The sequence below is a fragment of the Cynocephalus volans genome, chromosome 2 (genome assembly GCF_027409185.1).
Source record: "Cynocephalus volans isolate mCynVol1 chromosome 2, mCynVol1.pri, whole genome shotgun sequence".
In the NCBI taxonomy this organism is placed as follows: Eukaryota; Metazoa; Chordata; class Mammalia; order Dermoptera; family Cynocephalidae; genus Cynocephalus; species Cynocephalus volans.
Genome location: NC_084461.1, coordinates 70,865,997 through 70,938,085, shown reverse-complemented (window position 1 = coordinate 70,938,085; position 72,089 = coordinate 70,865,997). Strand labels below are relative to the sequence as shown.

At 36.0% G+C, this 72,089-nt stretch overlaps 1 protein-coding gene across 1 annotated transcript; it reads left to right on the top strand.

Annotated features, from left to right (window-relative positions):
• Window positions 1-33,333: 33,333 nt before the first annotated feature.
• HAPLN1 (hyaluronan and proteoglycan link protein 1) lies at window positions 33,334-67,049 on the top strand. Its single transcript, XM_063087954.1, has 4 exons — window positions 33,334-33,433; window positions 51,260-51,631; window positions 59,575-59,877; window positions 66,760-67,049. The coding sequence occupies exons 1-4, from the start codon at window positions 33,334-33,336 to the stop codon at window positions 67,047-67,049; spliced, it is 1,065 nt and encodes a 354-aa protein (XP_062944024.1).
• Window positions 67,050-72,089: the final 5,040 nt, after the last annotated feature.

The window sequence follows — 72,089 nt, the reverse complement described above, 5'->3', positions numbered from 1 at the left end:
ATGAAGGGCCATACATTCAGAAAAATGGATATCTAATGTACAACAGGTATAAACTCTCAAATATTCTAACCGCAAAATACCTGAAAGGGATCTTTTCTTTTGTTAATTTTATGTTATATTGTAATTGTGCTGCCACCTTGTGACATTTTGAGGTATTATTCAATATAACTCAATCCATTAACATGTCCAGAGTGACCATTTGGCCAATGTTAAAATTATTCCTCACATAATTAATGTGTTTTATTATACCCTAAAAGATCATATACTTTAATACCAAGAATGTGCTGTCAAGTGTTTAGTGCAAATATTTTCTGAGTTTACTTGTCCAAAAATTAGTTTATCATTTTTGAGATAATCACTAAATTTTAAGTCATTTAGTACTATATGAATTTATGCTTTATGGATAAATTTGGTTGTATCTGCATGTATCTTTCAGTTCACTTGATCTTTCAACCTGAACTTACAAGCTCCGTGAACTCAACATTTCCACAATTGAGCTCATTATTTTTCTCTACCAAGCCCAGTTCATGTCATCTCTCTATATATACAGAGACTCTATAATTTACTATTCACACCAGGACACCTTTGAAAGTGAAAGGAGGTACCTTGCTAATTATGCCAGCAAAACAGGTATAAATAAAGACTGTTCCAAGCAAACTGGTCCATTATGTATGTTAAAACTCATCATAATTCCAATCACCCAAACTAGGAAATTTGGAATTCTCAACTACTGGTTCGTGGAACTGACCTGGAATGTCCATCTCAGACTTCCTACAATCCTCCCACCTATTCATTCCCTTTTGTCTTTATTTCTTTCTCTGTTGTCCACCATGCTCACTAACGTTCTCAATGTTCTTGTCCTGTTGTCTGCAAAGGGTCCACTTATCCAAACCCTTTTTCATGAAGAATCTAACTGTCCACTTCTTCCACACTTGCTCCAGCCTTCTGAGAACTGCTAGGAAAAACTTATATCACTCCGCAGAAAGGGTCAGCTATACAATGCCATGGTATTTGACATCAACTGGATCTTTAATGCCATGTGCCAGCCTCCCTAATTCATGCTAAGAACAGAAACCATCTCTAAGGAACATTCTTACTGTCCTGCCACCAGAAAAATTCCCTGGCTTGTGCCCCCACATATTCTTTCTCTCTCGCTCTTTTTTTTTTTTTTTTGTCTGTTAGAATATTTAAAAAAAAAAAAATCTTCTTTTTCTAAGAATCTAAAGCAGACATTGCCTCCTGAGCTCTGGATCCCATTTCCTCCAGTCTTCTCAGGGAATTCCCTATTAATTAGGTTTTTTCTCTCCTGTACCTTCAGCTTCTTCCCACTATGGTCAAATCTTTTTTGTCTTAAAAATATAAACTTTCCCTAATCACGTACATCCTACCCACCAATCTCTCTCCTTCCATGAAAGCCGTACTTCATGAATTACCTATGTTCACTCTCTACACCTTCACTCACATCCCCTCCTCAACTCACTGTCATGCATTTTCTCCCTCAGTTACTCCATTGGAATGCTCCTCACCAGGGTTAGTGGCTTCTGCCCAAGATGCTCTGCACTCACTCTACGTATTCTCCCATCCCACATGTTTTGCGCTTTCATCTGCTCCCGTGCATTAAGCCACTATGACCTATGTGCTGTGTCCCAGACCTTTCTATGTATCCAGAATTTTCTCCAGAGCGTCTAAACCACCTCCCTCTGGGAGGTCTCACAAACATCTCAAACTGAATTTAAACCCCCCTCCTAATTTTTTTTTTTTTTAAATCAAGGAATAACATTTATTTCTTACAGTTTCAGAGGCTGAGAAGTCCAAAGTCCAGGGGACACATCTTCTGCTTGGTGGTGACTTTACAGCAATGCAGGATATCACATGGCGAGAATGTCAGGAGCAAGAGAGAGCTAAGCTTCTAACTGGTTCTCCTTTTAAAGCCATCAGAACCACACCCCTTATTCCATGAATGGATCAATCCATTCAGGAGGACATAGTCCTCACAGTCTATTCACCTCTTCAAGGTCCCACTTATCAATTATCAGAACAGTATCTCCCACTCTCTTAACAGTTACAGTGGGGATTAAGCTTCAATGAGTTTTGAACCTCCCTCATTTTATCTAGTTCAGTAAATGGAACCATTTTCTCTCCACTCAGTTTCCAAAAACAGAAACATGGGAGTCATCCTGTGGATTCTATCACATAAATGTCTCTTACATTATATATATACACCCTTTTCTATCTCCATTAACATAAACACCATCCCTCCCTCATCATCCTCTCTTGCTTGAATTTCTGCAAGCGTTACCCATTGGGCATTATGTCTCCGGTCTTTTTTCTTTCTAATGCATTCCCTCACACTGAGTCTAGAGTAATCTTTCTAAAGTGTAAATAGGAAAATATTTCTCAACTTAAAGCTCTTCAGTGTCTTTCCATTCCTGTGAAAATTAGGTTGGCAATGTTCTCAGTGACCTGGCTCTAACTTACCTTTCCAGTCTCATCTAAAATCACCCAGTATACCACTGACAGGATCAAGTGACCCAAAGTTCAAAATAATAAAACAGAAAATGGAAATACAGCATTGGGAGATCTAAATATTAAAGTTATCAGATGCAGGCTTTATGATGAATATGTTTCAGAAATTTGATCTAAGAATTTTAGCAAAAAACAGAAAACTACAAAAAATGCTTCAAATGGAAATTCTAGAACTGAAAAAAATGTAATGACTAAAATTAGTAACTCAATACATGAGCTTAGAAAAGTTTAGACACATTGAGGAGATGATTTGTAAACTGGAAAATAGGTCTGAAAAAAATAACCAATCTGAAACCTGAGAGGAAAATGACAAAAGATAGTGGAGGGAGGGGTTGGAGGTAGTAAAAGACATGTGGGATGCAGACATTGGCATCTCAGAAGGCGAAAAAGCAAGTGGGGCAGAAACTATTTTTTAGAAATAACAGCTTGTGACTGACCAGTGCACCACAGATTCAACATCCCAGTAGGATAAATACCAAAAAGTAAAAAACCCACACTCAGGCATGGCATAGGGAAATTGCTGACAAAAACAGAGGGAAAATTAAAAGCTTTCAAAAACAAAAGACTCCAGACTGACCAACAAATAGCAAAATTAGCTAGCTAGAAAATTTGCTTTTCTGTCCACTTTAGGAAATGCCGAAAATCAGTGGTCTGGTCTGACTATGTTCTGGGTAGCTCTTATCTGCTCAGCCTGTTTTCCCTGAGAAAGCAAAGTCTTCAGCTTAGAGGGATATCAGTGTGACCAGCTTCGAAGGCACTGACCTGAGACAAAGTTTAGTGGTGACTCAGTTCCTGCAATCTGTTTTCAGATGCTATGCAGTCCTACTGCTATCTAAACAAAATTATGGAAGCAGCTTGGGATGTTCACATCTCTCGTTATCACTATGTAATATTATTTTAAATTCTAAAATATATATATAGTGATTGAGAAGTTTATGATTTATACAGGATATTTGGCAATGTTATGTGTATTTGTTTAAGTCACTGAAAGGTAGTCTTGGTAACCCAAGTAAATGTAAAATGTATCACAAAGATTATAATAATTGAAATTTCTTAGAATATTTGTCTTCTCTTCCCAAACGTTCATGTGGTTCTTACTCCTCTAATTCTGTGCTCATGTACTTCTCTCTGGCAAGAATCCCTTACTGCTTTATCCCTCCCATCTGAATCATGGCTCATGCTACGATCATTAATATAACACATCCTCCAGGCAACCTTGCATTTTACTGCTAGCTGGAATCAGTCCATCTTTCTCAGTTCTCCCTTAATATTTTATTTGTACTACCATTACTTCACATACTTTTCTCTGTGTTGTACTGTAATTAATTGTTGAAACGTCTTTCTTTCACTCATTCATTGTATCCTTGTTAGTAGGTTATCTTATCCATCTTTATGTCCTTCAGAGTTCTGAGCTGAATGGTTACGTTTGGAATCATCGAGTTCAAAGGACCTAATCTGTTCCCAACATCCCACCCACTATACAAATCCCTTGTGTAATACAATTGACAGATGTTTGTTTATTTGCTTCAACACCTGCAGTGGCAGAAAGCACTATGTATTTCACAGGGCGATTCATTTCACTTTTAGATGACTTCTTAGAAAGTTCTTCCTGACGCGTGCAAAATCGGCTTCCTTAACTTCATCCATTTGTTCTAGTTCTGTCCTGTGAAACTGCATGGAGTAAGTTTAATATCTTCTCCATATATGGGCAAATTATTTCTAAGTTCAATACATTATAGTTATTTTCTATAAAATTTTGATATTTGGGGTACATTGTTTCAAACCCTACAGTTTATTTTTTTCCAGCTTTAAGCCACATTGCTGTTACTCTTCGTATTAGCTTTATAGCCCATGTACATTACAGGCTTTGTGCCTTGAAACTGTTATGACTAAAAGGAAAATTTTCATATGTATTAAAATCACTTGAAAGCAAACTCCTTGACTGATAGTGCCAACAGAATTATGGAAATGAATAAGATAATGTCCTTGTCACTGGAAAGGTCTCTTTTTATTAAACAAATGGCTAGTGCACCAGAAAAAAATGGAAAATAAATGTCAATGAAGAGTTGAAAACCTTTATTTTGAAAACAGAAGGCATTGATCATCTGCACTCTTCTGTTGTGTCTTTATTTCATTATACATTGTTACTATTTCCAGAGAGCAGAATGAGAAAAACATTTCACCATCATTCAACATCTGCATCCTTAAACTGATAGGTCATAGCAAAAATTGAAATCTAGCTTGGTCTAGTAGTTATCGTGAATGGTAGTGCATTAACTACCCAAAAGTAAAATAAAATAGTTTTGAAGAGTTTGAGATCTAAACATTAAAGAAAAACACAATTTTACAGTAATTGGTATAAAATAAAATGTGACTTTAATTTACATTCTTTGCTAAAATGTCCCCCCCCAACTCACCCATCCCTCCTGGCCTCCACCAGGATGACAATGTCCATGCTAAGGATGAGAAGTGAGCAATATGTACATCTTGCATAATGCTATTTTAAATTCTAAATATAGAATTATAGACCAATAACTGTCACCTCATATTCACGGGTGGGGAGAGAGTCCTTCAGGGATGAGGCATCTGCAATACTTGGAATGCCATGCTTTCCACTTTATTAAAATCTTGATTTCTATGCAATATAGTAGTAGATAGGTGTTTTAAATAAAACATTTGTTTCAACCTACTGGAAGGAGGAGTTCCAGTACTCTGCTCTTACTGTTAAAGTAGAATGTAGTTTGACTTATGCTCCTGTTATTATCCAAATTTTAATTGGTTATTAATTAAGCCTATTGCCTGAAACTATGGCACAGAATTAATTAAATACTAAATATATCAGAAATCAGTTATTTGTTTGTTTACACATTTCATTTATGTAACAGAATATTGCCATGAATAAATCTGAAATTCTCGTGTATGAGTGAACAATACAGAAAACTTAGGTTTGCATGTATGGTAAAAACATTTTCCGTCATCTAAGCCCTGATACACAATTGAAAAATATCTAAGCATACATAAGATACCTTACAGTATATTGACTGTGGCATTTAGATCTTGACATAATTGCATTCATGCTCTGGGTAATGCTTAGGAGCCTTTGATTAAAGATGATTTCTCAGAAGCAGAGCAACTCTCTACTCAGCCTAGAGGGTTTCTGCTGGAAAACAAAGGCATCCTGGACCTTGAAAATTTGCCGTCTGAACTGTACATTTGCTTTTTAAAAACACTCAGAGAAGCATCATTCAGAGTGAGTAGTCTCTATGTAAGTTGCCCTAATAATAGTAGAGTCACTACGTAATTTTAACAAAAATTTTAGACTCATTTGGTAAAATATAATCTCCTTCAACAGAACTACATTGTATTGAATATTTCACATTTATCTGGCTATTTGATGGTTTTCAGAACCTCTTTATTTCACACAGTCTTCGAATGACAGTTTACTCTTTACTGACTTAGCAGGGTCTTGTTTTGTTTTTTTTATCAATGGTTGATAATTTACACACAATAGTGAATTCAATTTTCCATATATAATTTACTACATGAGAATTAAAAACTTATTTAACAAGTTCTTAAAAATTTGAAATAGCATATTCTATACTAAAAATATTATATTTGCACTTAATCAAAAGATGCTTCTCTTTAAATAAAATTGAACATCATGTATAAGGTACTGTGTTACAAAAATTTGGGGAAAAGCTTTTATATCCATATTGGTGAAGTTCAAATGTAATTCAGTTATTTTAGAACTTCAGGTATGTCATCAGGTGGACCTGGATTTATATTCTAATTGAAAGTTCAACATATAGTTGCTGTATGACTCAGCAGTTCCATTACTGGGTACATACTCCCCCAAATTCAAAAAATTTGGTCACACAAAAATTTGTACATGGGTGTTTATAGCAGCATTCTTCATTAGAATCAAAAAATGAACCTTATAAACACTCTGTTAAGTGAAAGAAGTCAGGCATAACAGGACTACATACTGTATGACTCACTTTATATGAAACATCCCAACTAGGCAAATCCATAGAGACAGAAAGTAGATTAGTAGTTGCCAGGGGCTGAGGGAAGGAGGGAATGTGGAGTGACTGCTCATGGTTATAGATTTCTTTTAGGGGGTGATGGAAATGTTCTACAATTATATAGCGGTGATGGTTGCACAACTTGGAAAATATACTAACAATCACTGAATTGTATGCTTAAGAGAGTAAATTTTGTGGTATTCAAATTACATTAACTTTTCAATGTTTAAATCGTCAATAGCAACTAATGGACAAAGGTCAAAATAAGGCAGTTCACGAAAGGAGAAATTTAAGTGGCTGATAAGCATGAGCAAAACTTTTTGATGTCATTTGTAATTAGAGGAAAACAAATTTAATGCAAAAATTATCCTACCAATTTTTTTATCTATCAAATTTATATTTTTTAAATAAAATTATACATGTCAGTCAAAAGTATTTTCTCTGTTCATTATATTGGTGAAGTAAAAATTGGGTCAAACTTTCTGAAGAGTAATTTATATATATCAAATACATTTAAAAATTGTATATCTGAAATATTTGTTTATCTCAATGCAAATATCGTACTGTCTTGATTACTGTAACTTTACAATGAGTCTTAAAGTCAGGTAGTTTGACTCCTCCAACTTCATTCCTCCCTTTCTAAATTGTTTTGGCTATTCTAGGTAATTTACATTTCCATATGAATTTTAGAATCACCTTGTTCATATCTACAAAAATGTGTGCTAAGATTTGGATTGGAATGCATTAAATCTATAGATCAATTTGGGGAGAATTGATCTCAATGTTATTAAGCCTTCTGTTCCATGAACACACCATTTCTTGCCATTTATTTGTCTCATTTATCTAAACAATGTTTTGTAATTTTCAGGGGGCAAGTTTTGCATATCTTTTGTCTCATTTTTCCCTAAATATTTTGGTGCTATGGTAAATGGCATTTTTAAATTTCAATTTTGGATTATTTATTGCCAGCATATAGGAATAGAATTGATGCTTGCACATGGTTCTTATGTCCAGCAATCTTGCTGAACTCAGTAATATGTTACAGTAGCTTTTTTGTAAGTTCCATATGATTTTTCTGTGTAGATGATCATGTGGTCTATGAATAGTTTTCATTCTTCCTTTCTAATCTCTATGCCTTCTATTTCTTTTTCTCGCCTGAATTCACTCCCTGAAAAGCTCCAATACAATGTCTAAAGTAAGTGGCAAAAACATAAATCCTTGCCTTGTATCTGATTTTAGGGATAAAGAATTGTCTTTCACCATTAGTATGACATTAGCTGAGAGCTGTACATAGATGCCCAGATTGATGAAGTTTTTTCCTATCTCTGTTCAGAGTTTTTATGAGAAATGAATGTTGGATTTTGTCCAACGTTTTTCCTGTATCTTTTGAGAAAATTATATGTATATATATATTTTTTTCTATTTATTTAACTATCTGTTAATATAGTGAATTGCATTAATTTTCTAATGTAAAGTAATCCTTGAATTTCTGGAATAAACCTTGCTTTGTATAATTCATTTTATATATTTTGGATAAGATTTGCTAAAATTTTGATAAGAATTTTTGCATCCATGTTCATGAAGGGTAATTGGTCTGTAGTTTTCTTGCAATGTTTTTTTCTGTTTTTGGTACTAGAGTAATGCTGGCCTCATATAATGAATTGGGGAGTTATTCCCTTCTCTTTGGTTTCCTCCAAGTTTAGGTGGAATTCACTGACGAATTGAATTGAATGAATTGAATGGAGTTGTTTTTGTTTGTTTGTTCATTTTTGTTGTTTTTCATGGGAAATTTTAAACTACAAATTCAATTTAATAGATACAGAGCTATTCAAGTTATCTTTTTTTTTTTTTTTTTTTTTTTCCTGTGTGAGCTTTGGCAATTTGTGTCTTTCAAGGAATTTTATTATTTCATTTAATTCATTAAATTTATCAGAATAAAGGTTTATGATAGTTTCTTATTATCTTCTTTATATTTACAAAATTGGTAAAGATATTTCTTCTTTTATTTATGATATTGATGATTAGTGACTCTTATCTATTATCAGATTATCCTGGATAGAAGTTTATCAATTTTATTGATCTTTTCACAGAATCATCTTTTGTTTTCATTGATTTCTGCCCTGATTATTTTCTTTCTTTTGCTTACATTGGGTTGCAGACATTCTTTTTCTAGTTTCTTACAGTACGATCTGAAGTCATTGATCAGAAATTTTTCTTGTTTTCTAGAATAAATGTTAAGGCTATACTTTTTTTTCACTAAGTACTGCATCATTGTATCCCAGAAATTTTGATATGCTGTGTTTTCATTTTCATTCAGTTCAAAATAATTTTTAATGGCCCCTTTAATTTTTTCTTTGACCTTTGGGTTATTTAGAATTTTGTGGTTTAGTTTAGTTAGAGATAGATACTCCATATGTCTTTTTGCTATTGATTTCTAACTTATTATATAGCCAAAGAACATATTTTGCAAAACTCAAATTCTTTACATTTACTGAACATTGTTTTATGACCAGAATATAGTTTACTGTGGTAAATGATCGGTATGCATTTGAAAAGAATGTGTGTTCTGCTTTTGTTGAGTAAAATATAAATACACTTTAGGTGAGGCGGGCTTATAACATTCAAGTCCTCTATATACTTACTGATTTTTCTGTCTGCTTGCTCTATCAATTATTGATAAAGAGGTATTCTAATCTGTCCTTACAGTTCTATCTGTTTTTGCTTCATGTATTTTGAGCCTCCACTATTAGGAACACACATTTTCATTTTTACTTATTTTTTTAAAGAATGTTGCCTTTATGTATAGATAATAGCAAGACTATGATATGAAATGATCAAATATCTAGAGATATGAGTTAGAGCAAGGTGTGAAATGAATAGATTGAGCGGAAGGAACACCACGTTTGTCTGATATAAATGATAATAATAATTACAACAATAAGGGTCAAGCATTATAAAGTTACAAAATGTCATAATCTCAAGTTCAAAGGGAGAAGATCATTGTCATGATGAAAATCAGCCTATTTGACATTTACCTTTCAATAAATCAAAAGCAGGACATATTTGTATGGTAATTGTGCCATCAGATAGTCTAATTTTTTTTTCTGAAAACCTCATCAAAAAGGACGAAAATCAGATGAAAAAAACTCATTTGCTGGGAGAAATAGCCAAATTTCCACTTCCCCAGACATTTTTAATACTGTAATGTTCTCCTGATGATTTGGCAACTTTATCATTATGAAATTACCCTCTTTTTTCCTGCTGTTATTTTTTGTTCTGAAATCTACTTTGTCTGATTTTAATATAGTCTCTCCAGCTTCCTTATGATTAGTGTTAGCACATTATACATTTTCTATCCTTTTACTTACCAAATATTCATGTCTTTTTTATTTAAATTGAGTGTCTTAGGAAACATACAGGTGAATCTTTCTTTTAAATTCAGTCTGACAATCTCTGTCTTTTAATTGGGGTTTGGGCATGATTTACATTTAATATAAATATCGATATGGTTGGTTCTGAATCTATCATCTAGCTAATTTTTTTTGTTTGTTTGTTTTTTAATTTGCCTCTTCTGTTGTTTATTCCCTTTGCCCCCTCTTTTTCCACCTTCTTTTGGAATAATTTAAGTATTTTTTAAAAATTCTATTTCCTTTGCTGTTTTATTAGTTATGATTCTTTATATTATACAATCTTACTGGTTGCTTTAGGATTTATAACATTCATCTTAACTTATCACAGTCTACTTCAGGTGATATTATACTATGTCATGTAAAGTATAAGAACTTCACAATGATATATTTTTATAACCACTGTACCTGGCCTTTGTACAAATGTTGCCACACATTTTACTTCCAAGTGTTTTATAAACCCCATCCAGCATTGATGTCATTTTTGCCTTAAGGTGTCAATTATCTTTTAAAAATATTTACATAAGAAAAAAGTCTTTACCCATGTAGTTAGTATATTCATTGCTCCTCATTCTTTGTGTAGATCCAGATTACCATCTGATATTTTTCTTCTGCATGAAGGCCTTCTTTAAATATTTATTTGTAGTGTAGGCTGTTGATGAATTATTTTAGCTTTTGTATGTCTGACAAAGTCTTCATTTTGCCTTTGTTTTTGACAAATATTTTTGCAGGGTAGAGACCCTAAGCTGACAGTTATTTTCTTTCACTGCTTTAAAGGTCTTGCTCCACCATCGTCTTGCTTGGTTTGTCTCAGACAAGAAATCTGCCTTTGTCTTTACTTTTATTGTCCTGTAAATAATGTGGGGTTTTTTCCTCCTGTTTTTCTTTCATATTTTTTCTTTACCACTGGTTTTAAGCAATTTGATTATTATCTGCCGTGGTTTAACTTTCTTCATGTTTCTGGTGCTTAGAATTTGCTGAGCTTCTCGGACATGTACATTTATAGTTTCATCAATTTTGAAATTTTTTCAAAAAAATTTTATGCCCCCTCCCGCCTCTCCTGTGGTGACTCCAATTACATATTTATTTGGCCTCTTTAGTTGTCCCTCACTTGAGGGATGATGTTTTTCTTTTTCAGTCTTTTTTTCTCTCTGTATTTCATTTTGGATAGTTTCAATTGCAACTTCTTTAACTTCACTAATCTTTTATTCTGAATTGTTTAATCTGCCATTAATCTCCTTCAGTAAATTTTTTATCTCAGACTTTGTCATTTTCATGTCTAAATGTTTTATATGGGTCTTTTGTAAATGTCTTTTCCATGCCTCTATTTAACATGTTCAGTAATTCTAGCTTCTTGAACATTTGGAATACAGACATAATAACATTTTAATGTTGTTATCTACTCTATCATCTGCATCTATTTATTCTATCATCTGTATCATTTCTGGGTCAGTCCATTGATTAATTTTTCTCTTCATATTTTTAAAAAATTTTCCTGCTTCTTTACATGCCTAGTACTTTTCTATTGGATGCTGTGAATTTTGAATTTTACTTTATTTAGCACTGGATACTTTTTATTCCTTAAAATATTACTGTACATTGTTCAGAGATATGGTTAAGATACTTAGAAACAGGCTGATTCTTTCAGGTCTTTCTTTTAAGCTTTTTCAGAAGGTACCAGAGTTGCATTTAGTTTAGTTTTACTTTTCCCCCTACAATTGAGTAAAGATTCTTAAGACTCTAAACCAATGCCCCAAGAATTATTTCTACTCTGCCTGTTGGAAACAGACAGGTACCATTGTCTACTCTCTGTGAAGACTTAATCCTTTACGATGATTCTTTCCCTGGACTTGGATAGTTTTCTCACACACGTACACTGATCAGTCTTCAACAGAATATTCTAGGGGAACTCAAGTACTCTTTTTGTTCCACTTTCTCCTCTTCTCTCATCTCCATTGTTCTGACCTGTGATCTCTAGCAGTCTTGGATTTCCAGAACTCCTGGCTCTATCTCCTCACCTCAAGCTGTCCAGCAGGCTCTGGGTAGGTTCCCTCTTCCTTAACCCTACTGAAACTTTCTTTAGACAATCATATGGTTCATCTCATTTGCTTCCTGTTAATCAGAAATTACTGTTCCTCTTTGGCTGATGTTCAGTATCTTGAGTGCTGGTTTTTTCTGTATTTTGTCCATTTTCTTTTTAGTTGTTTTAGATGGGAGGGTAAATCCTGCCCCTCTTATTACTTCATCTTGATCAAAGGCAGAAGTCTTCAATGGTTTTATTTTCATATTTTTGCTTTTCTTCATTTTTCTAGTTCCTCTAAAATAATACACACATACATATAAAACTTATGCTAATAAAAAAGTGACTCATTTTAATAAAATAGGCAGAATAGTTTTAAAGGACTCTATTTGCTAATTAATCATATTAACATGCCTAAATATCTAATAAATAGCTATATAAATAGTTTCAACTACTTTATCAACATCCAAATTATATCAGATATTTTTTCTCTAATGAGGAAAAAATCAGAAGTATGCAAATGTCATAATTTAGGAGAAAAAAATGGAAAGGCCTCTTTTGAAAGGAAACGTGTGACTCTTTAAGTGTATTTCACCCACATCAGTAAACCCTGAAATGTTACAATAAAACTATGAAAATAGCATTAACATGGCTCTAAATGTAAATTACCCAAATCTTACGTATTCTAGATTCCAATATGTTCCTTAGGCTTTTTATAAAACCTTTTAGTCTCCATTTACAGATGTTTCTCCTATGACTAAACAGCTAATGAGAATTCCATGGCTTAAATGCTCCACTTTGAATAACATCTTATACTTTCCCCAAACTCAGAAATTCATCACACTCCTAAAAACCTGTTCCTACATCTGTAACTTTGGCTTTTGTGATCTCCTTGGGTGGCTCGTTTTTTCCTTGAGTTTCCAAATCTCAGATTATGAATCAATCTTTCTGAAAAAGGTATCAGAGATTCTTAACTTTTTTTTTTCCTTTGGTTGTTATAGGGGCAAAAAGAAAAGATCAGGGTGTTTTCAGAATATGAGATTTTCTTTTACATTTTATCCAGTATAAACAGATATAGCAGAGAACTGATGTCAAGAATGTGTCCCATGCCGCCTTGCTATTTAAGTAAGCTGAAGATTGCTTCCTCAATTAGTTGAAACTTCTGGGTGGTCTTTTAAAAAATAGCTCTTTGAAGAAAGCACTGAACTAATAATACTGTAAATGTGAAATAACATTTGTTCTTTAGCTCAGAAAAAATGAAAACAATTCAGTGCTTTTTGTTTGTTCATATAGAGTTTTCTGTTTCTTTAAAAGGGATAAATTCTCTGCAAATGCAATGATTTTTTTTAAGTTCATATATTTGGGCTTAGAAATTAGACAAGTTTAATTAATTAGGGGGATGTGCGTATGTGTGTAAACTACCCAATTTGTTTACTTTTATACATAAGTAGGTGCATACACTACCTGCTATGTCAATACGTAATAAATTTAAAATATCTGGAAATATGTAGTAAATAAAAATTTCTCTTCATTTCTGAGAAAATTGGTCATTAATTCGCCTAGTCTGGACATTAAATTTCATTTTCAGGTCTAAAATCATCCCTATGTTTTCTCTTGGTATTGTCACTCCATTCCACCTAAGCAAAACACTAAAGTAGTTGAAGTTGGCTTTGGGGACACTCCAGTCCCTTCTAGAGAACTTTTTTTGCCTTTTACTCTTCTTGTCTGGGCAGTGGGAAAAAGAAAATTGCACTTCATTGTGAAGCCTTTTATTGCCCTGAATAATGTCCATTTAGACAGCTATCCACTCTGGGGAAACAGGACAAGCTGGCAAGGTTAGTAATCTTCATTACTCAAATGGCCATAACTGAGATTTTCATTACTACACTAGCTGTGTGTACGTAACAGTTTGACAAAAGAGTCACTATTTAAGTGCTTGGAGTGTTCACTTTTGGTCTTGGCTAAATCCACTGACCACTAACCCTCCCTACCCTACATCCAAATAGCACAAATAGTCAAATTAATTTTTCATATAAAAGAAAATCCCCTACCAACAAGGGCCTAATAATTGGATTCACTGGCCAGTGGACGGAGCAAATTTAAATATTGTAGAGTGCACGCCTAGAGACTTTGCAAATCCTCCAGGCGAGCTCATTCTAAATGGCATTTTTGGCTGTGTACATAGAATGTCTGTACTAAGAACTGTTCTTAAGCCTGAACATAGAACGTTGCATTTAAGTTCCCCTCGGCGCTGCTCAGCTTCACCAGATATGGGCAAAATGGGCATTGGTTGGCAAATGAATATTGTCATGGGCTTCAGCTTAGTTTTCTTTGTTTATGGCTTTATTAGAGGAATTATTAATAGTTATTTCTCACTGTACATAAGCAAAGGGTGATAGAAGAAGTTTCCTTCCTCCATCCACCATTGGCCTGAATGCGCCATTTTCTAGTGTTATTGTCTCCTCGGTCTATATTAATGTCTTCCATTTAAATAAGCTTTCCTCAAATACCCATTCTCCAAAGGAAAAAAAAAAAAAGTCTCAAAGCTGCATTTGGCAAATACTAGCCCAGGAAATTATCCAAAATCGTGGTTGCCCACAAAAGAGGTCGACATTCATTTGCTTTCATGTGCATTTCATTATTGGAGAGAGTTTGATTTGGTAATTATGCTACTATTTTGAAGCAACTTTATTTAACAATTGAGAATGAGGACTTCTTAAAGTGGGAACTGAGCCAGTGAGCTCATGCCAGATCCATTGTGGGTACTGAAAAGTTTAACTTGGGAAGAGAACTAACTGGAAAATGGCAGGAACTAAGCTGCTGCATAGAGATGCATAGCCCAGTGCCTCCAAAGAGACAGCCAGAGTGGATAGTGTGATGCAGTGATCACTGCAATGACCCTTGAACAAAATATTCCTCCCTTGCCTAACATGTCCATTATGAAGCCTAAACCTTTAAATCAAGGGTGTATTAGAGAAGCAAGAGATGATCAGAGAACTAAAGACAAAGGAAGAGTCAGTCTCAATACGAGATGGTCAGAAAGGAGCTAACACTTGGGTAAGGACAGTAGGTCTGAGGGGAAAGTCTGGAAATGTAGATGTATTATGAGTAGCTAGAATGTCCCAGACATGAGAGTGCACCAAAGAAAGAAAAAAAGAGAATGGAGACAAAGGAAGGAGTGTGAGGACATGAAAGCAAATTTACTTTTTCCCACTTGACCTATTTTGTGACGTAGAAATTCTTGTCTGTTCAATACTTGTACCTAAGAAAACCAAAGGGATAAAAACAGCCTTTTGATGTTTCAGTAGAAGAGCAATAACTGAGAATGTTCTATATAAAAGCATTCCCAGAATTTAAATATCCTAACACCAAAGAGCAAAAATAAAAGTGTTAATCAATCCTCTTGATGCTTGCTTTTTTTTCTTTTTCTTTCCATCATATAGATTAAGGACTAGGATATCGCAAAACATTAAATGGACAGATATAACTTGCAAAATAATTGAGGACATTTTTCCAATCCTACGTGCTGGAGATACAAAGATTAATAATACAGTATGGACATTGCTCTGATCAAGGAAGTTGCATTTTAACTGTCAAAGTTGAGTGTCTAGTCACATTAGTGTGACACCAGATGTAATCCACTGCTATTTAAAGACATCATTCCTGGTTTAGATCCCATAATGATGAGATATATTTGGGGACATGGATTGCATTTTATATACGTGCTCCTAAAATGCTGTTGAATGAGTGCTTTGAATACAGTGCCAGCAAATAGCTATTTATTCTGTTTATGCATATGGATAAATAGAAATGTATGCTCTTGCTGAGAGGGTTATTTTGAAAAGACCTTCCTAAACTATCACTAGAAAATGCAAATTGTGGTCAAGAGGTTCCTAACTGAGGGCTATGTTATTCTCCTCTGCAGAGAGGAATAGCAGATGCATCCTCAGGCCATTCACTACATACTGAGAGAATATTTGCCATTTTGTGCAGTTTTTAAAAATTGATTTTGACTAGACCAGCATTGAAGTTAATGATTCAGATGAGATCATTTTCTTTTCCTCTTTAACTGTGCGCGCATGTATTGGTGTGTCTTGCTTCCTAACTACCAGTTGCTCTTTCTTATACCAGTTTTGTTGTATGCATTTCATAATTTTTAAGTGCATTTCCTTTTGTTTTACATTTCAAAAAACTTGTCACCTTAACTTTTAAACAGTCAACTTCACCTATTAATTTCTTTTTTTATTTCTTTTTAGTAATGGCATTTTTACAGAGTGAAATTCTTCCCTTGAAATTCAGGAATGAAAAAAACAACACACCCTTCCAGATGTGGAGGAAATAAACCTTATCCTGCTCTTGAACTCCCTGAAATTTAAATACCTTCTTTTGTTCTTTTCTGTCACTTTGCACCCCCCTGCTTTACTGTCTACTCCCACCCCTTGGCCCAGCAGCACAGATTCAGAGAGCTCTTTCCTAAATATGCGTGCCAACTGTCTCCAAAATGGCAGACAGAGGGCAGGTATGTGGGGTGGAGACGATGGGGCATGTGCCTGTGTTTGTGTTGAATTTTTAGTCACAACTAGCAGAATGAAGAGGTGTTGCTTCACCTCCCATGGATTTGTCACCCGTTTTCCCTTGCATGATGGAGCCACCAAAGATTACTCAAAGCCCATCTCTTCTGAGCAGTGAGAAGCCCTGAAAAGGGGTTAATCTCCCAGAATCCTCGAGAGAAGCATTCCTTCCATTTGGGAAATTAACCATGAATTGGGGTTCTCTTCCCACATTTATTCTCCAGACCAGGAAGTTACAGGAAGAGAACATAGGTGGGGTTTTTTCTAAGTACAGTTTAACTAGTTTAACAATAGAAGCTGGTGACATTCAGTAAGACAAGCAAGGTGACATTCTATAATGCAATTAAGTTGATCGACTAACAAAAGCTTGATTTTAGCAAACATTCTCTTCTTACAGCAATTTCCCAGTATCTTTGCATATCAATCAGTAACCTATCAGTCTTTGAGCCAGCAACCTTGCTGTGCTACAATTCTTTATCTTACAACAGAGACTATAGCCTAGGAAAATTTCCTGTCCTTTGCAAGGTCAATATTTGAAACTGCAAGGCTTTGGAAAACCAGGCCCTGTGAAGTACATTTGCTTTATGCATACTCCACAAAGAGGTGGCATGGTTGTCTCTGAATTAGCTCATCACTAGAACGTGCCATCTGAAGTACAACAACATTGAGCCCTCTTACTTTATGCTTGCTATTACTATTGCTAACTCAGATAAGAATTAAACTACATGGACTTCACTATCTTTGTCTCTTGACCAAGCCAAGGGAGGGTTCCTTAAGCTTTGCAGGAAAGGACAAGCAGATTTCAGAAAGCCTCACTAGAAGTTATGACATTTGACAGGCTGGTTTTGTTCCTTCCAACAGATGTTTTTTCGTTTTACCTGTCGTAACTTTCCCTTAAGAAAGAGGGCAGGTAATTATGTAAGGAGCAGATCAAAGGGCACAGTCCTCAAGCAATTTTAAATTAGCAGGTAGGAGAAAATGAGACATGTAATTTGGCCTTCAGTGTTGTCCTTTACTTGCCTTTTTTTTCCCCCTTTTGGCTACATTTTATATCCCTAATTCTTGTTTTGATTCTGTCATTGGTGGTAGTACAATTTCAAATGATCTATAGTGTACCAGGATAGAGAAATAAAATAGAGAGTGCTGATAAGAAATCAATCCCACTCACACTAAGCCTCTGATGGCTCATACGGTGTTTATTTTCTATCAGTGTGAGAATATCCTGTGAACCAGATGGACTGGGGATTAGCAATGGAGGTAAAAGAGGTAGACAGTAAGCAACAAGAGACATGTAAATGCCTTAAAAGCTCATATGCTTTACATTCTTGTACAAATGGGCTTCATAGGCAGTCATATGCTCTTGGCTAAAAATGCTTTTCTATCAGAGTAGATTATTCTCTTGGAATAAGCAGCAAACCTCAGAAGATTTGCCCATGACAGCTTGAGGTTGAGACACTGACAGGCCAGAAAGGGTCATACCAATCAATACAAAAACATGGAGTAACTGAGTTACTCTAGTAAGTATTTTAGTTAACTCTACTTAACTGTAGTTCACCCTCATATCCAGCTGTGTTTAGAACAGTATTCATTCATTGAACACTCACTGAAAACTTTCGAGATACCAGGAGCATAAAGACTAATAAAATGTAGTCTTTCATCTTCAGGGAGTTTACATTTTTATAAGATTAACATTAAGTCAAAGAGTTTTAGGTGTTTTATTAATAGTTTCAAAATTATATGATTGTTTTCTACATTTATATGAAACATGATATTTGTTCAGTAAGTTGTGTTTATGTTTGGGGGGTATGTCTAATATCTAGAAGTCTACAGCATATAATTGTGCAGCTTGTGTACTATGCAGTGCTGGGGGCTGCCATTCATCCTGCAACATGCAGTGCAAAGCTAGCACAGCCACCCATAACACCTCTGAGCTCTACTGTGTGCCAGAGAATGCAGTGGTGAACATAGTTTCTACCCTCCAAGAGCTTGCATTGTAGTAGTTATGCGGGTAGGCAGTGGGCTGGATTCTGCTATCAAATCTGGTAAAATATTCCAGGAACCACTTTAAAGCCTGTGGCTTGACAGTCTTTTGATACAATGCAATGTGAAAATGCATTAAATTTTTGATTTGTTCCATGGTTACACCTATCATTGAATTTATAGCCATAGCTATGTTAATCTGGCATTACTGAAGAGGGAGTGAAAACCCAATAACTAAAGGTTAACCCATTACATTTTGAAATCTTTACATTTTACTCCTATAAAGGGTTGGAAATCTTTTAAAAGTGTGTTATATATGAATCTTCCTTAGTAAACAGAGTATAGAGAACAGGATTAAGAAAACCTCTCTTTCTACTGTGCTATAACACAGTCATATTTTTAGAGTCTTCTTATGAGATAGGTAAAGATAGGATAAGGAACCTGCAGTGGTAGTGGCACTTTGTTTCAAATACCCGCTAGCATCAGGAAAAGTTCAAATTAGCATGAGTGCAAGGCCTTCTTGTCCCTGCTCCTGACTGCCCACCCAGCTTCATTCTAGACAGTCCATTGTGATCTTCCTGCTCTCCAGTCAGACTCAGCTACGTGCTATCATACAGCAGGCCCAGCTCTCTCACAGCTCATTTTGCATGCGACATTCTAATAGCAATATCTATTCCCCTCTTTTCTATCTCCTTCTTGTCTTCCAGGTCCAGTTGAGCAATCACCTTCTTCGTGAAACCATTCCTATTCCCTGCAGGCTAGGTTAGCTGCCTGCCAAGGCTGCTACTTTGCACATCTCCAGGGGCCATCATTCCTAGTGCATATTGAGGAGCTCCCCTCTTTCTTCAATAGTATCCTGAGTATGCATCTATGTATTTACCATCCTGTTCTAGTATATTGCTTCTCGGTCTCTCTGGAGAGTGACTGCTTTGGGTTCTGAAGCTGAGCCTCATTTTTACTTGGCTGGCATAAAGTGGTTGCTCAATAGATAATTATTAGGATTGTGGCTTCATATGGCACAGTACATAATTTAGGAGCCCCTGAAATATGTAAGGCTGGGATTCCCCTCCTGGTGTCTGCTCAGATTGTTCACTTAGCCTATCTGGTGGCTTTTTTCTCTATTGTAATGTCTATCCTTCAAGTCATTTCTCCCATTTCCAGTGGCTGTGCTGCTGGCCCCCTTTCTCTTGTTCCCATCAGCACCGAGGAACCCTGCTCCTCCTCCTTATTCTCTTCTTTTCTGCTTTCTTCTCAGAGGTAAAGGCTTTGCTTTTTAAATAATCGCCTGCTAAGATCATGAGTTTTTAGAAGTCAATCTCTAAGTCAACTATTTACATTATATTTCCATGACATTTATATTTTCAGTTTTCTCAGTCGTGTGCTCACTAAAAATTATTTTCAGGTGTGCCGTTATTACCAGACTCCGAGAGTGGTAACTGACAGCTGTGTGTGTGAGGTTTGTCTACAATTTTTGGACAGCAGTTATTTTTTGAAGAGGTACAACATTACCACTTCTCTGGCTTTCCAGGTGCTGTCTGATTACATTTCATCACCTAGATATAAATGTATCTTCGTATCTGCTAAAGTTAACAAGGTATAAGAGGTTATTCAAATGTCATCAGTACACAAATAACCCTCCACTGTCATTTGCTTAGCATTGACAAGAATTTGGGTCTTTTATGTAATTGTTCATGGAACTACTATTGCTTTCTGTGAAAGTTATGGAAGAGAGAAGCTTAGGGTTTTGTAGTCGCTCTTTTCCTCCTCTGTTAGTTCCCACCCAGGAACTCCATCACCTCTATACCGTTTTTGCTAGCATGGGCTTGAGACTCTACATAACATTTAACAAAACCATGGTAAAGTTTGAAATGGAAAAAAAACTTTGAGGAACTTTGTACTGGTAACTCTTAATAGTGGGAATTTGGAGCCAGGTTGAAAGAGGGGTGGGGCTGGTAATTTTGTAGTATTTAGAACACTGCAACACCTTTGCAACTTCAGTATACCTAATTTCCCTACTTCTTGGGATAATACTGCCATATTTTTGTGCATTATACGCATATATAATTATTTAGCTCTGAGTTGATGGCAAGCCTAATACTTAATGAAAGTTTTAATAAAAGGTGCTATGGGGCTGGCTGGTTAGCTCAGTTGATGAAAGTGCAGTGTGCTATAACACCAAGGTCAGGGGTTCATTACCCCACACCAGTCCGACACCAAAAAAAAAGAAAAAGAAAAAGTGCTACAAATTATGTAGAATTTTTTGGAGTCTAGTCAGTGTAGTCAGTTTTAACTGACTGACTAAGGTTCAGAACCTATAAAGAAAATTCGTTAAATGATTTTGTTTTCAGAACGAACAAATTCCTCAGCTAAAGAAGTTGTATATGAGAATTACTTAGTTCTAAAAGCTTAAAAACCACTTTCAAGGATCATTATAATTTAAAAACCTATTAAGATGAATTCCTGGGCTTTATCTTGCATTACAAAATCAATTTGATAATTCAATTTAATGTGCTTAGCTGCCAATATTTGCCAAATCAATTGGAAAATACTCTTCCTTTTTGTGGTGTGTAGACACAACCTTTTTGGCTGAAATAGGCTTTATTACTCATAAACCAATTAACTGAATTCTGTTGAGGTTATGTTTTGATGTAGGATGCTTTGGGGTATTAGAAGATATCTTAAAAGTATCAGCCAAAAGAGGTGGGGAGTGCATCAAGAGGAGAGGAGAGAGGATAAATTTCTTCTGCTAAAGAAAATTAATAGATGTATGTTTGTTTCTGTTATGACTTACATAGTTCAATAGCTCAGTAAGTCATTGATCATAAAACCCTTAGTTGTATGTAGTCAAAAATCAGAATTAACATATATTTTCAATCTTTCTACACTTTCTCAGAGTCTGGTCACTGTTTAAAATATATTGGATTTGCCCAATTCTTGTTGTTTGTCAACTAGTTTAGAATTACGTGTGGGATGCAGTGGTGAGCTTAGCATTGGATTTTGCTTTATGTGGAAAATGTGTTACTGTCGCATCTGTGATGACACCAAAGCTGTCTTGTGGTTGATTTACAGTTGAATTTTTAGATCCAGTGTTAATGTGATGTTTAGCTGACAGCTGTTAAAATTTTGAACTTTTAAAGAGTTGTTAAAATTTTAAGTGAAATGGTGTCTTAAAATACTGTTTTCTAGCTCAATTAGAAACACTTTCATAAGTAATTTAGTTAAAAGTGATGTTATGATCAATTTCTATCAATATAAAACCTACTTATAAAAAATTTATTTTAAAAATGTTTGTTTCAAATTATAAAATCTGGAACTAAGAGACACATTCATTTAGCTGTGTGCACATGAGCTAGATTCTAAACTCATTTTTATATAACCTACATTTGAAAGCAGTCCTAAAAGTTCTTAATTTTATTTATACTTTCACATTATCATATGAAGAGTAGAGTTATTTTCCATGTTTTTAAAATTATCTAAAAGAGTAATTAAAAATGGAAGTTCTATTTTATCTGCTTTTGTCCATTTTTGGATTTGTATTTGATAGTTAGGGAAATACTGAGATAGCAAGTCTAAGCTCGTAACAATTCCTAGAACATTCCCTTGAGATGTTTCAGAAAAACTGCTTACTATGCAGTGTTGGTTAAAAGGGACCTTCCAATCTCTTTAAAATACCTCTCTTTAAGTTTTATTTAAATTGCAATTCACGAGGGAATAAGTCATGTCTATCTTTGCAGAATTCTTAATTTAGTGCCAAATTCCTCATCAGTGATCAAAAATCATTTACTATTACTGATAATGACAATGAGTCGTTTGATTTTATACATTAAGAAAAACATTTTTAAAGTCTATCAATACAATGCTTTGTTAATGCTACTGACATTTTAAATCATGAATCAAGGATGAGTGAACCTACAAAATGATATCCTTTCTGTGCAGTGCCCAACAAGCATACTCTTCAAAGAGCATGCTCATTTACTCATTAGGAAATTTTTTCTTTTTGGAAGAATGCTAACATATGTACATGCTTTTCTTGTTTGTTTTTCGAAGAAATTATTCTAGGCCAGAAACAAAGGAAATGTTCGTGAAATTTTTATTTTAGTCAAAATTACTTCCAGTATGTGGATTTATTCTTACCATAATTTGATCATTATTATAATGCCAATACACCATAGCCACATTTAGCATATTAAACTACAAAGAAATTATGAGTTAGCCTGAGAAATGGCAGCATTGCTAATTTATATTCTGACAGATTTAGTCATTTTTAAAGAATTGTTCATGATTTTATTTTTGATGATAGACTATGATGTTTTCTTCTGCATCCTATGAAGGATGCATTTTTAATAACATTGCAATGTAATATTCATATTGATTGTTGTCTAGTTTTTAATGTTAGGGAAGAAGAATGATTTTTAGCAGCAAAAATAGGATTAGTTCCCCAAAGAGAAACAGAGGGGAAGATAAAAGTTTTATTTCCTTTTAATGTCACCATTGTCATCAAAATGTTTGGTTAACATGTATGAGATTTCCTCTACTAACAACTATCTGTTGGAGAAACAGACTATTCATTACGGAAGACACACCCCCCTGAAAATCTAGAAATCTCATATAACTGAAAACTTTGAGTAGATAGTGAGAACACCTGCAGGTAGTATTTAGCCAGAGCTTACAAAAACATACCGAAGCTAGGGTAGCAAATTCTACTCACATTCTAGGACTTTGAGGCCATAGTCTGTCCATTTATCACACCATTTTTTTTCTCCAACAGATCATAAATTATCTAGCAGAGTTAGACCTAGAATATTGGACTATACAGGGAACAAGTCTAGAATTTCCTTTGTGTGACCTGGGAGGAGAGTTATGCTGACTGACCAGGTAGATGCATAAGGAAAAAGACATTTTAGGTACATGTCAGAATGAATTGGTGTTTCTGTGTACACACGCCATCCTACCCCATGATTTGGCACTCATGCAAAAGGAAATAAAAACATAATGACAATAAAGTTAACTTTTACTTCAGGTACAACTTATATTCTTTCTTTCCTGTCATATGATTAAATTTTGACAGCTATCTGTCCATGGGTATTATCCTATTTGAAAAGTTTCTGGTTGAAGAGGACACACTACCATATTGGAGAGATATAGTTTGCTCTCCCTAATCCTTTCATAGTGAAGAAATGAGCAAAATAAGATCTAAAATAAATATACAATACTATCTTTATTATATCTGTAAATTCTATCCCCACATCAAGGTGAACTGTCAATATTCTCCAAGAGAGAGTTAGGAAAGAACAACTAGCCAAAAACAGTAAATGAACTGAGGGAATTGCTACTTTAAGCAGACATTACTGAAATCATTCCTTTAAAAAAGTCCATGAATTTGTTTGCTGAAGAGGACAGTCCTAAAATGCAATATGAGGATACTTCAAAAAATTCAAGGAAAAATAGAATTAAAAGACAGCATGAATCTTTCCATGAACTTTTTGAAGACCCTTTATATAAGTAGAATGGAGGGTCTGATAGTTCTAGTAAGAAAAAAATTAAATAATAAAAATAACAACAACTAAAGTAAGGCTTTGACCTGTAACATCAACTGTTTCAACTGATGGATAGAAAACTTGACCCGGAAGCAGTTGAATGACTTCTTCCACCATCACATCACTAGAAAGTGGCAGAGCAAGGAATGAAACCAAGTTCTGCCTTTCGTCCGTTACATCCATGCCATCTCTCCCCAGAATAGCCACAATTTCCACGTTAGTGTTTCCCCCATGTAGTTATGAATGGTTCTCCTATTTACTCTGTGCCCTGATTCAGATGGTAAATAATCCTATCACCATGTCAAATATCAAATGATGTAACAAATATAATAAAATGTAGGGAAAAGAGAAGAGAATAAATGAAGTGCGAGTGGATGAGTAAGATTTGGAGGTGATGAGCGGAGAAATAGAAGCATAAAAGAGAAGCAAGCTTAGAAAGATGACAGAAAATTTGGCAGGGGGGAAATGGGGTAGAAATAGGCTGATTTCAAATACGGAGGAAGAAAAGAATAAGAAATTATACATAAATTTAAAAATACAGGTTTCCAAGAGTAATGAGAACCCTAGATTCAACTTCTCATGTTTTATTTGCATGGCACGAATCCATGATTTGCTGAGATTTCTGAGATTGTTAATTAGGAAAGAAAACACAAGTTAATTGTGGAAACATCCACAACTAAGTGATACTCAATAAAGTGGTCATTTTTAAAAGACTGACTGTAAAGCTAAGCAGTTTCTATATAAGTGGCTAAGGTGTACTTAGATTTTCCTTTAGTGATAACTACAGGCATTGACAAGTCCAATAAATATTAAATTGAAATCTGAGCAATATACACCAACGTGTTTATATTGCTCAAACACGTTGGTGTATATTGCTCAGATACAAAACTGGAAAATCTATGGATGCCTTGCTCATTGCCATTTCTGCCACTGGATCCTTTTCCTCCACATCCTGCCAAACCTCTGCAAGAAAAGCGGTATTAAACTATATACGAAACCTTGTTTTTGGAAAAGCCATTTTAGGAAGGTCTTGGAACTTGAAACTGCCATTTTAGGAAGGTCTTGGAACTTGAAACTGTAGCTTGGTATTCATTTTGTCGTGGCATTTTATTTCCTCAAATGTAGAAACAGTGTGCCAAATATTCACCATTTATTATTCCTTTGCTGCTTCTTGACTGCCCTTCCTCTTACTTTTGAATGGCTGTTTCTTCCTCTTTATTTCTCCTCTCTTAATATCCACTCACACCTTCTTCCTGTTTTCTACTCCGTTCCTAGTCACTTTCCACCCTTTGAGGATGAGCCTCTAAGGGCAACCGTTTTGGCTTCAGAGAGGAGCGATGGGGCCAGAGTGATGTGATGCTCTGTGGGAACTGCGTCCTCAGACGTGCAGAAGTGTCAGAAGTCCAGAGCCAGTCTTCCGGAAGCTTCCAAGACTGTTTCCGTAAAATGACAGTCGTCTTAAATTTACAAGAAATAAACCATGGCAAATAATCCTTCGTAATGCCAAATATATTTTTTAAATTGTTATCCATTTTGGGATGGGAATCTTTCCAAATTGATTATACGTTTTTGCCTTAATTTTTATAAACATGGCAATATTACAAAGTTTGTAAAGAGGAAAATACCCACTCATCTACCTACTATTTTAAGAGAATAACTGATATGCTACATGCATTCCTTTCCAGTGTTTTAAAGTAACATTTTTTATTTTAAAAACACACACACATGTGCACTGCAGAAAAAATGGAAAATAAGGAAAAATGAACATAGGCATTGCGTTACGTCCAGGAATTAGGGACTCTGAGGAGCTCAACCCCACACACAAGGTGAGGGAATACCTGTAATCTGAAAAGCTTAGACCAGTGGTTCTCAAATTTGAGGGCGCATCTGAATCACCTGAGCGGGGTGGGGCTTGTTAAACACCGATGGCTGGGCTCTACCCGCAGAGTTTCTAATTCAGTATATCTGGGATAGGGTCCAAGAATTTGCATTTCAAACAACTTCCCAGGTATTGCAGCTGCTGGGATTTGACTTTTGAACACATTCCAAATACAGGTGCTCTTCGATTTACAGTGGGGTTACATCCGGATTAACCCAACCTAAATTGAAAATATCCTAAGTCAAAAACGCATTTCATACACTTAACCTAATGAACATTATAACTTAGCCTAGCCTATCTTAAACGTGCTCACAACACTTACATTAGCCTACATCAGGCAAAGCCATCTAAAACAAAGCCTATTTTGTAATAAAGTGTTGAGTACCTTATGTGTTTTATTGAATACTCTGCTGAAAGTGAAAACAAAATGTTTGTATGGGTACTTAAAGTAAGGTTTCTACTGAACGCTATTATAGCTTTTGTAATGTCAAAAAATCATTAAGTAGAACCACTGTAAATTGAGTTCTGTCTGTAGTGGGCTTATAGGCGGGTTCATGTGAGATTGAGATATCTTCGGTTTGCTATTTTTCTTACATTTATCCATAAAAATCGATCAAGTTTGAGGTAAGCCATACCAATTTGGTAACAATACCTTAGACTTTGTAGTTTTCAGATTTTTTCAAAAACACTTCTCAACTGAAGAGAAATTGTCATTATTCCTATTTTGTAGGTGAAGAAATTGAGACCTAATGTATTGTTATGTGAACTGGAGTAGAATGCACATTTTCCTCCTTCTGGTCCATGACTTTTTCCAGTTTATCAGGTTGCCAAAGGATCATGCCAAGGGAAGGAACCCGTAGAATGACCATGGCCAGATTAGAGGGTCACCATGATGAGATGGTCTGTGACTTGGACATCCAATTCAGAGCATCAGGAAAGCTTTTCAGGGCCGAGCCCGCGGCGCACTCGGTAGAGTGTGGCGCACTCGGTAGAGTGTGGCGCACTCGGTAGAGTGTGGCGCACTCGGTAGAGTGTGGCGCTGGGTGCGCGGCGACACTCCCGCCGCGGGTTCAGATCCTATATAGGACTGGCCGGTGCGCTCACTGGCTGAGTGCCGGTCACGAAAAAAAGACAAAAAAAAAAAAAAAAAGAAAAGCTTTTCAGCTGATTTTCTGTACCTTGTACTTTTACAAAACTATGCAATATGAAAGGGAAAATGCTACATTCACATTGAAGTTTATATAGACTCACTCTCTGAGGGGGGAGGTATTGTTGTATGGTTGAACAGAGTTTTTTTTTGTTGTTGTTGTTTTAAATCATGGCTTCTCTCTTGAGTCTTCGGTATTTTCCAAGCAGTTCTGCATTCTGCCCCATCAGATGTGGTAAATCTTGGGACTTAGGTAAAAATCTTATTATTAATCTTATTAACATTGACAATTATCTCTCCTCACATTGAACAGTGTCTGTGCATCACTAGTCTGAGTCTGAGTCTGTTAGCCATCATTTAGGCCAGAGGTCTGACTTCTGAATTTCACATTTCTATAAAGACAGAACAGAAAACAGAAATAACCAATAGTAACAAAGCCGATTAGAGGCCAGAGTAATGTTGCCATTTAAAAAATGTTTTTGCTAAGTAAGGATTAAAAAAAAAAAATCTACCATTTGATAGCCTAAAATTTATAATTTGAAATAAGAGGCCATTCTGACAGTGAAAAGTTAAGAAAGGTTACTTCAGAAAAAGGAACAATTTTTTAATTGAATTAATTTAACCTAATGAAAAATACACTTTTGCAGTCTTTTTTATATTATTGTATTTTTTTATCTCACTGCACCATTAACCAGCATTTAGAAAACACTGAATATAGACCCTCTTCCACCTCTAACTAAATCAGATTTAAATAATATCAAGAAGGGGAGGATTCAGTTGATTTTAAAATAATTCTGTCAACCAAAATTCTATGGTTTCTTTGTTTATCAATTTCTAGGAATCTTTGTATGGATTTCTATAATTTTTAAATCAAATTTTAAACGCTAAATTGAATGCTGATTTACTCTATTATGTCCTTAGTAGAAGAAAAAAGTAATTTTTCACTCTTCTCCATATAATAACACACGTAAACCTTTAAATAGTGTGAAACATCCCCTCAGGAGGTCTGGGCTCCTTCAGTACTTTTAATTGTTTCTTACAGATCCAATTTCCTTCTGTCTTCCTCTCAATGCTCAGGCACCATTCTGGGTGCTGGGCATGCAGTAAGAAGAGCATTCAGACTTTAGACTCAAAATCTCATGTGCTAACCATCCACACCCATAACCCAGAGAGGGAGGGATGAGGCTTGTGGGAGCCTTAAAAGAGGGTGACACTGGCTAGAAGCGAGTGGACGATGTTCTTTGGGTTCACAGGACACCTGTCATGGTGGTTGTGTTATGGAATGGACTCGACAAAGAAGTGGTCAGCACTCAGAGGGTTGAAGAATCAGGTATTTTATTACACTGATGGGCCCAGATGAGCTTGTACTCCAATCTCTGAGCCCTGAGTTTAGGTCTTACAGGGTTTATATAGGTAAACTCTTCCAGTTTTTAGGTTTTGCTTTCTCAGCATTCATGTAGCTATTGAGATGAGCGAGCACAGTTTACAGAAGCGGGAGTACAGAGCAGTTGATTATCAGTAAAGCTGATACAATAAGCAGTTTCTGTTTTAAAGGCAAAACAAGCTACTGAAAGAATTAATTTTGAATTTTTCCAACAGTTGAGCTTGTAGTCTCTGGTGTCAGACTGCCCAGACTCTTAGCTTCTCCATGCTGGGCACTTCACCACTCTAAGACTCTGTTTCTATAACTGTAAAATGTGTTTAGCAGCATGCTTACATCAGTTGTGTTGTTCTGAGAAATAACAATTAAGTGGGTGAAGCTTTAAGGACAATGCCTAGCATATGATAGTAGTTCAGAAAATATGTAGTGTTCACTTTCAAGATACAAAAAATAACCTACATGCTTTTCACCTGGTTTTATTTCCCTATTACCTAATGCAATAAGCTTAACATAGTAGGTCCTTATGGAATAGCAAATGGCCACTTTGTTATCAGACAGCTATTAGTATATCTGCATTTCTATCAAACTATTAGACTTTTACATTGTATAAGGCATATTGCTTCAAACAATGGTTCACCTATCACCAAAACCAAACTGTAAAATTACATCCCTATCAGAAATGCAAATCAAAACCACATTGAGATATCATCTCACCTCAGTTAAAGTGGCTATTAAAAAGACAGAATAACAAATACTGGTGAGGATGCAGAGAAAGGAAAGCCCTGCTACACTGTTGGTGGGACTGTAAATTAGTGCAGCCACTATGGAAAACAGTATAGAGATTTCTCAAACAACTACAGATAGAACTGCCATACAATCCAGCAATCCCACTGGGGATATACCTAAAGGAATGGAAATCATCATGTTGAAGGGATACCTGCACTCCCATGTTCATCGCAGCTCTTTATAATAGCCAAGAAATGGAACCAACCTAAATGTCCATTGGTGGCTGACTGGATAAGGAAAATGAGATGTATATATACACAAAGGATTACTACTCAGCCATAAAAAAGAATGAAATTCTAACACTTGCAGCAGCATGGATAAACTTTGAGAAAACTATATTAAGTGAAATAAATCAGGCACAGAAAGAGAAATATTGCACATGCTCCCTCATAAGTGGCAGCCAATAAATTAATAAATAAATAAGAAAGAATAAAAGAAAGAAAGAATCATAACAATACTTTGAACTTTCAAAAGGAAAGAACAAAATTGTGGTTATTAGAGGTGGGAAATGGAGAGGGGGAGGAGGGTTAGTGAGAAATTGGTTAAGGGTCACAAAGAATGATTATGTTCTGTAACCATGAGTATACTAATTATCCTGATTTGATCATCACGTATTATACACAGGTATTGATATTCAGCTCTGTACCACACAAATATGTGTAATTGATTATGTTTCAATAATTTTTAAAAAGATGCTCAAATAAATAAATAAATAAATAAAATTAGATCCCTATCATCTGTCTTCGATTATGAACACAGACATCTCAATTTGGACTTGTCTTGAAGCTGTCTCCGCCATCATGGCAACAAGGCTTAGAGGGAAAAGAGACCATCAGTGTGTGAGTTGCAGGTGAAGCAAGAGTGCTAAGTCAGGATGGGAACAGCTGGTTGTATGAAAGTCCCCCAGAATTTCTAAATTTTACTCATATCAAAAACTGTAATTTTACCTAATATACCTAGATATTTGGAGGAGATGTGATTACAAAATGCAAATAAGCAGGACGCGGATTCATTGAGTGTCTGTGTCTGAGTCATCCTTCTTTGCTGAGGACCAGCAGACAGACCCCAGCACCACCCTCGCCTTGGAGAGTCTCAGTCTGGTGTTCAGCAGCTCATGCTATACTGCAGTTTGCTCAGACACCGGAAGATTGTGTCCCAGAAATTCTTTTCTCTACTTTTATGTCTATTGGTGAGATGGTGGTTGTGCTGCCTGGGTAGCAAAGGTCATTTCCACTCTCTTCTGCCTGGATTGTATTCACGCCAGGATGGAGTGCTCACAGGTGTTCACTGATAAATGCCTCTATTTTTATCACACATCACTGCAGATGTGCAATATCTTTGGCTTTTTCAGAGATGATGTGTCTCTGTACACGTGTGTGCACACATGAGCCACTGAGGCATTGTGCATGGCCACTGGGGTGGTAGTATAAATGAGGCAGAGCAAGTCATGTTAAGAAAAGTGCCATCTAACTGACCTCTCATATCTAAGCCTTGAAAAAAAAAGTTTATATTCAGACATAACATGAGTCAAAGTTTTAAAATCATAGTAGTTTCAAGTTGAAGAGCCTGAATAAAAAAGAAAACAAAAGAAGTAACAAATGAAGTTTCTCTATCAGAAAAAATAAGTGCGACTTAACCTGGGTGTTGCTTTTGCTTAAAGGTAAATCCAAATTTTGCCACTTACTAGATGTGTGACCTTCAGCAAGATAACTCTCTGTATCAGGGAAAATGGAAATATTTGTCTCACAGTATTGTAATAAGGATAGCATGAGCCATTGTGTGCAAAATGCTTAGCTTAGTGCTGGGCAAATAGTAGACATTCAACTAAAAGGCACTGCTGTTATTATGACTATTATTTATCCTCCCTCTCCACACATACCCAGGATGTTTGCATTTTATAATTGGGCTGTTGGACAGTTAATACATTAACTCAGTGGAATGAACCCTTAGTAGTATAATTTTGGATTCATGGTTTGGAATTAAGGGAATTATACAGATATATGTGTAATATATTTTAGGTAAAAATGAATGAAAATCAAGGTGACTGCAATGGTAAGATATACAACTCTAACCTAGTGTGTGTGTGTACAACTCCCTATGTATATAGTATACACATATTATATATACTTTATATATATAATATGTATATATATGTTAGATTTATTTTCACATTAGTGTGGTCTTCTATACTGTGGTCATCTAAATTCTCTGCCTTTGCTCATCTTGACCCCTTACCTAGAATGGTGTTTTCTTTAACTGTGAAACTGTATGCTTCCTTTTTATCCTCTCCTTCGTAATGTCCCCCATTCTCTGATTCCTGTGGCAAGCAGAGAGTGTATCGTACCCCTGGGGCTGTTTGCCTGTTGTTTCATGTTTGTGTGTATAATTATCTCACTTGCATTCCAAATTCTGAAAAGTCACCTTTATTATATTTGTTCACCCAAAGCACAATTCTGGGCTGAAAATAGGTAATATTTGTTAACTGTACTCCTATGGACAATAGTTATTTCACAGAAATCCTCAGAGGAACAAGCAAATGAACTTCTGAAAACAAGATTAGTAAATCAGGTAGAATTTTGAAGGTAACACTCTTGGTTTCCTGGTCAAGTAAGTTTCACAATTTGCTAATCCACTGTCTTCCTATGTATCATTATAAATAAAAGAAAATGTTTAAATTAAACATAAAAGACTGAAGCCATAAGCATCACAACAATGCAGATTTTTAGAGGAGAAAATGCACAGAGGTGTTTGGGTCTCAGGAGAGACTCAGGGAACTTGTGTGAACAAGTGTACCAGGCTCTGAACTAGAGGTTCGCCTGCAAGGACCTCCAGGAACAGACTCAGAGCTCTTTAATAAGTATTCCAGGGAGTCAGGCTTTCCTGGAAAAAACAAATTAGTGTGAGAAGCCAGTACTGTGCAATTTCAGTTTTAAAAATAGCCAGTATTGTTAAAGCTGCTGTGTGCATGAGAGAAAAAGAAAGTCCTTGTTAATATTTGCCTCGGCTTCCACGTTAAAACAGAGGAGCTACACTAAAATTCTTGGCTAGCAGATGCTGCAAAGGTCATAAGGTTTGAATCACCTGGCACTTTGGTCATAAGGTTTGAATCACCTGGAATCACTTTCGGTCCTTCCAATGACAAAGTTCTGTGGGGAAGGTCTTTCAATAAAGGACAGGCAAGTGATGGCTCTGCCTCTCTCACTGAGGACCAGAGCTGCGCCTGCCTATTTCAGCTCTTCATTTGCCTAATTGCCCTGGGAAGCTGCCAGGATGTTCCCTGCAGCCATCGCTCTGCTGACTGCAGAGACCCTACCTGGCACTCTTAAGTTGGTGCGTCAGCATTTTAGGTTGAAATGAATGAAAATCAATCAGGATGACTGCAGTTGTAGCATGCACAGCTCTAACCTAGTTTGTCCACAATTTTCAACCCATCATAGACCCAAGCTGTATTTAAGATGGTAAGTGAATCTGTAACAAATGTGCTACTTCTGCTTAATTAGACTTTTTTTTTTTTTTGTCCTCTTTTCTATTTAGAAGAAGCAAATCTAACCTGCTTAGGAAGCCACATGTAAAATGATGACGTAAAGTTTCATGCAAATGTTCTTTATTTGTCCTGGTTTAAGATTCAGTTCTTAACTTGACCAAGTGATAAATATTCATATATAGATATGTCAAATTGCTGTTTTATTAACTTATACTCCAAATCCAAAGGCTTGAAGTTTTTTGAGTCTATTTATGTCCTTGCCACATCTCTTTGTTACTTGGTATAACTCTATTTCAAAACTACAGTGTTTTAAATTTTTAGATTTACAATTCTGCAAAGATAGAGTTAAACACTATTTAGATTCTGGCTACATAAGGGGAACTGGAATTATTCAAAGCTGCTGTCTTTTGCTCTCAAAGACAGCTACAGTAACTTTCTGAACAGATTGGGTTAAATATTTTTACAGACCCATTCTACGATGATAAAGCGGTAATAAGTTGTGCAGTGCAACACTCCAAAGGGTTCCAAATCTCACAAGCCTCTTTGTATGTGATGCTCTTACAGTGAAGAAGATTCTTGGGGCTATAAAGATGAAGAGTCTACTTCTTCTGGTGCTGATTTCAGTCTGCTGGGCTGATCATCATTCAAACAACTATACTCTGGACCATGACAGAGTTATTCACATCCAAGGTAAGAAAACACAGGTTTTCTTATGAAAGTCAAATTAATTTCAAGTTACTTAGAGTTGAGATGCTGGGCTGGTGTTTCATAATTTCAGTTCTGTTGCACTGACCTTTTCTTTCTCTTTCCACTAAGTGGAAAACATGCTCCCTGGCTTCTGCATGCTATTGCATTACATTAAAGAACTGGGGATAATGAAAGTTGAATGACTTAAGAATATCCAACCACAGTGAGTTTGTGCAAGGTGTTTTAGTGCAGTTGCTATCTTCAAGTAGAATGAAGGGTGAAAAGTTTATTTGGATTCAAGGCAGAGGAAAGAAATAGAAGTAAAACGTGATGTAAGGTCGTTCTGATAGAGTAACTGTTTAATCATTAAGAGAAGCAATATAAATAAAATGAAAATCAGACAAGCTATGGTCCAGGGAAAAGTAGCTTACACTATTATAATCTCCTTCAGTAAAGCTTTAGTTCTCATAGACAAATATATTCTGCATATTTCTCTTCAGATCAGCTGAATCCTAAGGCTGAGAGCTTTAGCAAGATTCGAGGCTGCAGTATAATGCAGCAATTTCCTCAGTCCCAGCTTCAGATGAGGGACATCCTGCATTAAGAAAGCTGAGACTTATACAATAAGAAAAGATAGTTCTAAAGGAGCTGTAGCTTCTCTCCTTGCCCTTGGATGCTGAATAATTAAAATAAGAATTACAGAATTTAACAGTTGAAACATATGATGATATTAATTTTAGATGAACTCAGTAGGGAGACCAGAGGAATTGTAAGTTTGCTAAGAGGCTTAGTAAAACACCAAGTTATATCTTCAAGGTCAAAAGTGTAGTTTCAGAAAACTGCATTCACTGTTGAAAAGTATGACTTGTGAAGGTTCTATGATAGTATAAATCTGGCTAGAAGTATTTTCCTGTACGTATCATGACTACCAAAATAGAATTCTGAGTTTGTCTATGTCTAGCTATATCAGACACATCTCTTTCAGTTTTGTTTGCTTCCAACAGCTTTAGTTTTTTCACTGTTGAACTGTGAAAAGAAATTATATAATCGTCAACTTTACTCTGCAAGCTGCTGACTCAGCTGTTTCCTTAACAGATATAGTAGAACCAAAGCTATTTCCTGAAGACTATAAGATATTTACACATAGAGATTTCTGATGAGGAATAACTTTTAACTTCTAATCACAGAATTCAATTCAGCCGAAATGGTAATAATACCTAGTGATTATTAACAATAGCAGTTTTAAATTTGAGGTAAAATAAACTTTAGCTGTGTATATTATAAACTATGTGAAAACCATTTAATCTAAATTGCACCCAGGGTATGGAAATATTATTTTTCAAATGTACTAACATTTGAAAAATTACTCCTATAAGTTAGGTTCAAATTATCTTAGCAAAGAACACTGCTGTTGCTCTAGCCTTCCCGCTCTCATCTCCTCTGTTGAAATTTAGTGCAAGGAGATTTCTGGCCCAAGGGATCAGAATTATCCAGATTATTGCGTATGGTGTTCAATTTTTTAAAATACCTTCATAGTCCACTTCATTTTAATATTCTTAGAAAGTGTAGTCAAGCCCTGAAGAGTTGCTAAAGAGCTTTCAAGTAATAGAGCTACAAGGCCTATATTTGGCTTCTGGAAATTAAAACTGATGTGTGAGTTGGGTTATAGAATTATCATCATCATCATCATCATCATTATTATTATGAATGTTACATCAATAAGTCAGGATTTATTTTAAAATTGCTCCAAATATCAGTTTTCATTTTTCCACTAATTTTTTCTTTCTCCTTTTTGATAGCATTCAGATTGAATTTTCAGATTCCACAGTCCTTCAGAGAAACTGCTTGCAAGTGGCCTGCCGTTATTCTAGTTCTTTTACAATGCAAGAATAAAGCTATAGTATAGAAGAGAATCAGTAAAGCAGATTACTCACTTGCTTCATTACTTGAAATACTGGATAATTTTCTCATATTTAAAACTTTTATTTATCAAACATGGCCCAGAAGGAATTTAAGGGAGCTGAAACTCTCACAAAATTTAATAACAATTTGCAGTCAGATGATTAAATTAGTGATTTGAATATCAAATTCCTGTTGTACTGGTAAGCAGTCTGAGCTTATTATCTCAGTGATAGAAAATTGTTCAAAATTCATGTTATTGTAAAAAACACCTTTTCTCTCCCCTATTTTTATTGAATTTCCATTTTTGTACTCTAAGTTCCCCAGGCCTACATAATATTGGGGGAATAGCACACATCATGCTCGAATTCTCCTTGGCTGCCTTGATACGGATGCCCAACATTTTAATTATACATTCTTGAGTCTACCTAATTATTTTTCTGAAGGCTTCTTCACAGTTTTGTTGTAGGAAATTCTCTAGTGATGTAGACACAAAAATGTTTAATCTGGCTTAAATAAAAAAGTCATATGGCCAGGAAAGATAATGGTAGGTGTAGACTCTGTGGAAAGTGTTTCTAGTGAAAAGCATCTTTCTGGTGATGAGAAAGAAATCTCTCCCAGTTTCCCATGGAGAAAGACATAGCATGAGATAAAATTTCACAAGTACTAATTTTTTCCTTTAATTTTTTATTGAATGTATTTTGTTACACAGAAAAGCAAACTTCACTTGTCCACTGAGTCTACTAAAAATATGCAATCAAGATATTACCTTTTATATCATATACTGTCCTTAGTTGTAGGGGATGGTAATTTTCTCAAATTCTTCTACAGGAAGATAGGCTGCTGTTGATATTCTCTCTATTATACTCTCGACTAACGGATTATATTCATATTCCTCATGTCATGACGTGCCTAATCAAACCACTTTTAAATCTATTGAAACTTAAGAAGATTAGGAAGAGTTTTATATGGAGTACCAAATCACACAAAATAACAAAATCCAAATATTTGGATCAGGTCTAAAAACTCTTTGCATAGACTTTTAATTACTAGTAGAAGTTCAGAGATGATAAATTTATTCTTTAAAATATAACTTTTAAGAAAACATCTACAGATAGCAGAGAAATTTTATGACCGTTTTCCCATTAACCAATGCTAAATGCAAAATAGTTATAGTTATACTGAACACACAACTGCTTGATGTTATCAAGGACATAGAGTCAGTGTTTCCTACAGCTGGTGTTCAGGCACAGCTCTTCTAAGAACAAGTTCAAGAGTCTCTCTACTAGTGCCACTTACTAGCATGGACCTTGGAAAATTTACTTAATCTCTTCAAGTCTCAGTTGCCTCATCTATAAAACTGAGCCTAATAACTGTTTATTTTATAGAGCTTTTGAGAATTAAATGAGATAGTATGTGGAAAAGAGTTTAGTACTGTATCTGGAACACAATTAGCTCCCAATAGATGATAGTTGTTATTGTTATGTTTATTATTTTTTTCCCTGTTATGGAAAACTGATTTTTAAATAGGAAAAGACCACAAATACTGGTGGAAAAAGTTATGCTCTTCAAAGTACATTTCTTAACAGAACCATACCATTTACCTTAGGTCTAATGAAATAAACATTTTATAAGTTGCCTTCTTTGCCCTTAATTTCACAATTTAAAATTTCCCCAGTAGTATTAAACAGTATCTGATCACTTTTACTTTCCTTGTAGAAACTGAAGCTTTCCAAACTTAATATTTGCCCTTAATATGAGTATACTTACCATTTGAACACGATAAGCTACTTTAAAATTTTGTAAAGAATAACAAGAGGAAATATTAGAAATAAAAGCTGTTTCCTTCCATTTAATAAGTAAAACATTGCCACCTTCTTAAAAGATAAAACAATTAGATTTTTTAAAGAAGGAATTTCCAGAAGTTCACCTTTGTGGGTAGAAAAAATGTGTATCTGGAGCCCCTGGCAGAAGTGGGCACTCTGCACTCAGTATCATTGGTTTCTCTTCCCTGTGTGTCCCAAATGCCACCTCTGTGCCACCTAAGCATGTGTTACTTTTTTCTAGCATGCCTCCTTTCCTCATCAGACTGTCAACATCGTAACTTATTGCATAGTAGTGCCTCGCACATAGTAGGTGCTTATATGTTTGTTGAATAAATGAGTAAACGAATGACTCTAATGAGATACTTCCAAATTACCATTAATGAGCATTTCTTAAGTGCTGTGGCATCCACGGCATTTAGCAGCCCAGGCCACATTATGTGGGCTTAATGAACATTTACTAGATGACTGCTTCATTCTGTAATGTTGGCATAGATTAAACCATAGTTCACAGAATTTAAGAACTTAAAAAGACTTTAGTATAGATCATCTAGATCAATCTCCCATTGTACAAATGAGGAAATCAAGACCCAGAGCTTTGACATTGTTGTCCCAGGTCACATGGCTGATGAGGGGAATTTTCTCTTGGCTAATCCCCTCTCCTTCTTCAAATCTGGGCTCCTTTCTCACCTTTTTAACAAAGTCACCTTGACTACTGTACTCAGCCCCCTCTGACACCCCAATCTCTCTCATTCTTCTCTTCCTCCTCTCTTTAGCACTGGCTATACACTGTACTTATTTATATGTAATTGTTTGTCATCCATCTCCACCACAAGAACATCTAACAGCTCTACAAGAGCAGGTAACCTTGTCTGAATCAGCCCATTCACCTAACCCAGGACCTGGCACATAGTAGGTAATCAATACATTTTTGTTGAATAAATCCAGGACCAAAACCCAATTATTTTTCCTAATCAAGTTCTAGTCCAGTCTTTTCAAATCTCAGGTAGCAAATTTTGTTAGGTCATATGCAGGGTTCCACACTGTACACAGCATATTACACTCCATGAAAGTCCACCAGAGGCAGGATGCAGCAGTCTTCCTCATTTGTGCATGCAGCTTTGAAGAGTACTGCATTTACATCTGGTCAGTGCAATGCTATCCTGTTCCTTATGTAATATCTGCAGAGTAGTGATCCGGTGGTGCTTAGTGGATCAAAGGGAGTGGGGTGAATTTAATAATGTATGATCACAAACCATCTACAGAGCCAAAGCTTAATGGGAGAACTAAATAAATGTTACTCAAGCTTAATTTTCTGTCTCCCACCTAAAATTCATTTGAGCTCTCTGAGTCTGCTATGAAAAGTTAAATCAATTCACTTTTGTCTTTTTGAGGCAGAGTGTGTTATTTGTAACCACAAATGCAAACTCCACAAACACCAAGAAAAATATTCAAAAATATTATCCAAATCACATTACATAAATATATACACTATTAATAATTCTATCTAGAAATTAGTAGCTATAAAATATCAGAGAATTTTATTATGAAATTATGAAAATTAGTAATATCATCAGTATTAGATAACTGATTTTAAAATTTCCTATCAGTTTACTATAGGGCATAAAGCCAAAGTAATGATACTCATAAGAACGTACTACATTAAACACAGACTTGCCATTAGATCAAGCTAATGTCACCATATTAATATAATAAATTAGCCCAAAAGAACAAAAATGTATATATAGGTATATTAGTCCATTTCTGTTGTTTGTAAAAGAATACCTGAAACTGAGTAATTTATAAAGGAATGAAATTTATTTCTTTCAGTTTTGGAGGCAGGGAAGTCCAAGGTCCAGGGAACACATCTGGTGAGAGCTACCTTCTTAGTGCTGAGTCCCACAGAGACACAGGGTATCACATGGCAAGATTGGTCTGAGCAAGAGAGCTAACCTTCTTACTTCTTCTCTTTTTAAAGTCATCAGAACCACACCCATTACTCAATGAATGGATCAATCTGTTCATAAGGGCACAGTCCTCACAATCTAATCACCTCTTAAAGGCCCACTGTTCAAATACCATAGTTGGATTTCCCACCTTCTTAACACTATTACAAATGGGGGTCAAATTTCCAATACATGAAATTTCGGGGGACAATTTAATCCACAGCAATAGGTATATACATACATATGTAAAATTAGTCATATTCTGCCCAGATACATATTATATACCTATAGACAACTCATTTTTTCACCAAATATGTTGAGCACCTACTATGTATAGGTATTAGGGATACAATGATAAACAAAACTCATGGTCTCTGGCTTCATGGAGCTTATAGTCTAGTGAGAGAGAATGCTATTACTATGAATACAGAACTATTAACTATAACAACAGAAATATATATTTCCATACCAACTTTGCTTCTGTAAATATGTATAATTACTAGCCCATGTTCTAGTCTTCATTGCATTTGTGTGTCCTTTTGACAAAATCTTCTCATTTGGGCATTTGTTGAAGATTGGCCTCTTTTGTGCAAAACACTAGGTTATTCACTGTGGAAAGACAGACCATCTCCTCAGTGAGCTTACTGACAATATTATCAGGGCAATAAATGTGACAAGAAAGAATAAAATAAATCTTAAATAAAGATAGAAATATAAAGAAAAGAGTAGTTACCAAACAAAGAGAACTTACTACGTAGAACTTTGTATCCATACTCATTAAAGTTTTTATCACCCAGTAGAGTTAGACCCATAAAACACATCTTAAGAATATTTCTAAGCTTGATATTGAATAATCTAGAATGCTAAATTCTGTTATTCTGTAAAATGCCTATTAAAACAATATAGTTTTATGATGTTTCCCAGTATAAAAGCCTATATTTAATCATCTTTTCAGATAGCAACAAATTCACACTGAACATCCATTGCTTTCTCTGTTCCATTCTGGGTGCTGAAATCAGCAAACTATGTAAGGAGCCAATGACTACTTGGAAACTCTTCCAAATACCAAGAAAAAACCATCAAATAGTGAAGCTTTCTCTTTGGCTACAACTCTGCAAGAGCCAATATTAACTCAGCTAAAGCACTGATCTATAGCTTCACTGCTTAATGTTAAAGGAGCTTAAACATGCCTTTTCTCTGATTTTACCAAATATCAAGAAAGAATGGATTTAGATTTCTTTATTGGTTCAGTTCTTTATTTTAACTGTGAAGTGGAAGATTCCATTTTAGGAAAATCTTTTGGAATACAAAAATCTACCAAAATGCTAAGAAATTAAAATATTCAATCAAGGGGTTATCAAACTAATAGTATCTAGGGAAAAACTGAAATCTTTGTTATAGGATTATTCTTCTTTCAAAATGAAGACATTGAAAGTATAGGATACTATTAGTTCTATGAAATTTCTTCAAAAATATTTTTGTATAATTTGCATTGCCAGAGTGGAGTAGCACCAGACATGAGCCTTCAAGAACAATTATCAAGCAGTCAGTACAAACAGCAGCCATTTTAACCTTGGTTTAATTATTCATGTTGGTTACTTGACTTCATTGTTTAGGCAGTGACTAATTACCCCATGTATGTTTGTTTATACATGCTCAAGGATTGTGCTATGAAGTGTGTTTACAAAATATGTTAAATAAGATTCTCCTTACCTTTTCCAAACAATGTCCACTCAAATGGGACACAGGCATTAAGAATTACACGCACGCACGCACGCGCGCATTAAGAATTACACACACGCGCGCGCGCAGAAAGGCCATAAGCCATCATGTTTAAAACTAACAAAGCCTGTTAGATCCTTACTTCAGGCAAGTGTATAGATCAGGTGAAGGAGGTGGGGAAAAATGGAGAGTGCTATCTTGTTTCCAAAGAGTAATTGAAAGTTTAAAATAAAAACAGTACTGAAAATATACCCCTGAAGTGAAGAGATTTTCACTTCCAGAGGATTCTATTTGTAGTGATGCTTGTTTTGCCTCCTTGCTCTGGCTCATTGCTGGAACACAATGGAAATTGTGTTTGTCTATTTGGCTCAAAGTTACCAAATGGTAAAGAAAGAGCAGGTGAAAGGAAGGACATGTAAGTTAAAGATAAGTATGTCACCTTACAAATTATAATATATATTACATAAATTTATTTTCTTGTTATATGACTATATTTGTTCAAAATGGTTTCTCGATTATCTATGATTAATAATGTTGCTAGCAAAAAACAATGAACACTTTCACACAAGGCTTTTTTAGCCGGGTTTTTGCTTTTTTCAGTATAGAGAGGTAAATTTTAAAGTTTTCTTCCCCAGTACTATGTGGGTTATGAACAATTACTTCTTAGTTTCTCTTGAAGAGTGTCATAAATTATGCTGACAGGTTTTAATTCTCCAAGAATCTGCATGTGATTGTTTTTATGTCCCCACTTTGTTTTGTCTTTTATCACACAGTCATGAACAAAGAGCCGTAATTAACTAAAAATACCAAAAAGCTGATTAGATAGTTAATCTTTCATTTAGACGTTTCCATGTAAACAGAATACCTTATTTTAAAAGATGCATAAAGTAACCAATTTTTACAGACTGCCCACAATATATTAAAATCCAGGTGCACTCCAAAACAATGTTCTTGAACTTCAGCCCTTTTTTTTAGTAACTAATTATTTGGCCAATATGATTGAATAAATAAAAATAAAGGAACATATACATAATAAATATAAATGTATTTTTAAGGAAACAAAGATGGTAAGAGAGAGCACTCAAGGGGCAGTAGAATGAACTCCCTTAGGGAAGGGGTCTCTAAGGAGGGAAGATCAAGCTGTCTTGAATAAGCAGCAGATGATCACATCAAAAACCAGAGGCAGAGCATTCCAGGTACAAAGAGTGGAAAATGCAAATTCTGTAAGATGGGAATAAGCATAGTGCTTTCAAACTGTATAAAGCCAAAGGGACTGCAGTCTGGCAGTGGAGAAGGTGTGGTTTAAGATGATAATGGAAGAGCAGGCAGGAACCAGACCGTAGGACTTTATGTGTACTCTGGAGAACAGAGTTCATATTCTACTCTTAGAGCATTTGAAAATGATTAAAAGATTTGAACAGGGGGTTGACATAATATGACTTACCTTTATAAAAGACCATGTGAATAGTAGATTAAGGTGAGCCAAGAGTAAAGGTGAAATGATCCTTTTGGAGCATCTTGAGGTAGTTCAGTTGAGAAATCCTGGTGGCATGGGCCAGGACAGTAGCAGCGTGGAGATGGACAGAGATGGACTAATTTGGAACCAAAAAAAAAAAAGGAGGTAGAGATGAGAGACTGCAGCACTTACTGATAAATTGAATTGTAACAATTAAGGGAACAGACACATCAAATACAGCTCCTAGATTTTTACATGAACAAATGGATGATAGAGGCATAAACTAAATTGAGGAAGACTGGAAGAATAGGTTTGGGCAAGGAAGGGGGGGCCCCCAAGTTGCCTATTTGACATTCAATATATGTCCAAAATAAGTAGATGGATTGGCTAGTTTGAGTACAATACTAGAAAGTTTTGGCATCATCAGCATATAAGTGGTATTTACAGCCACAGGACTAGATGAGATCACCTGGGGAGAGGGATATGTAGATACAGGGAAGGAGATGGCCTTGAACTGAGTTTTGGAGACCCTCAGCACCAACAGGTGTGATAAAGGAGGAAGTGAAGGTCATATACTCACTTTACAGAGTCTGAATCCTGTTAAGTGATTTGTGAGAATTTTTAATTCACATGATTTTTTAAAAAAATCTAAATTAGTTGCAAGCATTTAGAGATAGGAGGTTTTTGCATGAAAATCTGCATGTCTAGCCTTTGTAGAAAAATTCAGAGACCTGCTATTTTTTAGCCTGCATTTCCACAGCACAGCATCAGTGGGAACCTGTATCTGCTGTCCCTTTAGAGTGGGCAGGTGCTCTCAGCAACGGGTACAGTCCTTTCCACTCTAGTGTTCCCATGCTCACCCCTTCACTGCCACCCATATTTTGTTTTGTTTCAGCACTGAACTGAATACCTGACCCATTTTCGGCTATTGAGTCCTGACTGCTTATTAAGTAAAGAACCAAAAGTTCCCTCTTTATTCCTTTTTGCCTCTAGGACTGACTCTGTAATGGTATATCTTGATGTCTTTCATACCAAGCAAAGTCATTAGCCTTGTCAGTGTATAAAACCCACAGTGTCCTTTCTGCAAATTACAGATTACTTGACCTTACACTTCACCACAAAGTGGAAATGGTCTGAACAGAGACAAGTAGATTTGAGCACTGATCCTTTACCACATAAAGGCATATTTTCAATAATCAAGGAGTGTGTGGATAATTACAGCCTAATGAAGAAGAATGACTCATGCTAATGGTTTAGTTTGTCCTTATCCTTTGAAACAAGCCTCTATTACAGTTAAAGTCCTGGAAAGTATGTTTATATTGAGAATGTCATTCAACATATTAGTGAAACATTTAGATATTAATTTCTATTTTATTTTATTCCATTCCTTAATCTCTCTATAAGTATGATAACCTAGTTTTTTCCCTAGGTCTAATATAATAAGAATTAAATGCCAGTTCTTTAGTCATAAATCTTTGATAATATGCATAAATTTAAATTTTGAAAATTATTAACCAGAACAGGCAACTCTAAGTTGACAAATATACTAAGATTGTTTCTACTTCTAGAACAAGTATGTCAGAGTTAACAATGGCAATAATAATAATAAATTAATATTAACATTTCAAGTTACTATGTGTATTTCTCACAATAGTAGGTACATTACCTGAGTCATCTCCATCAGTCCTCACCACACAATTGTATAAGGATGGTTATCTTTGCTGAAGTTGAGAGAGGTTAGGTAGCGGGTCTCAGATCAGATGGCTGTTAAGTGGTGAGGCTGAGATTGACTCAGGCAGTTGGCTCTTGTGCTCCAAACCCACTCATGGACCACCCAGCTCCATCTAAGCCTTCTCTTGGCATGTTTTGAGGAAAGCAATGGGTAAAAATGGCCGCCATTTTATTCCATTCCATTTATATAGCTATGTTCCAGAAGAAATTAAATTACTATGAAAAAAAGCTTGGTCTTGGACTTCAGAGAAACATTTCCCACAGGCCACCATGATGACTCTTAACAGGAGTAAGAGGAGCAAGGTAGGGGTGGCAGCTGCAAATACACATTCCACACTTACCCCAAATAAAGACTATCCAAGACCCCCAAGGAAATTGAGGAGGAGGCAGACAGAAATTGGATGACAGAGGTAGAGATGGAGATGGAGATGCAGATAGAGGTAGGATTTTTGCTTTTAAAGATTTCTAAGGTGGTGGTCCTGAAATGCACTCCTGTCCTGTTAAGAACCACTAAATTAGGAGAAGAATCAAGAACTGATGAGATGTGAATTTCTCAAGAACCAATACTTTCTAGGAAGAGTCTTCTGAAAGAGCACAGTAAAGAAGACAATGTGGAAGACAGAAGCTGTTTTGAGCACCTAGCACACTTTAATAAATGTTTGTTAGTGAGAGTTAACATTCACTGTACACTCAGTGTTAATGAGCCTAGGCCAGGCACTAGTCTATGTTCTCAATGTGTATTACCTAATTTAACCCTCACAAGAACCCTAGGAAGAATGTGGCTTAACTCCATTTTACTGACGAGGAAACTGAGGCACAGAAAGGTTGTGACACAATGTAAGTGGCATAGTCCCTGTGCCTAACCAATATCCTATAACTGCTGAGAAAAGAAGTAATGTGGAAAGGCAAAAGCCCACAGCAAACTTTATCAGCAGAACAAAGCTAAACTCCCTAATTATACTTTACTTCTTCCTGGTAGAAAAAGATGAAGAAAAGGTAACTAAGAAGAGACAGAATATTTTTCAGGATATTAACAGATTCAGGTGTACATCTCAGAGCAGTGATTTTTTTAAACTGTGTTTAATTGACGGCGGTCTTTGTGGCCTCTTGGTGCTCATTTCAAACAGAGAAGATCACCTTGATTAGCTTTACCGGGCTGAGCTTTATAGAGCTGAGTATATCTTTGTCTAAGGTATACTTTGCGGGGGACGAGTTTCCACCGTTCCTGAAAAAAAAAATTTTTTTAAATATTGCTATAGACAAACCTCCAGGCTCCAAAATAGTGGTAGCATTTATCCTTGCTTTGTACTATAAACTTGGATATGACACATTCATGATCAGCATCACCAAAAACAATACTATATTTTGGTGTTGGGCAGTTTCCCAACACAGAATCAGCTTACCTCTAGGGAAAGGGAAGAAAATAGATTTGGTCAGTGCCTAAAAGAATGCTCCATAGCACATCATATCAGGTCTCAATAGGAAGGACACATGCCATTTGAGGAAATTGTGAAAACACAATTCTCAGTGATTTGGTATAGCTGTAGATTGATAGGAAAGAGCAGAGCACAAAGATGATACAGTGGTTAGAGAGAAAGTAACCTGGAAAGGAGGAGGTGGGCTGGAAGGGAGGATTATGATCTTGTAGCCTGTGAGACCAAAATGCGGTTTCACAGACAGTGAAAAACAGCATCGATCACTTCACATCAAAGAGCACTCTTCACTTATCCTATTTTCAGCACTGGGTTCCTTTATAGTTAAAGGAACAGACAACAGCAGTATCTTTGGCAACAGTACTGTCAAGGAGTAGAGAAAGAGAGATCAAACTTTGTTTTAAAGACATGTATTATATTACCAGAGCAATAGGTCTTCTTCAAAAATATAACAAATAGAACAAAATACTACAATCCTGGTTACCAGCTTCTTGCGTATATTTTCAGAGATACTCTAAACCATGTTTTTCTATTTGTTAACTAAATTCCTTCAACTTTTTAATTTATTTTCATACCATTTTTATTTAGTTTGTGCATAGGTGATACATTCACATGGTTCATAATTTTAAAAATATGGAATTGTACACAGTGATAATCTCCCAAGCATTCTTCTATGCAGACTTCTACCTCACCTTCTCACAGCATACCATGGTTATTAGTTTCTTATGAATCCTTTAAGGCATAGTTTATGCAAAAGTACATAAATTTTTGAATTCACACGAATTGTAAGAAGCACACATACTCTTTATGTGTCTTCAGATCAAAGCTCAATTCCATATGAAAGCAAAGAAGGGCCAGGGACAAATTCAAGATTCCAAACTCAAATCAAGTAGTTGAGGGCACAGCACTAGAATTGAGATCGCTTCTCTACTGCCTCCTTCAGGTCTCCATTCTGAAAAAAGGCTCAAAATCCTTTGCATTCGAGAATAGTTGGGGAAGCAATCTAAAGCTTTTTCTCTGACATAATAAAAGTAATCAGCCCTATGAAAGGACAGTAAAGGCTAGATGGGGCAGGAGAGGGCAGCAGGGAGTGGGGGAGGGTACCTGCAGAAGTTTCTGATGCAAACTGACTAGACACATCAGAATCATGACCAAAGGATGGGTGCTTCTGACTCCAGGTGAGCAGTTTTAGGAAAAATTTAGATCATTCCAGTCTGAAGGAAATAACTATGAACAGTTAAAGGTTAATGAGTAAGGAGGCACTTCTTAATTTGTTCCTAAATTATGTATCCTACTCAAATGTAAGATATGAGGGATAAAATGTCTAAGTTGCGTATTCTACTTAAATATCATCTTTAATATGTATAAATATTTTTATAGAGTGTTTTCATTTTAGAGCTATAATGTGGTGCAAAGAAGTCTCAGTGTCCATGTCTACCGCCATAGCTAAGCACAGGCTCTATGCAGCACTAGCGTATTATCAGTCACACTTACTGCTTCCAAAGTGTTAGTCTTACACATCCAAAGCTACCAAAGTGATAAGAAATGCCATAAAAATAAGAAAGTATTTTTTAAAACCTTGTGCAATTTTTTTCAAATGACTCATCATGGAGCTGACAGTTGAGTCTATGCCTGTCAGTTTGGGATGTCACAGTTAGCTTTCTGTTTGGGGTGATAAAGTTTTGGGAAAAAGATAGTGGTGGTGGTTGCACAACACAATAAAAATAATTAATGGCACCAAATTGTACACTTAGACATGGTTAAGATGGCAAATTTATATATTTTTGTTTGTTTGTTTAACACAATAAATAAAATTTAAATGATGATGGGGTTTTTTCTTGGATTTTTAATGTCCTCATTTAGCACCTTGTTTAGCCATCTTAACTAGGTTCCCTGTTATTTTGTTTTTTAAATTGGTTTCAGAAATTCAAAAGTCTGGAGCCTACGTCCTCTATATATCAGGGGAAAAAGTAACCAGCAAGACTGGTTATCTTGAACAATTCACAATTCATTTTAAAAAGACAGACTTTGATCCATAGCAATTTATCCTTTTTTTTTTTTTTTCTGTCATCTGGATTTCTTTGGGTATGAATTGCCAAAAAAATGTACACTTTTAACAGAACTGAGAACAATAGGTAATGGCCCAGTATTGTATTTCTAGTTTTTCTGCAATTGTTTTTGTCTTATTGTTTAAAAGACTTCATCTAAATTGCACAGCAACCACCAAGGTCAGTTGTTTGGTCACGCTTTTGCTTTTATTTGGTGAAACCAAATGATGTCCTCTGGATTTCACAGCAGAATTTGTAAAATAATAACAAGGTCCTAGTGGTTCAGCAAGTCCCCATCAGTGTTCTCACCAGGACCTGCTGTTTCCCCTGGAGACAACTCCGGTCTTGGAAGGGCATCAAATCTTTCAAATCACTGTCATCGGCCCTCACTAATAGAAATAGGAAGTTTTTGTACTTACAAATTGCACTTTTTAAAAAGTCAGTCCTCCACTGGATATCTTTAATGTCCCCAATTAGCCATGTATTTTGAAAGCACAGCCTCCTTTAAGACACAATCACCAAGGCCTTTAACAGCATACTGAAGTCTATGTGCACCTTTTCACATTGAAAGGAAAAAGGAAACTGAATACATGGATGCTGCCTAGTTTTGCTTATTCTTTCATATTTTTAAAAAAAGAAAAATAAGAAATATGCATCCTGACTATGAAAGTTTATTTTTATCTTTTGCATTTTAATTGCAGTGCCACTGTCCTGTTGATCAACAGTTTTGATCTAAGCATTAATTTCACAATGACCTTGGATTTTAAATCCAGTGATCAGATTCAAGACTTACCCTGGGCAAGACTGTGCAAAGTTGGTCATCAGCACTCTTTATTCCCTTTTCTTCTGTCTCTGTCCCTTCCCATCCCCCTCTCTAGCATAGTGTGTTTCCTGGCTGATCCCTGTGATGACAACCTGTGATAAAGAGCCTGGTGAGAATCTTAAGCTCAATGTTCTCATGAGGTAGACTTGTCAAGAGTCCAACAGCTAAGCCATGGGAGAGCCTACAATGGATCCCAGAGCTCCTGACCCTCTGCCCCTGCTCATTCCTCCCCATCTTACCTGCTTGCACAGGCCACACCCTCCATCAATGCTTGCCCAGTGCTGTATCATTTGTGGTGTAGATCTTCTAAAAACAAGCAAAGAAACAAAAAACGGTATTCTCAAGGCCATGCCGGAGGTTTAGGTTAATGAACATTAATAGCCCTTAGTCAATAAATTTCACATACCTTTCCTAGGGTTCTCTGAATTTCAGCCAGGGATTTCTGGCATCTATTACCTAAACACACACTCCCCTCACCCCCTGCAAAATGTAATAAAAAATCATAGAATTTCATACATTCTGGTAGGCTTGATAGAAAAATTATTGTGTGTGAGGTAAGTGGACTTGGGTGTCTGCTCAATTTTCAATATTATATCACATATGTCACCTTTATTCATAATGGCTGGAGTAGAAGTAAAAAATAAAAAGTAAATTAGAAGCCTGTACTCCTAAAATACTACTGGGCAAGTTATAGTTAACCACAGGAAAAAAATCAGAAGTCTCAGTCTCTTATATAACAGTTTTGATCTTTGCTTTAACTCTTTAACTTATAAAACATTCCAACTGTGTATTCATTCTGGAACGATTTATGATTACCCTAAACCAAACAATTTCCGAGTTCCCCATATAACACAGGTGGCATTTTATGTATTTATTTTTCAGTCCACATGGTTTAAAATACTATAAGTAAGTGAAACTATGGAAGGTTGATACATGCCAAAATATGCAGAATATTGGGCAGTATCATATTTGAGAAATACTATGTAAAATCTATGCAGTAGGAACAGTTAGCAGTTAGTGCACACTTACATTTGACCAGCCATTTTTCTAAGTCCTTTATGTGTCAACTATATACAGTAGGTGTTACTATCCCTAATCCAACATGTAAGTGACTTAGGGATTAGAGGTTACAAAACCTGCCCAAGGCTACAGAGCCAGTAAATTGAGGAGGTGAGGTTAAACCAGGGTCTATATCACATTAAGGCCCTTGTTTCTAACTACTATAATCTCCTTTATCCCAGTGCATTGGGCATTAGTTTTCACTTTAAACTAAACAACTTGAACGAATTACCAAACTGAGACCTCTTGTAGCTATGTGTCACATGTAAACTCATGTCCCAGCCTGGGAAAACACAGCTTCCAGGTATCTCCCTCCAAGATACTGGGTAGAAAATGCTCCCTACAGCCCTTAGGCATTGCTGAGCAAACTCAGTCAACAGCACTTTTTCCTCCTCCCAGAAAGAAGACACTAGAAATGTTTTGGTAGTAGTTGGATGCAGTCATTAAGGGAAAAATTACAAGGGTACTTCAAAAACTTTGTGAAGAATTTAAAGGTAATATGAATCTTTCCATAAATTTTTTGAAGACCCTTCATATATGTAGAGTAGAATAGAATTGAATAGCTTTATCTTTCATCTCTTGAGATTCTATGGTTCTAAATAAGAAGGCAAAGATGGAATATAAAAGAAATGCTTAATGAGCTGTATTTGTGATTCATTTTAACTAAATACTAAATGAAACCATCATTCTCTCATTTCATTATCTATTCAAAGAGGGGGCATTGATGGCTTTGTTAAACTTTTCACTTTTTGAGGATTGGGGCTCATTTATAAATGAAATAATGTGCCCATTTAAAAAAACCAATCCTGATTGTTATATTATAAAAATAGAAATGCTGTCTACCTTTTGGACACTTTTTATGTTGAAATCAGAATTTTGTGTATGCCATTAAATAAGTTTGGAGATCTGTCTCAGGTGAGTGGCTATTCTTCCTAGTGATTTGTACAGGTTAAATGATTCATGGCCAGGGATTATTCAATACCTATCAGCCTAAGGTAGGAAGGGTGCAAGCTGCCTGAAAGGCAGCCTTGACAGCTTTTGACAGCTGTGTATGGACAAGAAGGTGTACGTGTCCAGGAGTTTTCATATAACGCTTTCTCCTTTTCAAGTCTTGCACATCCTCAAGAGATCTTGTCAAGGTCAAAAGCACAATGTGCTAACCAGGGGAAACCCCAGAGAAAGCCAAGATCTGAAAATAACAGCTGGCTCTCTAGAAAACGGCAGCCCTGCTGACTTGGCAGACTTGGAATATTGTGGTGCTCTTTGAAAGGCAATAAAGTCCTTGGAGAACGGAGGAGGAAAACAAAAGGGCAAAAAAGGGAAAGGTGGAAGTGACAAGATAACTGTAAAACATGACAGAGGGAGAGGGAGTAGAGGATATTTAAGGGAATAAAACAAATAATTAGTCAGTGAATCAGAAAATAAGTATAATTTTGGATATACTTTTTACATTTGAATTTTGAGGACTATATTTCAAAATCTGGAGTTTTTCAAAAGCATTCACTAAAACTACTTTCTGATGTCTAGCCTTTGTGTGAAAATGAAATATATACATGTTGTTTGAAATGCTCCAGAATAACATATCACAGGTGTAAATTTGAATAGAAGCCATAAAGGTAAGGATATTCTGAGGTTTTTGGCCAGAACAGTATAATGAAAATAAATAATGTCTCTTTATACTTTTTCTGTAAATACAATACAGACTTACTGTATTAGAAAGCCCAACTGGGCTTGCCTTTCCTTGGATTTTTTTTAGTTTATATTGATGAAAAACTAATCACCCAGAGCTATTCTTTATCAGATACACTGAATATGTAGCAAATTTCATTTTACAAAAAAGTTCATAAGCATGTGAATGGTTACTTTCTTTTTTTCTTTTCTTATTATAGCAGAAAATGGCCCCCGTCTACTTGTGGAAGCAGAACAAGCCAAGGTGTTCTCACACAGAGGTGGCAATGTTACACTGCCATGTAAATTTTATCGAGACCCGACAGCATTTGGCTCAGGAATCCATAAAATCAGGATTAAGTGGACCAAGCTAACTTCAGATTACCTCAAGGAAGTGGATGTTTTTGTTTCCATGGGATACCACAAGAAAACCTATGGAGGTTACCAGGGCAGAGTGTTTCTCAAAGGAGGCAGTGACAATGATGCTTCCCTGGTGATCACAGACCTCACCCTGGATGACTACGGGAGATACAAGTGTGAGGTGATTGAGGGGTTAGAAGACGATACTGCTGTGGTAGCACTGGACTTACAAGGTAGGTATCTATAAATCAGGTTAAACTTAGAAATGGTCATTGTTTTTTTGTTGTTTTTTAGTGAAGAGTAAAAGTAAAGTGGTTACCATAGTAACTTTTGGTTTCTACATCTAGAAACCAAAAGTCCATGCCTAGCATGTTTTTCTATTCTTTTGTATGTTGCAATCTGCCTATGATTCTAGCTTTCATATTTGAAATGTACACTCAATGCTTGTGAGCAAAACTGAAGCTGTTTGTAACTAGGCGAAACACACAGTGGAACTGAATTAATTTTCAGAAACTGCCTTATGCTTTTCAAAATTTAAATCTCATTATATGGTTTTTGAGAAGTTCAAATTGAATGTTTTTTTTATTATGCTCCTAAAATTATCTCAATTTTAAAATAATGGCAAGTTTTGTAAAGGACATCTGTTAACTAAAATATGTGTAATTGTATTCTGTAAATGACTGCAAAAACTTAATTTAACAAAAAAAGTTATCTCTAGATTTATTTATATATTCTTGTAAAGCAACTTTAATGGTCCAGAGTCTCGTAGACATTGAATGCCAAATGGACAAGCCAATGGGGGCGGAGGATGTATTTCTTAAATACGTACTGCACTCAGGAGGTTAAAAATCCAATATGTGTACAAAGCCGTACAATAAATTGTCCTTGCCATCCTGGCTTCCTGTCTCCCTAATGCCCACCCTCTAAGGAAACTCCTCTCCTTAGTTTCTCATATATCTGAAGACATGTTATTGTTCACGAATTCCAGCATTACTTTACACTAAAGGATGAATTTTGGCTGCATTGATAGAGTATTTTCCTTCCTTATGTACGTGAAACTATAGGTGTGTGCTGGCTAGAAGCTCCTTTCATCTCCTAGAACAGATATGTGACTTTTGGAAAAATATCTGGTCCACTTGCGCATCTGAGGATTTGACCTTCTGAATCCCATAGAATCTCACAGAATTTCATCACATGTATGGAGATTTGATTTATACACTAATAAATTGCACAACATTGTAAAGTCTGTTTTTGTGATCTTCCCTTGTCTCTCCTAGTTACAGTTCTTGGCTCTTGGTTGCATACCACCTTGTGATTTCAGTTTTATTAATTTGCATTAATATCCATGAACATTGGCATTATTCAGGATGAAAGAAGTCATTGGCCTAGAGAAGACAGTCAGCCATCAAATATTAACTGAGAACTGATTTCCTTTATCAAAAGGGTATTGGGCGATGGACAGAGATCCTTGAGCTAGTCATATGAAGAGGCTTAGGTTAGTCTCAACTCAGCCAGTATCAATTTTGCAACTAGGGCATGTTATTTAGCCTTGTGGTAACCATTTATGAAATAGGAATTTGAACTACGTTATCTGTTGTTACTGTTTCTTCTAAAACCCTATGTTTATGTAACAATATTTCCTAAACTTAAGTAATTCACATGCAATATTTACTGTGCATTTACTTAAAAAATGAAATTTTAAATAAATAGAAACTAGTATAACTTGCCAGAAATAGAAGGAAATCATAAAATGAAATACGTTTCTAAATTCTAGCTGGATATCACTGCTTGGTAATGGCTTTGAGCATAATAAAGCCTGCTCTCCCAAAAGGAAATTTAGCATATGTGAGAGGTTATATACTCTAGGGTCAAACCAAGACACAATTACAGGTGCTGAAAGGAAACTGTAAGAAGAGAATTTTTCCTAACTAGGCCCCACACCATCCCAAATCTCCACCTTCTCCCTGCTTTGAGAATATTTCCCTACCACATAACACATATCCGTATGAGCCAAGTAAATGTGGTCCAAGAAACCAATTGAAGTGATAAATATTTTGCAGGTGCTGTTTTGGTGCCATGAGATACAAAGAATTCCAAGTCTTTGTTCTTTTCATTCAACAATCTCATAGTATATTAAAGATTCCAAGATAGTTTAACAAAATAAGGCAGTATTTGGTAAAATAAGTGGGTATAAACAAATTGCTATAATCATATGCACTACTGATTTTGCTCATTTTCAGTAATCTCCCTTTATAGATGAGACTTAAGGAAAACACCTTTTTAAAGGTAACATGGCTAGTAGTAAGAGCTAGAGCTGGATTTGATACCAAGGGCACTGGATGAAGATTATACTCTTATCCACCATGATCTAGGGGTTCTCAGGAAGGAGAAATTCTTTGTTGGGGGGGAAAGAGAGGTTTTGGAAAGGCAGTAGGATTTAGCAGCTCCAGAAGATTCTTAAGGCCCCGAAGTTACATGGAAGATGACCTAGGAACTGTCCTTTGGTCATACTGCATTAATTGATATGCTCATGGAAGCTGTTAAATTCCCTACTGCAGATAATGTTTTTCCATTTATCTTTTGTACTACAGTTAAAAAAAAAAAAAAAAGAGTCATTACCCAGAGGACTTGACTTGAAATTACTGACATTTTAACATTGAATATTATACACTTGAATCCATTTCTGAACAACCAAAGAAAATATAATCCTTCAAGAATAAAATCAGAGATCAACTCTACCCTCCACCCCTCCCCTCCCCTCAGCTAAGATGTTCTTATAGCATGCTAAACAGACTTCCATCATAGCTCTAATCATATTTTGCTTTGTAAATATTTGCAAGCTTGTCTTTCTCCACTTGCTAAGTATAATCTACTTGAGGGCAGTCAAATGCCAAGTACAAAGTTAGCCGTCAGAAAATAGTTTACAAGTGAATGAATGTTTGATACAAGGGTTTAAACTTTCAAATACAAAAAAAAAGTATATTTGCAATAGAGGGGCCGTGGAAAGCACTCTTAGGAAAGAGACACTTGATTTGTACCATGAAAGGGGAACCTGGCTCTTTCAAAGGGTAGAGAGCATGAAAAAGCAGGACAGAGGGCATCATAGGTTAGAGAGAGAAACTTCAAAGGCAAAAATGTGAACAACAGATACTACAGAGAGCATTCCAGCCAGCCTGGTTTAAATCTCAGCTTGGCAATAGGGTGGGATAAATTTTTTTAAACTTTTCATTGTAGTCAATTTCAAACATTTGGAAAAGTAGAAAGAATAGTGTAATGAATTTTCATCTACCATCATCCAACTACAAAAACTATCATGATGTAGCCAGTCTTATTTTATCTTGCTTTATTTACTCCCACTCCCACTGCAGAATTTTCAAGAAAAACTCAGGATTTTATTTTATCTATGTATACTTCAGTAGAAGATGAGGACTTGTATTTTAAAATGAAATTCCAAAAAAAAAAAAAAGCTATAAAGATAGCCAGAAAAATAAAATAAAAGCCATAAGAATAAAATCTGAAGAACCTTGGTCCTGAGGACCCTGAGGACAATTTCCTTGTTGTATGAAATAGACGATCAAGGTGCAGCAGGTCGGAAGCACAAGAGGCTGAAAGCTGTGGTGACAGGTATGGCAAAGACATACCTCATGGTTATTATATATTATTCCTTGTTACAGTTGCTGACCTTTGTATTATCAATTACATCCTTCCATGTGACCACCTACCAGTCAGGCAAGTTTCACTCAAGCTCCCCATCAATCTTCTCACCTGCATCAAAAAGTCCAGGGAAGCGTATCTTTTAAAATATCATGAGTAAGCTGCCTTTCCAATTGTAATTGTACATTATCTTTAACTATATTGGTCCTTTAATACCAGATTAAATGCTATTTCTCCAAAGAATTTTACCAATTATAAAAAAAGTTGCCCTCTTTCATGATGTGCAAATTATAAGATTTCTATTTGTATTACAATCTTCTATATATACATAAAAATCTATAAAATATATAGATATAAATATAAAAGATCTATGTCTGCATATATATATGCACAAATGTAGATATATAGATTGATATACATACCTTGATATCCTGTCAAACTGTGGATTCTTTACAGGAAGAGGCCATACCCAACACCTGTATCCTAGAGGACCCAGCCTAGTGCCTTGCTCTTAGCTGTAGCTTAAGAAGTGTTTGTAAAATCACACTGGCCAAAAAAATTGTAAATCTTTGTGAAAGACTGACCTCCATGTGAGTTAGAACTAACTGTAAAAACACAATATTTTCATAAAAAATCTTGGATAGGGTAAAGCCCTCTGATTGCTGTCAATAACGCACATTGGTAGGAAGAGCACCCAACAAGAAATAAGCCTTATACAAATATAACAAAAAGAGTGTCACTAGAGATTCAGTGAATAGCTTGAGATACAGAATTCATCTCAGGAATCATTAAATGTATTAGTAATGATATGAAAAATGAGATTTGTCCTTCTAATTCTCCATTGCATTAATTTTCTATTGGTGAAAATGGGGCTGAATACACAAAATCTGAGAACTTTCAGAAATAGAAAACTAATTTCAGGTTTGTGCATAACATTGATAGGCACTATGAGAGGCACTAGAGAAGATAAAATTATTCATCCTACATGGTCTCTGCCTTTTTATTGTTAGAAATATTTACTTTGAGTTATTGTAACTTACTTTAACTTTTATATGTACCAAGATATGACTAACAAATTGAAATTTGTCAACACATGAATTGTGCTATGTGATTACAAATCTTAAAGAATGTGTCCTCCAAGTATATTTCTTTTTTTTTTAACTTTATTAATATCATTTTTTTACATTCTATGATGTTGTTGCAGAACAGTTCAGAGGGAGGGGGAGAGGGGAAAAGGGAAGGAAAGGGATGGAAGGAGGAGGAAGGAGGAGGGGTGGGATTGAGGCCTGTGGCACCGCCTCATTCCCACAGGGGAGACCAGGGGGCTTCCAGCAGTGGCTTGGTCATTGCCGGGCTGGGTGCAGATGTCAAGTGGGTGTGGCAACAGCCCCCACCCCCCCACCACCCCAGCTCAGAAACCTGGGGCCCTTCTTGCTGAGGCTTGCTGGTTGTTGCTGGACTGGTTGCTCATGCAGGCGGGGTGTGGACGAGGCCCTGGGCCCCCCGCCGCCCCAGCTCAGGAGAGCCCGGCGCGCCTCCTCAAGTATATTTCAGTTGATTAATTTCTTCACATCATTTGGTCTTTTTTTCATGTGATACATTATCCTTATTAATTCCCTTCATGAAAAAGTAAAGATTATATTTTGACATGTAAGTATACAGGAGAAATGAGTCAGATATTACTTGAAAAATAATCATATCTTCTTCTCTCCCACCCATTAAAGTTTAACTTTTCTTATTTTTTGTAACACTGGATGAAAGCAACCATTTGTTCCATAATTCATCTGTGGCAACTGCAAGTGTTTCCACAGAGCCAAAGAGTTTCTCCAACTGAATGTTGAAATCTTAACTAGCTGGAAGTATAAGTAAATAAATAAAATACTAATGTAGTTCCAGAAATGCTTGTAAGAAACATCTGATTGTTGAAATGTGTGCACAAAATGTATACAATACAGTGAAACTTTTAAAACTTTGGCTTAATAAGGCATAGAAGTTGACCTTGATTTACTTGAAATATGTTCTTTCCAGCATCGGCAAACATTAGTTAAAATTTATTAAGTAAATCTTTTGAGTTGATACAATAGTAACTTGACCACTTATTCTTTCTAAGAATAAACGCAAATTTTAAAATAAGGTTTCACTTTGACTTTAAGAAATGATTGTGTGAAATTATGTTAAATTTGAAAGCAACTCAAAAATATATTACACTGGATTTGGAACTAAATCAATCATATTTCATTCAGTAGCATTCAGTGGTTAATAGAGGACAAATTACTAAAGAAAAATTTTTCCTAATATCCATGACAGCCCACCAAAATACCCTGTATTGAGTTTAAGCCTGAAACATTCTCCAGGTTTTTAAAAGTATTATAAATTAAAATATCCTACATTCTCTGTTACTACTATCTTGAGCCATTTGGGAAATGGAAGTCAATCCAAATGGTTTCTTCTCTCTGCAGGTTGAGATACTTTGAGATTTTCTCTCACTTGAAATCTAGCTGCCAAAAAGGACTCTCTACTGGATAAACTGAATATTTTCCTTTACATGGGCATTCCTGGGGTTATGAAGGAAAGAGGAGTGGACAGGGAGCTCTGTAGCAGTTCCTTCTAAGAGCTCACTGGGTTCCTAGCTTGGTGCCTGGGCAGGGCCCTTCTTAGAACCAACCTCAGGCTTTCCTTCCTGTACCACAGCAGGAGTCAGTAGCAACCAAAAGAGTCTTTTCCTCCTTCCTTTTGGCTCTGATTCAGTATAAAGATGCCTCGGCCAAGAACCCAAGAAGGCAGAATGAAATCAGGAAGCCTTTCTGGATCTCTGCCTCCAGCAGATGGTGCCAGCTGGACTGCCCTAGAGGGATAAATGTGTCCTGCAGAAGCCTTCAGTGGATGTGATTTGATTTAAGGCTATTGAAATTTCTTCTTGTAGAGTCTTCCAGAACAACTTACAAAAGAAAATATTTCCTATGTGCTGGTTATGCTATTGGTGAATTATCCACCACCTTGAATAGGGTCTGGAATCTCATAAAATAGCATATGTGATATAACCCACAAAATTACTGTGTCACTGGGACAAATTTTTTGCATTTCCCATGCAAAAATACTAATTATTTCTAATTATATTCCAAAAATGTAAGGCAAATCTTTAAATAATTACTCTAAATTATCTCTTAGTAACTATGGGGGAGATACTTTGACGCAGTGGTTCTTAAATCAAGCAAATGTTACAGCTTTGCTATGTTATCTGGTAATCTTTATTTTATAAAGAAATTGAACAGGGACTGGCCAAGTTAGAGCACGGTGCTAATAACACCAGAGTTCAATCCTTGTACCAGCCAGCGACCAAAAAAAAAAGAAAGAGAGAGAGAGAAATTGTGCAGAATGTTGTAAGACAGCTCGATCACCTTCCGTGATTATTTGACCAAAAGAAATGCATTTGGAAAGCCATTGTACCTTCCCAGGTAAAATCAAGTGCCAGTCACATTGTTTACATCTGCTATTTTCCCCTGTAAATTATTCAACTTAATCAGTTAATCCACAGATAATCTATTCTGTACCTACCTTGGACAAGCTTTAGGAGGCTTTTTTTTCTATTTGCAATAAAAATATTTTTAACCTTAGTTTCAGTTTGCAATCTATAAATATGAAAGCTGAAAAATAGTAATGGAAATACTTTTAAATAAAAGCCCTTATTTTAGTTGTGCTATTCATGGGCAGAAAAAAAATAATAAAACTAAGGGCTGCATTAAAAGTTGGAAAAGATAAAAGACCATGTGGCTTTTTATGGAGGTGTGTCTCACTGTAAAGAATGGTCTTATTAATATGAAATAAGGCTGTTTTATTAGGTTTTTGTTATATAGGCAAAGAAATTCACTTTAGAGTTTCTCAAAAAACAAGAAACCCCTGAAATGAAAGTTACTGATCTACAAGTGTTTAGGAGCACATGTAAAAGGAGGTACATAATCTACATTTGAATACTTTGTAAACATGTTTCTCCGTATATTTGAAGAACTAATTATAAATTAGTAATTAAAACTAATTACTAACTATAGAAGAATAATTACTAAAGAAAAACATTAGGAATTTTGATAACTACCTTCTCTCCAAGCACTACATCTCCTACCACTCTTAGCATTCAATGTTGACTTTTTCCCAGGTGAAAAGGGCTCAGAAAAATCTGTTAAAGGGTTAGTATCCAGTAGCAGAAAGTAGTTCTCAGTGAGAGCTTTTCGGAAATTATAATCTGCAGGCAAATCATTTTCAGAAAGGAGAATTTTAACTCTTGAGTTGAACCCTTAGCAAAAGAGGTAAATCTGAAGTTATTAAATCAAATAGCTAATTGAGAAATGCTCAGAGCTTAGAGTATTTTTGACGGGAAAAGGGACCATGACGAACTGTTGTAAATTGACCAAAAACTGCTACCTCATCTGAGGCAGGTGGTATTATTTTGTTCCACTGTCAAATGGGATTTGCTCACAGCTGTTACTTTTTCTGCCACTAATGACCCCTCACCTTCTCTTCGGGACAGGTGTGGTATTTCCTTACTTTCCACGACTGGGGCGCTACAATCTCAATTTCCACGAGGCGCAGCAGGCTTGTCTGGATCAGGACGCTGTGATCGCCTCCTTCGACCAGCTGTATGACGCCTGGCGGGGCGGGCTGGACTGGTGCAACGCGGGCTGGCTCAGCGACGGGTCTGTGCAGTACCCCATCACAAAGCCCAGAGAGCCCTGCGGGGGCCAGAACACGGTGCCTGGCGTCAGGAACTACGGCTTTTGGGATAAAGATAAAAGCAGATATGATGTTTTCTGTTTTACATCCAACTTCAATGGTAAGATCTTAACTGTACTGCCTTCTTTTCTATCCCAGAGACCAATTTGTACTACCACACTGTACTTGGCTTTTAATCTTATCTACTTAAAGAAAAAAATCAAAAAGCTTTAAAGTATTGCTCTAGTTTGAAAACATATTAAAAGTTTTTGAATGTCATAATTTTTTAAAATATCCACTTAAGTCAAGCAAAAGGGCTTATTTCAGTACTTGTGGGTTTTACTGCATTCTGTTTTTATAATGAACTAGTTGAAACACACATGGCATGGGGGTCTATTTCTAATTGCTCAAGATGTTGCTGTCACTGTGTGTCCTCCATGGGACCCAGCACTGTCGATTGAAGTAAAAGTGCTCTGTATCAGCCATGCTGTCCCTTCCAAGCATGGGGCCCTGTGTGACAGCACAGGTTGCACATCCATGAAGCAAGTCCTGGCCCCATCATTTTACATTTGAGGTCCCTGGTGACACACTGGGGGAAAAATAGAAAGGGATCAGGGGTCAACAAACTTTCTCTATGAAAGGTCAGAGTAAATATTTTCGGCTTTGTGGACCATATTTGTCTCTGTCAGAACTACTCAAAGTAGTAGAGCACAAAAGCGACTATACACAGTACTAAAAAGATAGTGTGACTGTGTTCCAGTAAAACCCCATTTACAAAAACAGGCAGCTGGTCAGATTTGACTTGTGCAGTGTAGTTTGCTGACCTCTGGTATGGATAATAGAACTAACCTTCTAGTAATGTTTCAATTGCCTCTACCCTTTCTCTAAATCACATCATCTCAGTCTAGAAAGAACTGGCAAGCATTAATTTATACTTCAATAGCCTACATTTAATGAGCAGGGGGACATCACATAATAATGTGAAATTAGATAACAGAGTCTGATTATATTCTACCTGAAACTAAGATGACTGAGAAAATCTTCAGTGTGCATCACTTGTCTTTTGATGTCATATTTTATACATTTTATACACATTTAATACATATTGAAGGAATCTCAGTAATTAACTCTGTTCAGTAAGTGGTTGATGCTAACTTGTCTTTCTTGTGAAATCAAGAAATGGTTAGGTATCAGGGCTCCAACAGATGGAAGCTGAAGAAATTAAACAAGTTGATCTTCTCTGCTAGTGAGTGACCACGGGCTGGGTTTACATTCTGAGTACGTATTATTTGTGACGAGTGACTTCCTGTATTTTATGCATTTTCGTACTGTAGTCTCTGAATGAGAATAATGTCTTATTGATACCTGTAATGAAAAGGACTTGAGGGCTTTTCAGTTTTTTTTAAATGGACTTTTATGTCAGGAATGGTTTTTGATCCTTTCACATTCAAATTTTGCCTCTCCAGAAACTTGTGCTGGGGTTCAGTCTTGCTACAGCTAGAATTTAAATAGCTCTTGCTTTTAACATGGAATTCTGTCTTCTCCAGTGCTACAGAAGGGCTCTTTTAGTCACTAATTAGCTAACAGAAACTGCATCTGTCATTTCCCTTTTCTTTTTAAAGCTACAAAAGGGCATGTCTGAACACATATTAAGGGGCAAGGGGAAAAAATTGGTTATTTAATGAAGAGCAAACTTGGGGCACTACATTTAGTTGACAATCCTGTGGGGACCGAGGGGCCTGTTTAGTATAGTGAGTGCACAGAGGGCAAAAGCCTTAAGTGCACAGAATCAGAACATTACATGCTGAAAACAGCACACACTGGAAACAGCGAAGATGTTCTGATTCATTAGTAGGGAACACTGAGATCATTTTCTGGCCTGTTCACATGCTCCTTTCTGTACTTCTTTTGATACTATACTCAGCTTGTTACATAGCCAAGGTCTTGATAATACAATAAAAGATGAGACAAGCCTGAGCTCGGGGCTGCACTGACTTTCTCCTTTCTTGTGGGAATTAGCTTGGTATAGTTCCTCTGGGCCTCTCATTGCTTTCAAGTATTTGGGCTCTGAGTAATTCATGCACCTCCATCACTGAGAGGATAGTGACAAGTGGTGCCCCATGTGAGGACACTGTACTCCACGGAACAGAGACTGACCTTCTAAAGTGTAAAAGACACGTCCGACATACATTCATGCATTCTGGTAAGGAAACAGACGACCATGGGGTAGCCTGGGACACTACGGGAAGGTCTGATTTAGGTCTTTTCACCCAGAGTTTTTTCTTTTTTTCTCTTTTACTTTCCTTTCATGGACACTTCACTATCAGCAGGAGAAGTGCAACATAAATTACAGCTTAAAGGTCTCTTGAAAGCAGCTAGATGTAAAGTAACTGAACACCAGCTTGTAAAACTATTACTGGTAATTAGACAACAATGCCCTTGGTATCCACAAGAAGGGAGTCTTGATTTACAGGACTGGGAACATATTGGTAGATGGTTAAAAAATGCTCTTGGTCCCACAAAGGCTTCTCATCTTACAGCATGGAGTTTATGTAGAATTGCCTTACAGCCAATACAAAATCCTAAAACCATAGCTAAACCAGAAAACAGGAAGCTACTCTGCTCCTGCTGCTTCAGCAGCTTCCCCCGCCTCCTTCTGCCCCAGATTTTCCACCACTGCCACCTCCTTTAGATTTGCCTCCCTTGGATTTTACTCCTATCATGGAACAATGTTTCCATGAGGGACATCAAACTGAGGGAGAAATGTTACTTGCCTTTCCTCTCATCCAAGGTGAAAATGAAGGTCTTTGGCATGACAGCCTTCCTTTTGCTGTTTATAAGGAATTCCAAAAAAGTGTAATGGAAAATGGCCTCCAAAGTCCTTTTACTAAAGGAATAATAGAAGCTATAGCTGCTAATCATGATATGACAGCATGGGACTAGAAAATCCTCGTTGAAACCATATTAACAACAGCTCAGTTCAATGTTTGGCTTCAGAAATTTTGTGATGCCGCCATCACTATTTCAATGGAAAATTTAAATAATAACATTCCTATAGGTATAAATATGCTGGTGGGAGAAGGGGCTTATCTTAACCCTCAGGATCAAACTAGACTTCAGTCTCAGGTGTTTGCTCAGACATCACAGGCAGCAGTTAAAGCATGGAATAAAATTCCAGAAACAAATACCCCTACCGGCTCTTTTGCCACTGATAGACAAAGGCCTACCAAACCTTACATAGATTTTGTTAATAGACTTCAAGATGCTATCTCTAGACAAGTAGACAATATTCAGCTGGGAACTTGTCATTTTGTACTGGACTTCACAAATGCTTTTTTCTCTTGGCTGATAGCTGAGATCAGCTTGCCTTTGCCTGGGAAGGTAGACAATGAACTTTTCAAGTGTTGCTTCAAGTTTATCTGCATAACTCAACTATCTGTCATGGTTTGGTGACTGGGGACCTAGCCAAGTAGACTAGACCCAGCACGGTTACAATGTTTCATTATATTGATGACATGTCAGCCACCCACGCATGGGCATAGGGCATCCCCTCCTGCAAAGGAGGGGGGCCTAAGCAAATTCATCAGAACTCCATTGCAAACTGTTTACAGTAGTCCCCTGTGAAGGAAATAAAATTGAGGTCTTCATAGAGATCTCCTTTGCCTATTGCCTGCAGTGACTATTTAACAACCTTTTAGATGACTGGTGTACATACAAATTCCTTGGGGCCTGGCTCACCTTAGGGGAGTTGTACTAGGTACCACCAGGAGCATTATGCTTCGCTTGAAGGGAGGAATGGCTCGAGTTCTCAAGATGGGCTATCTCCAGATAAGTTAAGCATGTCTATCGATTATTTTAGCGAACAGGTTATGTTTCAGGAGCTTGGCCAGTTCCCAGAGGATAAGCTTTCACTAAGTCATACAGTTGCAATTAGAATGTTGCTACTTTTGTTATTAACTGCTTTAAAAATCATAAATGATGAAGGACTTGATTTATCCATAACGGAGGATTTAATTTTAGATGGAGCTGGACAAATAAAAAAAATTGTTTCTACAGAAATATGGGGGTCTTTGTCTAATGGCTCAGCAAGATTTATTTTAGGAAAATCTAGTTATTCTAGTCAAGGTATTCAAATAATACCAGGACTTATTGGTTCAGATTATAATGGACAAATTAAAATTATGGTTACTAGTTTAGGATATCATGTCATTCTCATAGGGATTCATATTGCTTGATTTATATTAATACTGTTTATTACACCTGGACATATAAATAAATAAAAACAAAGGGTTTTGGTAGTACCGAAGCTTATTGGGTTACAAAGATAAATAGTGGACGACCCCTCCTTACTCTCACCATAAATCAAAAAACAACAGGTTTAATTGATTCAGGAACAGATATTACTATAATTGCTTCCAAAGATTGGATTCCCCCCTGGAAAACTTGTTCCTCTTTCATGACTATATCTAGATTGGGAGGAACACAAACCCCATGCCGAAGTAAATGTTCTTTAAAATGTACAGGTCACGAAGGACAAACTGCCATTATTGTGCCTTTCATACCAGATCTCCCCGTTACTTTATGGGGGAAAGATTTACTACACAATGGGATGTTTACATAGGCACTTCCCCTCCAAATTTATCATAAAGGCCACTGCCAAACTGCAGTGGGTTACTGGACCCCCCTGTTCAAGTGGAGCAATGGCCTCTTAAAGAGGAGAAATTACAACAAGCCCATCTTCTAATACAAGGACAATTACAAGCAGGACATTTTGAGCTCTCATATAGTTCATAGAATACTCCTATTTTTCCATCCCCCCCCCAAATCAGGAAAATGGAGACTTTTACATGATCTCCAATAAGTTAATGCATGAATTATGCCAATGGAAGCATTACAACCTGGGGTCCCTAACCCAGCACTTATTCCAAGAGGACACCAAATGATTATTATAGACCTAAAAGATTGTTTTTTGTGTTTTGGGTTTTTTTTTTTTTTTTTTTTTTACCATCCCTTTACATGAAGATTATAAAGAAAAATTTGTATTTTTCCTTCCCAGTGTTAATGCTGGGACTCCTTTACAAAGACATAAATGAAAAGTTCTTCCCCAAGAAATGATCAACAGTCCTAGTATTTGTCAGGATTTTGTGACTCGTTCTTTACACCCTACCCAAATTGCTTTTCCTGATACATTAATTTATCATTATATGGATGATATTCTTGTTGCCTGTACAAATTCAAATATACTTTCTCAAATCTACTTACATATCTTAACTCATACAAAAGAAGTAGGGCTTCAAATAGTCCCTAAAAAAATTCAAAAAACAGGACCATGGAAATATTTAGTTTATGTTATTACACAAAGATCTATTCGTCCTCAACGAATTCATCTATCAAAACTCAATTAATCCTTAATGATTTACAAAAATTTCTTGGTCATATTAATTACTCCAGGGGAACCTATTCATTTCATTGTGCTAAACACCCTACATATCCCTACTGGGCCAATATGCCAATTTCTTCCAAATGTAGGAGTTGTCACCTATTCCTATTCCTGATGCTTTAACTATATTTATAAATGACTCTAAAAAGTCAGGTAACAGATCTGTTGCCTAACATGAACAGGGTTCTTGGAAATATTTCCTTACCCTTCATCAGAGTTCCATACAATGAGCTGAACTAACGGCTGCTATTGCAGTTCTACATTTTCCTCATCAACCACTCGATATAATAGCTGATTCTGCTTACACAGTAGGTACTTTACAAGTTATTCACGATGCTTTGATTCATGATGGAAATGATCTACTCTCTTTAAAATATTTAGAAAATTACAAAAATTAATTCAATGTAGAAATGATCTTTTCTTTGTAACTCGTATCAGATCTCATTCTGGGTTGCCAGGTCCTCTTACAAGAGGTAATTACCAACCTGATAAATTAGTAATGTACACAAATGCTATAAAAAAGCTTTGGCTTCTCATCAATTTTTTCATCAAGGTGCTAAAACACTGATTCATTCTTTTCAAATTCCTTACAGACAAGCTCAAGACATCACTCCTGCCTGTACAGATTGTCAGAGATATTCTAAAACAATCTCCCCAGGTGACATTAATCCTCATGGTTTAACAGGAAATGAAATTTGGCAAATGAACATTACTCATTTTGACCCTTTTGGGCAACTTAAATATTTACACGTCACTGTAGACACTTACTCGGGATTTAGCATGCCACTGCACAAACAGGAGAAACTGTAAAACATGTACAAAAACATCTTTTTTCTTCCATTGCCACTATGGGAGTTCCAACACAAATTAAAACTGATAATGGACCTGCATTCACCTCTAAATCTTTTCAAATGTTTTATAGAGTATGGAATATTAAACATGTCACAGGAATCCCTTATAACCCCACTGGCCAAGCCATTGTAGAAAGAGCTAATGGCCTTATCAAATCACAATTACATAAACAAAAAAGGGGGAGATGTGGGAATACAGGGGCCTGTTTGGTATAGGGAGTGCACAGAGGGCAAAAGCTTTAAGTGCAAAGAATCAGAAAATTACGTGCTAAAAACAGCACATGCTGGAAACAGCGAAGATGTTCTGATTCATTAGTAGGGAACACTGAGATCATTTTCTGGCCTGTTCACATGCTCCTTTCTGTACTTCTTTTGATACTATACTCAGCTTGTTACATGGCCAAGGTCTTGATATTACAGTAATAGATGAGATAAGCCTGAGCTCGGGGCTGCACTGACTTTCTCCTTTCTTGTGGGAGGTAGCTTGGTGTAGTTCCTCTGGGCTTCTCATTGCTTTCAAGTATTTGGGCTCTGAGTAATCCTTGCATCTCCATCACTGAGAGGACAGTGACACAATCCCATGTTCCGAACACTTTTCAGACATTGCTCCACATCCACCTTCATTGAGATGCACTTCTGTTTCTGGCTTCTTCCATCTCTGTGTCGCTCAGTCACAGACAGGCTCATTGACTCTCTTTCCCTTTCTCCACAGGCCGTTTTTACTACCTGATCCACCCCACCAAGCTGACCTATGATGAAGCGGTGCAAGCCTGTCTCAATGATGGTGCTCAGATTGCGAAAGTGGGCCAGATATTTGCTGCCTGGAAACTTCTCGGATATGACCGCTGTGATGCAGGCTGGTTGGCGGATGGAAGTGTCCGTTACCCCATCTCTAGGCCAAGAAGGCGCTGCAGTCCCACTGAGGCTGCAGTGCGCTTCGTGGGTTTCCCAGATAAAAAGCATAAGCTGTATGGTGTCTACTGCTTCAGAGCATACAACTGAGTGTGCCCCTACAGCACATCAGTTTTAGTCATTAAGAACACGTGAAAGGTTTTTTTTTCAATATGAACTCATGCAAGTTACCAAAACTGTGATAACCCTTTTTTACTTACTGTAAAGAGTCATTTTCATAAAGATCAATTCATTAATTTGTTTTTGTAAAGCTATCATTCAATATATATTATAAATTAATATAATTTTAAGGGAAGCTCTACATAAAGAGGCTTTAGAGCCAAACAGTCTAAGCTACGTCATCCCAACAAAGTATTCTTTCATGAACGGGGCATGCAATAGCTTGAGAGTTGCTAGGATTAAGGTAAGAATAGTAAGTAAAGCTACTCAGAGCAGCAGCTTCCACAAGCACAAATTTTACACATTTGTACAATTTTGAAATGCACTATAAAAAAACAAGTTAGAGCAACAGATTTGAAATACAGGCTTCTTTACATAAACAGATTCTGAGAGGTTACACAAAACTCAGTTTCACAGGGGAACAATCTATACTTTTCTAAAAGTTAATATTTCAAATCTCCACTAGACAAAATATTTTACTCTTTAAAATCCTGCCTTTTTGACCAAAAAAAGAATTTCATATGGACACCAACACATAGTAACAAGCACAGTTAAAACTCCTTAATAATCCCATTTATATAAAGTAGGAGAACTAAATAAGCAGATAGTATTTAACCAGTGAGAGACTCCTACCTTCTTCTAATCAAAATTACACATGTCTGAGAAGAACTGTTTTATCTTTTGAGTAGCTTTACTGAGTTATATTTAAATTCTAAGGGCCATTTGCTAAGCAGCATTTAGCATCTACTCAGGGCAGTTATATAGATAAACTGCTGGACAGAAAAATTGTAAGATTTAGCAGCTTGATTTTATGTTAGCCTATGAAATGTTATTGTCCTATAAAATAACTTTAAACTATTTAATATTTCTTTCTTATTTACATTACAGAAAAATTTAAATCATAAAAGGAATGATTAACTATACACTTGCCTAACCAAGAAACAAAAACCCAACTTTGAAAATTCTTATTTTTATTTGGGTATACACTAGAAAGTCCACCTGGTGCCTGTGTTTGGGGAAAAGAGTCAACAATATAGTTCTAAATCTTCCCCCAAATAGAAATACGGTCAGTGATGTCACTTTCATTGCTGGTCATCATTAGGCTTAAATGAAATGCTGAAGCTGTCATCAAAGAGTTTACATTAAAATCTTCAGGGCTTTGAATGTAACGTAAAGTAAGACCAGCTTCAGAAAAACAACTGTCCACATTAGCAGTTCCAATCTTTAATAAAGCTTTGTTTTCCTATACTTTCATGACTATTGAGACCCCACAGGGACCAATATTTGTATTCAAATTATATTTCATGGTTTCCCATTGTTTTGCAATGAGTTCTAATAAATGGGATTTAGTATAAAAATACAACTATGACATAGCTGGTATGCTTTCATGAATGTTTTTATGTAGATTTGTCCCATGAACATGAGTAAATAAATCTGTTTCCTGAATCGATTGTGGTCGCATTTAAAGCTCTGTAATAATTCTAATAAATTTACTCTATAAATGTAGAATTATGTCTGTGGAAGGTATAGAATAATTGGAAGTCCATGAAACCATTACTATATTTGTATATTATCTAGACAAAATATTGTAAATAAAAGTAGAACATTTCTTTCCTCAAAAGCATATATGGAAATTTCCAGATACTTTAATAGTAAAAGATGACAATGTATGCATGCACATTTGAGTTAGGTTGGATATGCAAATTGTACAAAACTATGAATCCAAAGAAATTGTATGGTTTAACTCAAACACTGGTGGTATAAATAGAACTTAAACTTCTAAACTAAAAATACCTGAATGGTCTAGGATAAGATGAATATAATTTTTAAAGAGGGGACAATCTCCAAAATAACAACTCTAACACCTCAAATATGGGGCTAGCATATTGGAGGAAGTCCACACTTGAACGGTTATTACCCATGTTAAAGAATTTTGTTGAAAATGCAAGTGAGAACAAATTTCTATTGAAGCAGGCATATAATTGTCAGTTACTGTTCAGAACTCTACCTTTATAATATTAGGTGTCGTAGCATTTCTTAACTTTTGAATACTTAACTAGTATAAGAATTGGTGCTGATCAAAATCTCTGGAGTGACTGTTAACTGATTAAAATCTATACCAATCACACATCATTTTTCCATTCTTATAACAACAAAATCTTAACAGAACGAATACTGCTGAGCAGAATTTTTATCTTCTAATTTTGCCAAAAGGATTAGAATCCCCATGCCCTTTGGAATCCTACTTGAATAAGGAGTCTTTTTTAATACTCTCGTTTTGCTGTCTTTTCCCCAAATCTCTATTTTCCTACTTCATTCCCCGAAATATCTCACTGAGAATGTCTGAAAAATAAAGGTTATCCTAGTACAAATCCTAATAGAAAGTTCGTACAATACTGGTTAATTCAGAAATTTCTCCTCAGACTTGGATTCCAAGAGTATCAGAGGGATGAAATGGGAGACTGGTTAGGAAAAGTCGTTTTGATTATTTTGTCCATGATTAACACTTGTGACCATATAAGAATTAAGTATATATGAAAATTTCACTGAGACATCTACATTTGAAAACCCCCCAAAAAAGGAGCATTTCATATAAAAGAACAGTATTGGAACGTAAACAAGTTAGTCACATTAACACTGGAAGCCATCTTTGAATGACTATTGCCATATTTTATCACAGTAATTTTTAGCCAAATATGGCATTTGTAAATTTAAACTTTCTCTCATAGAATGGGGGCCGGTACCTGTTAAAGTGTTATTTTATGCAATAATATAGTTGCTTATTATTTTGGCAAATAGAAGTAGACTCAAAGGAGATTCCAATTTGGTTGCTGGCAGCCATCCTGGGTTTCTTGATATCGGTACTCCAAAGAATATGGTGGTCTCATGGAGTAGCTGACCACTAAGGAGAGAAGGATTAAAAGGGAATCACTTATCAGTTCTTACCATAGAATGCCTCGAGGAAGATCAATGGACAACTGGCATAGTTTTGTTGCAAAGTTAACTGTATCATAGCTCACTACTGCCAGAGCAGCAATGGTGTACAACAAAAGAAACAAAAAATATGAAAGTCATTTAGCCACCTGATTAAAAGAAAATTAATATTTAAAGGCATCTAATACCTACTGAGTATAAATTTGAGGAGAAGAACCAATCTGTATGAAAAAAAATGTTTTCATTTTCTGTAAGAAACAATGAACTGGTAAACAAACATTAAAAGTCAATTTTACGTTACTGCAGTATCTTTTGATTCTTCTGAATTGTAGAATCTTACCTATTTTTCTGTGTCAATGGTCTAAATACATTATTTCAAAACAGACATTTAATCCATCCTTGTTCTCAATTTTTCAAATTGTAAATACATAGCAATTTCCATTTCTTAACATTCTTCAATGTAAAAAAAAAAGAGCATATCTATGGTATTGCTAAATCAGCAATGGTACTACCCCCAAATCTATTGGCTTTTTTGTCTTTATATATGATTCAAAGCATAATTTATTTTGCTTACCAGGTTAGCAATCCCAGAAATCTGTAGTGGTGTTGCTTAAAATATGTGAGATTCTTTATGGCTTCAAATGTGAGTACTGAATTAAAAGAAAGATTTTTATTTCTGTAGTAAAGCACTTTCCTCTAGCACTTTAGACTCTCAGTAACAGTAAACGTATTTTCCAATATTTCCGTCCTTACCCTAAATTTTCAACATGAAAAATAGTTTTGGGATTTCTGGTATATAGAAATGGATTCTTGGGTGCAAGGGTCTGTTGCTGGTGCAATAACTTGAACAGAAACACACCTAAATGAGCTTGAGCTTGAGTCACTGACATTCAAAAAACAAAGTGTACTTCAAAAAATTTTCTACACTTATTTGGAATACATTGAATAGACTTGGAGTAGAAAAAAGTTTGAGGGTAACATGAAATTAAATCATCTTCTTTTAGTGTTTAAATTCTCACTCAGATGAAGGATACTGTTTTCTCTTTTCAAAAATTTTCATGTGTTATTACAGCCTGATCATATAGAAAATCTACTTGGTGTTAATATCAAAGGGTCTTAAGGTATTTCATAACGTTGAAATAAAAACAAGTTAAACTGTTCATATGTGATGCCCTTAGCTTTCACCAAGTGACAACGCTTAATACTAAGACTTCTTAAGCAAAATGGACCTTGTACATGATGGTCAGATACGTAAAGACAGTAACAAAAGCAAAGGATTTGTGAGGAGCATGAGGGAGACAATGAACTAAGAAGAAACTGACACCAAAAGTGTAAGAAAATAATATTTCATTTCCGATCTCATTTTCTTGAGCCCTCCATTTAGGATAACTGAGAGGCATGTGTTAAAATGGCTCTGCAGTCTTTGCCTCTCAGTACGTAGTATATTTAGGAAGCAAACAGCCAGCCACACGCCCTAATCTTAGGGAGAAAATTATCTGCACATTTTTTTCCTCACAAAGTTTATTTACATTCTCTACATTTTTTTCAGGACAGTGAAGTTTGGTTACCTCCATAGCCACTCAGCATCTGAAACAACTTGGACCAGCCCTGGGTGCAATTCCATGTCTTTTGTGAAATCAGTTTGCTGTCTCAGTTTATCTCTGTTATTCTCCTGTTCACTGGGTTTGTTTAGTGTTTCATTCCTCAGCTATCACGAGATGGCTCTTATATTTAGTTGGTATCTGACTTGCATGCAGCCTGAGTGCTGTTTATTCAGGAGAGTACCCCCATGTGGAGAGAAAGCTCAGATTTTCCATTACCTAACAATGAAGCAATTGACTTGATCAACACATATAATATTCTTGGATGGCAATAGTATTTCCCTAAGCAAGGGGCCCAATTGCCAGCTCTTTATCCTGCTTGAAATCTCTGGGGTTTTTTGTTTTTTTAAAAGAATGTTTCTTCCTTTGATTTTGACCAATAAAAATTCTGCCTGCCAAAATTCATATATACGTAGAGAGGAGAGAAAAATAAAAT

Coding starts and splice junctions, on each gene's coding strand:
- HAPLN1 (XM_063087954.1), top strand. CDS start 33,334: ATGAAGAGTCTACTTCTTCTGGTGCTGATTTCAGTCTGCTGGGCTGAT. Junction 33,434..51,259: donor CAGAGTTATTCACATCCAAG/GTAAGAAAACAC, acceptor TTCTTATTATAG/CAGAAAATGGCCCCCGTCTA. Junction 51,632..59,574: donor GGTAGCACTGGACTTACAAG/GTAGGTATCTAT, acceptor TCTTCGGGACAG/GTGTGGTATTTCCTTACTTT.